Raw genomic sequence first — 72,089 nt, 5'->3', positions numbered from 1 at the left:
TCACCAAAACCAAACAAGAGCTTTCAATCTTCCCCTTTTTGGTAATTGATGACAACCCTTTCATAAAGATATGAATTGAAATTCAATTGAATCCATGTTGCTTGTCCAAGCATTTTTACCATTCGTAAAAGGATATGGACAAGTTTCATGAACTCCGTATGGTAGCAATTGCTCCCCCTACATATGTGCTAAGAGCTTGGATTGAAGCTTGCACATATGCTTAGATAGGAAATATAGGAGACAATGTCTACCAAGTGATGCTAAGGTATAAAAGATGGACCTTTGAAGCGTGATACCAATCGGAGTGCACCATTATACCATCCTTAGCACCATGGTTAGCTTGATACCACTTGGAAACATATGGAAATGAAATCACTAGATAACCTATGCATGCTAGATTTTCATTTCATCATTCAAAACTACAACTAGCATACCCCACACAAGTATGAATATTGAAATTTAAAACTTGTGCCATGCAAGCAAACATGTGAAATGCACATTCAAATGCAACACACAAGTTCATGAGCTTGCTCCCCCTACTTGTGTGCTCAAAATTTTTAATTGATCCCTTTCCTTTATCATATCTCTCCCTATGTCAAGTTCTCCCCCTTTGTTGTCTTTTCACCATATTAGTACACTAATATCTTTTGTTTTTCTCCCCATGTACTAATATCACTAATATCTTTGTTTTTCTCCCCCTTTGTCATCAATGACCACAAAGGTTCAAAATATAGATAGGTTGAGATTATCAATGTCAATCAATGGGGTGAGGATCATTTTCCCAAATTTGATTCAATCTAGATCATTTGTCAAAGATATTTAACTCGGTTTGATCCAAGGACAAGCTTATTCACACCTTTAAATAAGGGTTATCTTGTACCATCTTGAGTTAAACACTTAGAGCTCATTTTCTAGATCAAACACTAGGTTTACAAGCCCACAAACATGTCATATGCTATCACTAGATCAAAATAAGCATAGAAGCAATAGTGGTACCATACAATCATCAAATTCATTTGATTTTCATGAAAGATGTCTAGATGCACTAAACAAGTCCTTAGCAAGGATGTATGCCATGCCAATCAACTTTTACCTTGGGTTGCTCGAAGGAGAAGCATGTCATATGAGTGGGGGGTGCATCAGCACATATTTGAGAAATCCAATATGTTCAAGTCATTCCTTAGCTTGCAAAACCTTTTTCTCATCCAATGGCTTGGTGAATATATCGGTAAGTTGATCTTCGGTGCCTACACTCTCAATGCAAATGTCCCCTTTTTGTTGGTGATCTCTTATGAAATGGTGGCGGACATCAATGTACTTTGTTCTTGTATGTTGAACCGGATTGTTGGTCAACTTGATTGTACTCTCATTGTCACATAGCAATGGCACTTTCTTGAAGATGATTCCAAAGTCACTCAAAGTGGCCTTCATCCAAAGTACTTGTGCACAAAAACTACCGGCGGATATGTATTCGGCTTTGGCGGTTGATAATGCAACACTATTTTGCTTCTTTGATGACCATGAAACAAGTGATCTTCCCAACAATTGACATGTGCCCGAGGTGCTCTTCCTTTCAACCTTGCATCCCGCATAATTTGAGTTGGAGTAACCAACTAGCTCAAACTTTGCTCCTTTGGGATACCACAAACCAACATTTGGTGTATGCTTCAAGTACCTCAATATTCTCTTTGTAGCCTTCAAATGTCTTTCTCTTAGTCAGGCTTAAAATCATGCACACATGCATACACTAAACATGACATCCAGCCTTGATGCGGTCACATAGAGTAGGTTTCCAATCATAGACCGATACAATTTTTGATCCACCATATTTCCACTTGCATCACTATCCAAGTTGCCATTTGTTCCCATTGGTGTGCTAATGGCTTTACTATCACTCATGCCAAACTTCTTGATCATGTCCTTGATATATTTGCCTTGACTCACAAATATACCATTCTTCAATTGCTTGATTTGGAGACCAAGGAAGTAACTTAACTCTCCAATCATGGACATCTCAAACTCATTAGCCATCATCTTTCCAAACTCATCACACAAGTCTTGATTGGTTGATCCAAATATGATGTCATCAACATAGATTTGCAATACAAATAAATCTTTTCCAATCTTCTTGATGAAAGTGGTGTCAACCTTGCCCATCTTGAACCCTTTAGAGAGTAGGAAGTCCCTCAATCTCTCATACCATGCTCTAGGTGCTTGCTTCGAGCCATACAATGCCTTCTTCAACTTGTACACATGGTCGGGCTTCTTGTCATCATCAAAACTGGAAGGTTGCTCAACATATACTTCTTCATTGATGTAGCCATTGAGAAATGCACTCTTAACATCCATTTGATAGAGCTTGATATTGTGGGAACAAGCATAGGCTAGCAAGATTCTAATTGCTTCCAATCTAGCAACTGTGGCATATGTTTCTCCAAAGTCAAGACCTTCAACTTGTGTATAGCCTTGTGCTACCAATCTTGATTTGTTCCTTACTACTATCCCATCTTGATCTTGCTTATTTCTAAAGACCCATTTGGTTTCAATCACATTGTGTCCCTTTGGTCTTTCTACTAATTCCCATACTTGATTTCTTGTGAAATTATTCAATTCTTCATGCATTGCATTCACCCAATCAACATCCTTTAATGCTTCATCTATCTTCTTTGGTTCAATGGATGACACAAATGAGAAATGCTCACAAAATAAAGCCAATCTTGATCTTGTTTGTACACCTCTAGAAATATCACCAATTATAGTGTCCAATGGATGATCCCTTGCAATATTTGTTGGTTGGAGGATTGGAACTTGATTGCTTGTATTTACTTGATCATTGGGTTGAGATGATGTACTAGCCACTTGATCTTGTTCATTATCATGAGAGCCACTTGTTGTATCATCTTGCACATTTGAGTTAGAGAGCACTTGTACTTGATCATCTTCATCATCATTCACTTGCCTAGGCCTCAATTCACCAACATCCATGTTCTTCATGGCATTTGAAAGTTGAATGACTCTAACATCTTCCAAGTTATCATTCTCTTCTTATGAACCCTTGGTTTCATCAAATTCAACATCATGAACTTCCTCAAGAGTACCACTATCCAAATTCCAAACTCTATATGCTTTGCTTGTAGTGGAATAACCAAGTAGGAATCATTCATTACATTTCTTGTCAAACTTGCTCAATCTAGTGCCTTTCTTCAAAATATAGCATTTGCAATCAAAGACCCAAAAATATGTAATGTTGGGCTTTCTACCATTCAAGAGCTCATATGGTGTCTTCTCTTTCAATGGGTGACAATAGAGACAGTTGCTACAATAGCAAGCCATGTTGATAGCTTCGGCCCAAAAAGATTGACTCACATTGTATTCACTAAGCATAGACCTTGCCATATCAATGAGTGTTCTATTTTTCTCTCAACAAGGCCATTTGAGTGTGGAGTGTACTTGGCCGAGAATTGATGTCTAATTCCAAAGTCATCACACAACTCATCAATTCTAGTGTTCTTGAACTCACTACCATTGTCACTTCTAACTCTCTTGATGGTTGTTTCAAACTCATTGTGAATACCCTTGACAAATGAACAAATGATTTGAATGTTGGAAACACATCACTTTTGTCCACTAGAAAGAATACCTAAGTGTATCTAGTATAATCATCCACTATCACAAAGCCATATTTGTTACCACCAATGCTAGTGTATTGAGTTTGCCCAAACAAATCCATGTGCAATAACTCAAATGCTTTACTAGTGCCCATCTTGCTTTTCTTAGGATAGGTGTTTCCAACTTGTTTGCCGGCATGACAAGAGCTACAAAGCTTATCTTTTTCAAACATAACATCTTTCAAGTCTCTAACGAAGTCATGCTAACAAATCTATGCAATTGCTTCATTCCAACATGACCAAGCGTTCTATGCCATAACCATCCCATGCTAGACTTAGTGAACAAGCATGTAGATAATTTAGCTTCACTAGCATTGAAATCAACCAAGTATAGATTCTCATATCTAAAGCCTTTGAAGATCAAATTAGAGCCATCTACACATATGATCTCTACATCATCTACCCCAAATATGCATTTGAATCCAAGATCATAGAATTGAGCCACGGATAGTAAGTTGAAGTTCAAGCTCTCTACTAGCAACACATTGGAAATGCTCATGTCATTGGATATTGCAATCTTACCTAGCCCTTTGACCTTGCCTTTGCCATTATCACCAAATGTAATACTATCACAACCATCATTGCCATTGGTGTTGATTGAGTTGAACATTCTTGCATCACCGGTCATGTGTTGAGTACATCTACTATCAAGAACCCAATGCCTTCTTCCGGCTTTATAATTGACCTACAAAAGAAGATCAATTCCTTTTAGGTACCCAAACTTGCTTGGGTCCTTAAAGGTTAGTTACTAAGCTCTTTGGTACCCAAATGTCTTTCTTCTTTGAGCCCATCCATGGTTTACCAATGAACTTAGCCTTTACACCATTTGTACCCTTGGTAAGCATATAGAAAGAATCAAGCTTAATGGAGGATACATTAGCATTTTTGCTCTTGTTTTGCATTCATGCTCTTTGTGACCAACTTGCTTGCAACTAGTGCAAAACCGACCATTGTTCTTCACAAAACTAGTCTTGTGAGGAGCAAAGGCCGCCTTGCCTTTCTTGGGGGTATAGCCCAATCCCTCTTTGTAGAGATAAGCTCTTTGGCTACCCAAGCACATAAGCAAGCGGTCCTCACCACCATAGGCCTTAGCCAAGGTGTGAGTGAGCTTATTGACCTCCTTCTTGAGGTTCTCATTCTCAACCATTAGTGAGGCATCACAAGTGCAAACCATCACTACTAGATGAGGTGGAAGTAGAAGTACTACAAGAAGGGATAATGATTCATCAATTATATCACAAGTTAAGACTACATCACAAGTCTCAACATGCTTCTTTTTATTTTGCTCATTAAGCAAAGAGGAATGAGCTTTTTCAAGCTTCTTGTGATCCTTGCCAAGCTTCTCATGGGCTTCCTCTAGCCTCTCATGAGTTTCTTTGAGCTCATCAAGGGCCTGCTTAAGGGCTTTTACCTCCTTATTCAAGCTCTTGCATTCCCTTGTCTTAATGTCAAAGTGTTCTTTAGTATCTTCTAGCATGTCAAATAATTCATCTTTACTAGGTTCCTCATCATCACTATCACTATCAATTTCATTATCATGTTCATCATTACTTCCATCATCACAAATTTGTACCTTAGTGGCCTTATCCATTAAGCATGATGGAGTGTCGAAGAGAGAAGGCTTCTCATTGATAGCAATGCTTGCAAGTGCCTTCTTCTTTGTGGTCTTGTCATCATCACTGTCATCATTATCACTTGAGGAAGCATCACTATCCCAAGTGACCACATATGAACCACCCTTCTTCTTGAATGTCATCTTGTCCTTCTTCTCTTTCTTTTCCTTTTTATCCTTCTTGTTCTTCTTGTTGTCATCATCATTGTCGCTACTTGTATAGACATTGAGCAACAAGATGATCTTTGCTTCCACATTTGAAGCGCCTTCTTGACTCTTTCTTGTTCTTGGATGAAGATTTCTTTCTTCTAGCATGGTACCCTTTCTTCATCATGAATTTGCAAATTTCTTAACAAAGAGAGCCATCTTCTCATCATCATCATCGTCCCATGAGCCATCATCTTCACTTGATGTATCTTGCTTTGCCTTGCCCTTGGATGATGCGGCTTTGAATGCCATGCTCTTCTTCTTCTCATCCTTCTTCTCATCTTTCTCCTTCTTTTCTTCCTTCTCATCATCATCTCTATATGTATCATCGGTCATTATATCTCCCAACACTTGGTTTTGAGTCATGGTGTCCAAACCGCTCCTTGCCTAGAATAGTGACCAATGTGACAAATCTTGAAGGCAAACATCTCAAGAACTTGTGGGAGAAGTCCTTGATCTTCACCTCTTCTCCAAGGGCTTTGAGATCATTGACAAGCACTTCGAAGCCTATGGAACATCTCCGCCACACTCTCATCTCCTTCATCTTGAAGCTTGCAAACTTCTCTTTGAGAATGTATGCCTTTGCACCCTTCACGGCTTGAGTACCCTTAAATGATTCTTCCAACTTCTTCCAAGCCTGATGAGCCATCTCAATATTCTTGATTTGCTCAAATGTTCTCTCATCAATTGCATCATGAATGGCACTAGAGCAATCTCATTGTTTTGGAGAAACACTTCCTTGGTCGTAGTGGGATTCTCCAGATCACCAATCTCAATTTTGGTTTCTACCACCTTCCACACTTTTCAATTGATTGACTTGATATGTGTGGTCATCTTTGATTTCCAATATGGATAATTTATGCCATCAAATTGGGGTGGCTTCTTGGTGTTGTTGATTTGAGCCATTTTTACACTGAAGGTTGTTAAGCCTCAAATCACGGTGACCTCGGCTCTAATACCACTTGAAAGGTCCTAATGGCTATAGAGGGGTGAATAGCCTAATAAAAATTTCTACAACAACACTTAGCAAACCGGTTAGACAATTATGAGGCGAAGCAAGTGTTGCGCTAGCCTACTAAAATTATAAGCCACCTACCACAATTCTAGTTGATATAGTTTCTATCCACACAATAGCTATGTCACTACACTAAGTTAGTGTGCTCTCAAAGGCTAACTAAAGAGCCACACTAACCAAACTAACAAGCTCTCACAACTAGCTACACTAAAGTGCTTGACAACTAGTTTGCGGTAATGTAAAGAGAGTGAGCAAGATGGTTATACTGCCGTGTCGAGGAAGGAGCCAATCAATCACAAGAATGAATAACAATGAAGACCAATCACCTCAGAATCAAATGATGAACACAATGATTTTTTACCGAGGTTCACTTGCTTACCAGCAAGCTACTCCTCGTTGTGGCAATTCACTCACTTGGAGGTTCACGCGCTAATTGGCATCACACACGAAACCCTTAATAGGGTGTCGCACAACCAACACAAGATGGGGATCACACAAGCCACGAGCAATCCACTAGAGTACCTTTTGGCTCTCCGTTGGGGAAAGGTCAGGAACCCCTCACAATCACCACGATTAGAGCTAGAGACAATCACCAACCTCTGCTCGATGATCCTAGCTGCTCCAAGCCATCTAGGTGGCAGCAACCACCAAGAGTAACAAGCGAATCCCACAGCGAAACACGAATACCAAGTGCCTCTAGATGTAAACACTCAAGCAATGCACTTGGATTCACTCCCAAGCTCACAAAGATGATGAATCAATGATGGAGATGAGTGGGATGGCTTTGGCTAAGCTCACAAGGTTGCTATGTCAATGCAAATAGCCAAGAGAGTGAGCTTGAGCTGGCCATGGGGCTTAAATAGAAGCCCCCACAAAATAGAGCTGTTGTACCCCTTCATTAGGCACAATGTGGGGTGACCGGAAGCTCCAGTCATATTGACCGGACGTTGGACCTCAGCGTCCAGATCACGCGATGCGTGCCATGTGTCCCCTCTTCAAATGTTGATCGCCCAATCTCAATGGTCAAGTGACGACTAGACGTAGCAGCTCAAAGTGATCGGACGCTGAACCCCAGCGTTCCGTTATTTCCTGTAAGCATCTAGAGATGACTTTTCATGACCGGACGCATCTGTCATGCTTGACTGGACACACCCAGCGTCTGATCACTCGACGACTCCTCTGTCCACTACCACGTCAGCAGGACCAGATGCACCCTGTCAGCGTCCGGTCACTGAGTGACCCAGCGTCCGGTCAGAGACCGACACTGCGTGCCCTTTGCTGCCACTGACCGGACACGCTGGTCCAATTGAGACCAGCGTCCAGTCACTTACAGTGACCTCTATCTTTTCTGTCTAGGTCGCTGGTGGCACCATCAGACTGTTCACACTCTACGGGCGGACACTCCACCGATGAAGTTCCTAACCCTTTCTCAAATGTGCCAACCACCAAGTGTATCACCTTGTGCACATGTGTTAGCATATTTTCACAAACATTTTCAAGGGTGTTAGCACTCCACTAGATCCTAAATGCATATGCAATGAGTTAGAGCATCTAGTGGCACTTTAATAACCGCATTCCAATACGAGTTTCACCCCTCTTAATAGTACGGCTATCGATCTTAAATGTGATTACACTCTATAAGTGTCTCGATCACCAAAACAAAGTGGCTCTTACAATTTATACCTTTGCCTTGAGCCTTTTGTTTTTCTCTTTCTTCTTTTCAAGTCAAGCACTTGATCATCACCATGGCATCACCATCATCATGTCATGATCTTCGTTTGCTTCTCCATTTGAAATGTGCTACCTATCTCATGATCAATTGATAAACTAGGTTAGCACTTAGAGTTTCATCAATTCACCAAAACCAAACTAGAGCTTTTAGCTATGCACGATCAAGATTGATGTAAAATAGCTGATAAAACATAACTCATCATTTAAAGTGCAGATTAGATTAGTTTAGATTAACAAATGATGGGTTAACAAAGATATAAGGCCGATCTAGATTAATCCCAATTGGGCAAAGTGATATTGTTGTAATTAAGTAAATAATGGAAGCAACAAGCAATATCGGTAACTTAATGAATCTATTCGAAGGAACACCACCCTTATATAGAGCTGATAACTTGACCTTAATCTAGTTAGAGCAGTGGAGGTCGACCGGATCAATACAGCCGTACTTGAACTAGACAAGAGTCGATAACTAACTTATACTAGAGTCATAGTGGAGGTCGACCGGATCGATGTAGCCCTACGAACAGAGGTATAAGCCATGATAGTACTTACAGACAAGCAGTGGAGGTCGACCGGATCGATGTAGCCATACTTGCTGAAGAACTCACTGAGATCTACTCTACTCCTACTCCTAAGGGATGGCCGGAGCTAAAAAAAGTAAATAACTTGTATTAGATTGATTGTGTGTCCTTTACAATAGCCAGGGTTTCATATTTATACCCAGGACTTGCGCATGACTCCTATCTAAGCACGACTCATCACAATTTTTGACCCTAGAGAAAATATTCCTAATTTAAGATAACTTGGACTCTAATATTTCCTTTTTTGTAGAGTCCAACATGTCTTGTCCTAGCGCCGATCATAGCTCTTGTCATTATCCGCTGGCACAATCTAAAGAAAGTCGATTCTAGTTTTGCATTCGAATCAGATGGTTCCGATCTGCATGTAATTGATTCCTTGATGACATGACTATATGTTGTTGAGGTTAGCCACTAAGGCTTAGAGCTTTCTAGCCCTTCCTCATTCTCAAGTCAAAAGACTTAACTCTTGAGATGAGGGATAAGTTTACTAGCTTCAAGAGATGGTTATAAACCTCTCGGGGCTGCCACACAAGTTGGCAAGCTCCACAGGCGACGCTCTAGCCGATTAGGAGCCAAGCTTCAAGAGTAACAAACACAACTATGGGCCAAAATGTGAACAAAGTGCTCTTTGGAGTTGGGAAATCAATGTAGCTGCTCTCTAATTGAGTTTGGGACCCTTTTTCCTCAAGGATTGATCTAGAAATCAATGGATTTCCTTGAGGGCTTGAGGTCAACAATGGAGGGAGGGAGAGAGAGCTCCTGCTCTACTTTGGACGTGCTCAAGTGAGGAAGAAGAGGCAGATTTTTCCTTGGGAAGGAAAGGGAAAGGTATATATATACCCCCATCCCCCAATGGTCACTTAAATCATAGATACCCATTAGGGAGGAAAGCGAAAGGTATATGTACCCCTAGCCCTCAACAGACACCGCACCCAAGGGGTCAGGCAAGACGAAGCCCGTGGCCTCGAGGTTGGGCGAGACAGAGCCTGTGGCCTAGAGGTCGAGCGAGATGAAGCCCGTGACCTTGGAGTCCGGCGAGACACAGCCTGTGACCTTGGGGTTGGGCGAGAGGGATTCCATGACCTTGGGGTCGGGTGAGACAAAGCCCGTGACCTTGGGGTCGGGCGAGATAGATCTCGCGACCTTAGGGTTGAGTGAGACAGAGCCCGCACCAAGGGGTCGGGCAAGATGGATCCCGTGACCTTGGGGTCGAGCGAGACAGATCCCGCACCCAAGGGGTCGGGCGAGACCGTTTAATATGTCTCGAGCTAGCCAAGAAAGTCAGTGTGGGTGCTAACTTCCTTGCGCCGCGACTCAAGTGCGCTAGTGCCTCTCTTCAAGTGCGACAGTGCTGCACCACGCAAGACATCACGAGTAATAGTGAAGTGTAAACTATCTTGGCTGTGAATCTAAGGATGCTTGTGATTGTTTGAGCACTTGATAGCACATATTAGCTTAAGTATTGTGTCTCCCTTAATAGTATGACTTTTCCTATACTCAAATTTAAGATATAAAAGAATCTTAAACCTCTTTTGAGTTTAAAGCCATCTATATTTGTAATTGGGGGCTCCTCCATTTCGTGTAGCATCATCAAATATAAATTCCCTACTTGTTATCTTGATAAATCTTATTAGTTCTATAATTGCATGGTCATTATCACCAAAACCCACAATTATGGCTTGATTGCACTTTCAGGCCTACATAGGCCTCACATCATCTTTGGCCTGGTAGATAGGCATAGATTGGGTAAACGAGCGGTGAAGGTACCTCGGGCCCATATATCTGCAGTAGCCCCCATAGGACTTAACAATAAGCTAGTCGAATAACTTCGTCCTTTGGGTATCATGATCTTTGGGTACCATAGGTCCTAGTTAACATTCCTCGGGTGCTGAGGCCCTTGAATGGTCGATGTTGATCACCCATGAGTATCGAGGCAATTCGAGTGCTCTACTTTGACGTAGAGGTCTCTTCATCATGGGTACTAAGAGTTATTCGGGTGATAGAATCTTCCACGTAGGGGTCTCGTTTCCCTAGACACTCGAGTGCATGAGTAGGCATTGGTCCATCGGTCACTACATGTCATTAAGGCCTATTGAAGATAAGGATGAAGGTGCTAGGTAATCTAAACCGCTTTCCGTGCATTTGCTACTATGCCCGTGAACCTCCTGGGTGACCTTGCGAGTAATGAATGCCAACCGTTAACCTCCCAATCATGTCTTCAGGACGTCTATTTAATTAAGTCGAGGTTGAGAGAGCTGTTTGGACTAGCTCCCTTCCTCAATCACCCTTAGCACTAGACTGAGTAGAAGAAGTTCCTATGGTTGTAGTCTCTAGTTGCCATGGCGTTCGACGTATCCCGACGGCTCTAACGTCGCTGGGTGAAGGCTTTCAAGATCGAGATCTCCGACCTCCCAAGCATGGCTGCAGCTGTTCACCTTGGTTGTTAGAGAAAGTTTCGTGAAGATGGGGAGGAACGCTGCCATGGGTGGCCCAGGTTACCGATCGCATTCCGTGGTGGCTTTCGGGGTGATGCCGTGACAGGCATAGCTGAGACCACTTCATCATAGCATATGTGTGGACCTCTGTGAGTGGGGTGATATGTGGCATTCTGTGATGGGTAAACTGTCATGACGCTGTAGATCTTGCTCTACGAAGCCATGTGTAATGATTCGTCGACTTACATCGACGACCTATGTCGGATGCTCCTCTCTTTCGCTGAAGGAGGCTATGCAAGTAAGTCTCCTGGATGTGCTCATCAAAATTGAAATTGGCAGCCCCTCTTGAAGAACAATTATTCTACTTCATGGCACATAAAAAAGGAGAGACTAATTATGAAAAAATAAAAATTGGAGACTTAATCATGAACAACAATTGTAGCTCGAAACAATGGATTGGTATGTGTCACATGAATTTGCTCATAAAAATAGAAGCCGGTAGTAGCCCTATTGAAAAAAAACTCTACTCTACTCCATACATGAACTAATTAAAACCTCACATACTAACAATCATCAAAACCACCATTTCATTTGCTAGGAATTAAAATGGGCTCATAGACACCAACCTTTTTGGAGAAATATGAATGCCTTCCTCAACATCCAATTGAAAAGTGCTCTCTAAAATGGAGAAATAACTAAAATGAGAATCAAGCAATCTAGCTATCAAAATAATTGTAAAGCTACAAATTTAAAGGAGTGAATGCTTGTTACTAACCTTAAAGCAAGAAGATCATGCCCATGCATGAAAATCCATGACCTTCATTGATCATTTTGGTGAAGAATGGACGCAACAATGGAGGGAGAGGTTGGGGAAAGGCGGCTCCTTGGATGAGTGTGCTCGGGGTGGGAGGAAGGAGGGAGGAGGACATTGGCTTTGTACTATGCACAACACCACTGTCGGTTCAAGCTAAAGGACGGTAGTGATAGCACAAAACCACTATCGGTTGAAGCTACGAATTGGCAGTGATATATCACTATCGGTTCTAGACACCTGGCAGTGATATGGGCCTTCACTACCAGTTTTTGGGGACCCCTAATCATTTCCTGATTTTCAAGGTAAGAATTAGTAGTGATGGGCCGATAGTGAAGGTCGAATCTGTAGTAGTGCCTTGCGTACTAAATGGACCTCATCGATTGCTTTGGCCATGGAGGCGTCCATATGTGAATCTTATATAGCCAGCAACAACATGGGTGGTAGGTGGGATCAACGGCGGAGTCCCACCTACCACGGTTAGAAAAGAATATTGTCAGGTTAGAAAAAACCGGTAGTGATAAGCTCTACATCACAACCGGCTCAAGCCATGAAAATGCAGTGGCATATCACTACCAGTTCAAGCCATCAACCTACAGTGATTGTCTCAGTATCACTATCGCTTCCTAGCTTGAGCTAGCAGTGGTATGTGCATTCACTACTAATTCTCTAGGACCCCCAATCATTTTCATAATTTTAAGTTATGAACAAGGTGTGAAGGGTTATCACCGTCGGTTTAAGAGCAACCGACAGTGATGGGCCAACAATGAAGGTCAATTTTGCAGTAGTGTTTCAGCGCTCCCCACCTCCCTACATGCTCTAGTATCCTTCCATGTGATGGTGAGCACAGCGTGCACCATCATCGATGACCGGCAACGGCTAGCCAATCAATGAACTCTTTTTTTCAAGTTTTAATCACTATGCCAGAAAATCATACTAGCGACGCGTCTAGACGATTATTAGTGACGTAGAAAAAACACGTCACTTATATTGCATCTCTGATGTGAACATATCAGTGACACGTCATACACATCACTAATGACCTTAAGCGATGCGTTCATCCAAGACAAGACGCGTCACAAATGACCTTCAGCGGCGACACGTTCAGCCAAGACACGTCACTGATGACCCTTCAGTAGCGACGCAACTAGGCCAAACACGTTACTAATGTGGATCTCAGCAGCGACATGCCTTAGCTAAATGCGTCACTAATGACAATTTACAAAAACAAAATAAAGAAAAATCCCTACCATGTTGCTTTATGCATTACACGTATTTCATCCATTTCAGCAATCAAATTCTTTCCAAACTTTAGATACAACTTACCTACAAAGCATCTGCTTGAGGAGCTACAGCCTCGAAGATTTCTAATAATACATGAGCAGCAACATAGAAGATGTCTAACAATACATAAGTTGTAACTATATTGAGTATAAGGGCAATTCTTAAGATCCTGCAAAACCATTATAAACCAAAGTATAAATTTAGAAGTGCCAATAGCAGAGAATACCATAATAAGTAATAAGGTTTGCAGCTGGTAATGTTCAGAAAGAAGGGCAGATGGCGGACTAAAGGGGGTGAATAGTCCTTTCTAAAATAAATGTGTCGGCTAACCGAAACAAAGTATAATTAAAATAAACGGTCTAGCCCAAGCTACACCCCTCTATATAAATTCTCAAGCGCCTTTCAAAGATCCTAATATGAGCAACTAAGATGCCAGACTAGGTAGAGCTCTCCTAAACAATTCTAATTAGCAAGGTCACATAAAACTATGCAACCAGTACTCAAACAACGACCGGGGATCTCGTACATATGCTAATATGCAAAGCACACAAAGTCTAAGCTCACTAGCACTACTCAATATCAAGGCTACATAAGCTAAACTAGAGAGCTCAATAATTACTTAGCTACATAAACTAAGCAATGTAACTAGCAAGGCTACACAAGTCAAATAGTCACACAAGAGAGCAACTACTTTGCTACTAAAGAAAACTAGCTACACAAGAACAACAACATAAGCACAATATATGAACAAGTAAATACAAGCTTGTGTATGAAGATTGTAAACTAATGGAAAGATGATGACACGATGATTTTTATCCCGAGGTTCGATGGTTTGCCAACCACCTAATCCCCGTTGAGACCAGCTAAAGGTTGCTGCCGGTCCTCTTGCTAGTGGTGACCCTCAAGTCACACTCTCCCATGTGGAGTGCTCACTATAAGCTCTAGCACTTGACATGGTTGGACAACTCGACGCTCTTCACGTTTTGATCTACTAGAGTTGCTCTTCGCGTCTCCCGCGGGACGAGCACAACACCGCTCCCAAGCCTTCTCTGGAGCCACGCACAATCTTCTTGTGGGCTTCACAACGGAGAACACGCCACCAAGTCGTCTAGTAGGTGGCAACATCCAAAAGTAACAAGCACCACCGACTTGCAACTCGATCACGTAATACCACTCAATACAATCTCTTAATACAACACACTAGGAATCACTTCACTCACTATTGAAGACGAACTCGAATTATCACAAGTGAGTTAGAGGCCTTAGAGTAAGCACAACACAAGAGCAACACATCCCCTAGGTGCTCAACCTGCCCACAAATGTCCAGCCATCACTTGCTTTTATAGCCCTTAAGCCCAAACTAGCTAGTATCCACTTGGCCTGGTTTCCGCAAAGGCACCGAACAGCAGCGGTGGCACCAAACACCCTGTCCCGTGACCATCCAACGACTAGCCCAACCATAAAAAAACTCGACCATTGGCGGTTTGTCAGACTTGTCAGGGCACGAGACGCACCGTCCCGAGCACCGGATAGCTGGTCCGGTGAGGCACACGCGCGAAGACCTTGTTTTCACTGCTCTATGCAATTATGGGACGGTGGCCTGGTTCGGCGCACCGGACACACTGTCCGGCGTGCCAGGGACGTGTGGTATCAGTTTGCAAGCCCTCTTGAATAAAGCCACGGTGGCCTGGTCTGGAGCCCCGGACGGCCAGTCCAGTGCACACCAGACGACAAGGTGACAGGTAGATATGTGCGTGCGCTGTAGCAGCTCAAGGACCCTATCCGAACCACTGTCCGGTGCCACCCAGGTGATAGCACCAAGAGCCCAAACTTGCCTCCTTTTTCAACATCTTTACAAATGTGTTAACACCATCAAGTGTTCGTCTCTTTGTGCATATGTGTTAGCTTTTCACAAATATTTTCTTAAAGGATTTTCAGTTGCTCTTTCCACACCACTCAATTCTAACACGTATGCAAAGTTAAATTGCTCAAGTAGCACTATATGACCGATATGCAAATAAGTTTGTCCCTTTTGATAGTATGCCCATCTATCCTAGATCCAGTCATATACTTCTCTACGCACCTATGACCAGTGAAATAAAATGCCCTACAAGTTAAACATTTGTCTTGCACATTTCATTTCATCTCCTCCAATGTTGATGCCACACAACCATCAACCAACATCACCAAATGATATAATCCACTTCATATCGTCATGTGACCTTTGGTTCATCGATCGCAACCTTGCTAGCTCTTCACCATTGCCCTTATCCATTGACGCCAAGTCCTTTGCTCAAGCTTCTCCAGCATATGCGGTGTGTCGCTCCAAAGCCTTCGACTTGCCCTTCACACTTGCAAGCGATCCATCGACGCTAAGCCTTGTCTTGATCTTCTCCATCTAGCCACATGACTCCATGTCATGTTTTATATGTAATAAGCTCCTTTATCACATGTATGAGCATTGCAACATATCCAAGCCATTTCCACCTCCATGGCATAGGTTGCTCACATGTGCTTGTGGATTAATTCACCTGTCTATCTCATAACCACGTATTAGTCCACCTAGATTGTTATTCCATTAACAAAACCAAACGAGGATCTTTCAGCACCATGCAACAACTCTCTTGCAGCTAGTGTCTTGTAGTCTGTATCAGCGCCTACAACTTTAACATGGTAGCAACTTTCCAAATTAAAATCTTATAGCTAGTGTCTTGAGGTCTGTACCAGCTCTCTACAGGTACCAGCAAGATGCCAAAAAGAGAAGTTCACATTCATCAGCACTTAGCAAATAGCAATGAACCGAAGTGACTTTTAACATGAAACAAACTACTTGAAGCATGCTAGGACGACATCATAACAATTCCTGACTTTCGATATACACACTTCAAATAAACACATGTATTGTAATAATGATTTAGATGTTAGAGTTTTATATTTTGGTTACCCTTTGAAGTGGCTTATGCCTTGCTGCACAGGCATGGCATTCTGCTACTAATTGAAAAAAAAACTTTTAGGTCCGACATTCTGCTACTGAAATGCAAGGACTTCAAAGATCAACTCATGCTGTGTAAAGATCAACTGTTCATCACTCTGGACACTTAATTGGATCAACAATGCTTAACTACAGACTTCAGACTTCAGTGCTTAACAAAAGCACATTCAGTGGTACCACTTTTCTATATATACACAAAAACGATGGATCATAGAACACAAACAGTATTGGCAAAAGTGCATAAGAAATGCTCTACGGTTTTTCTAGTTTAATTAATATTTCAACTAGTAAGTATTTGGATCCTAAGACAATCTTTCTGAAAAGACCCTGAGAGCAGTGTGTCAAAAACCTATGAGCAGCTTCAACAAAAGTTACTAGAGTACTCGAAATCTTAGATTGAATGGTACAAAGTTAAGCACTGACCACCATATCCTTACCCTTCTTGTACTGAATTGCCTTTTGCGAGTGTGCTTCCTGCACTCCTTGTTCTTGTAGTAGGTCTTCTTGTTCCTGCATTCCTTGTTTTTGCAGAGTGTGCTTCTTGTATAAGGGGGGTAAATGAGAGCAGCCAGTAAGAGTCGATCGTCGTTGAGCAGGTGAGTAAATGTAAATAATAAAAGTCATTTTGGCATGCATCAGACCAGTAGATAGATTTTATCGTAGCTGCTTACAGCATATGTTTCACAAATTTTTAATAAAGGGTACATGCATCTTTCCAGGTAAGCTTATCTCTGTTAGGCATGTAACACTACGCCAGATTCTTACACCAGGAACGGGGACATTTTTACTGTAGGGGCGGCTGGGGTTGGGGGCGCCCCTACAGTGGGCGTTCTCGGGCCCCAGCAGCTCAGCCGTCCCTACAGATGGCACTGTAGGGGCGGCTAGTAACCTGAGCCGCCCCTACAGTTGGGGCTGATCTGTAGGGGCGGCTCAATCACTAGCTGCCCCTACAGTGCCCATTTGTAGGGGCGGCTGCCACCAGCCGCCCATGCTGTTCGACTGTAGGGGCGGCTGAATCACCAGTCGCCTCTACTGATGGCTCATGAATAAATAGCAGCCACCCCTTCTTCCACCTCAGGACACACTCTTCTACATAAAAAAGGTTGGGAGGCCTTAGGCTCCTCCTAAAAATTGCTCTACTAAGGGGGAGGTTTTGATCTCAAATCCTTTGGTGGAGAGGCTCTAAAAGATAAGGAAATGCTTCTCCAACTCTTTATTTGAAGTTTAATTCGTTGGTTAGTGAGTAATTTGATTTTTGGTTTTCTCTCTCTTCCATGGAGCTTGAGCTAGTTATGAGTAAAATTAGACCCTACTTTTTACTATACTAGGGTAAATTAGGTAGGGAAGTAAGATTGCACCCTTTGTTAGTACATCTTTGTTGATTTTAATGTAGTATTAGTGAAGTTTGGTGCATGTGTCATGAAACCCTATATCTAGATCTAGATCTAGGATTTTGTTTTTTTTTCTTTTTCAATTTTTCTTTATGTGACTAGGGTTTGCATGTAGGTGAATGTGTAAGATTTTAATTGTTGCTAATGTGTAAAATATTTTCTACCATGGCTACTAATTATCATTTAATATTTATTTTGATTCCTTTCTATAATGTGTGTTTTTAATTAGTTATGGATAAATAGGCCATCAATTAATTATCCTCTACCATGAAATTGGAATGGAGTTGGCATGAAAGGTAGTGGATGAAATATTAAATGTTGCTAATTGTTTTCTTTGAAATTGTTTATTTGAACCAATTAATTTATATTTTAATATATTTATGCATTAATAGTCAATTAATTAACTATCCTCTACTACCATGGGGCGTGTCTCTGGTATATACAATTATTCTCAAGTAATATTCTTTCTTTGGTTGTTTTGTTTCTATAAGATGGACTTTAGGAACTCTTGGATGTATGGTTCGCTAAGACACGACGCTCTTTTCTAGGTGGACAAATTCATCAAAGCCGCAGCGAAGCATGCAATGATGTTGAAAGAGAATAGTGACATGATTATTTGTCCCTGTAAAGATTGGAAGAACCTTATTGCATTTCGAGATGTGAGTACCATCAAAGAACATCTGATTAGGAGAGGATTTATTCTGGACTACATAGTGTGGATTCATCAAGGTGAAACAGTGATTGTTGATGACAGCGACAATGATCTAGCTGATGAAGCTAAAACCCTAGCATACTTGTCCCGATTCACAGACGATCTTGAGCAACAAATGGATCATGACTATGGCAATCAACAAGGTGGTGGCTTTGGCAATGAACAAGGTGGTGGCTTTAGCAATGAACAAGGTGGTGATGATGCTGATGGCAAAGCACGTGAGGGAGATGCAGATAATAGTGACAACTTGGACGAAATGCTTGGGGCCTTTGGACCAGAAATATTAGAAAAGAGCAAGAGAGGTCTAGAAAATCTTAAGAGGGTGACAAAAGCATTGAAGAAGACTGTGTATGATGCTGAGAAGGGCTGTCCGACATACTTCACACTGCTACGTTTTGTGCTTGAACTACTCATCCTGAAGGCTAAGTACGGTTGGTCGAACTGCAGTTTCGATGATCTGTTGTGCCTCATGTCACGGTTGCTCCCATGGCCGGACACAGTTCCCGCCAACACATACCAAGCGAAGAAGGTTATAAGTCCACTCACATTGGGGGTTGAAAAAAATTCATGCATGCCCTAACCACTGTATCCTTTTTCGGCATGACACATCGTTCGAGACTTTAGATACATGTCCTAGGTGTGGGGCTAGTCGGTACAAGAACAATGACCTTCAAAGTGGGGTGGAAGCCTCCATAGGAAAGAGGAAGAAGGGTGGGAAGAAGGTCGTGCAAGAATCTCAGCAACCAGAGGAAACTCCATTAGGCAATGATGCAAATAAGAGAAGAATTCTTGCCCTGGTTATGTGGTACATGCCAGTGACCGACCGCTTGAGGCATATGTTCCTAAACCCTAAGGAAGACACACTGATGACATGGTGGGATGATGAGTGCAAGGTGGATGATGATACGATCGCACACCCGGCCGATTGTAGCTAGTGGCAAGCGTTCGATGCCAAGTACAAAGCAGAATTCAGTGATGACCCATGGAATGTATGGTTCGGCTTGAGCACCGATAGAATGAATCCCTTCAATGAGAGGATGACCGACCACAGCACATGGCCAGTCATCTTGACCATGTGCAACCACCCAACGTATTTGTGTCAGAAGAGGAAGTACCTTCACCTCACCATTCTTATCTCCAGCCCCAAACAACCAGGAATTGATATAGACGTGTTCTTGGAGCCTCTGATGCAAGAAATGGAGAGGCTATGGAGGTATGGGGAGCTAATGTACAATGCATTCCAGCGGGAGGACTTCATATGCAAAGCTAGTTTATGTAAGTGTGTCGGGTACCATAAAAAGGGGCCCCCTAAGCAAAAACCAAAAAAATTACTTAGACCCTATAAAAATCGAAGCCAAGAGACAACCACCGACAAACCCCCCACCTTATCCAAGGCTTAGCTGGGCCGCCCGGCCCACCTCGAACAAAATCTGGGCCCCACCCGAAGCGGGCTTGGCCCAAAATGAAACCATGAGGCCTCGGACGGGGTACCGATTCTCCATCTCGCTTGAGGCCCCGCACGTAAGACCTCAGATGGGGTACCGATTCTCTATCTCGCTCGAGGCCCCGCATGTAAGGCCTCGAACAAGGTACCGATTCTCCATGTCGCTCGAGGCCCCGCACGTAAGGCCTCGGACGGGGTACCGATTCTCCGTCTCATTCGAGGCCTCGCACGTGAGGCCTCGGACGGGGTACCAATTCTCCATCTCGCTCGAGGCCCCGCACGTGAGGCCTCAGACGGGGTACCGATTCTCCGTCTTGCTCGAGGCCCCGCACATAAGGCCTCGGACGGGGTACTGATTCTCTGTCTCGCTCGAGGCCCCACACATAGGCCTCGAACGGGGTACCGATTCTCCGTCTGGCTCAAGGCCCCGCACGTAAGGCCTCGGACAGGGTACCGATTCTCCGTCTCGCTCGAGGCCCCGCACGTAAGGCCTCAGATGGGGTACCGATTCTCCGTCTTGCTCGAGGCCCCACCTGTAAGGCCTCGGATGAAGTGTCGATTCTCTGCCTCGCTCGAGGCCGGCTCGGCGACAACCCCATCGCCTCCGCCTCGACTGATTTCCCTGATAGAACGTCACGTCCAACTAACGCGAACAACCACTCCCATGACGTCAGCCGAACGACAGCTCGACACAGCGGAGTGACCGACGAGATGGGAGTCGCATCAACACCATGCCGTCCAGGATAGGATAGGGCAGGGGTTACCGGCCGCTGTGATCGGTACTGTGCCCATGACTAACACCCGTACTGCACTGTGCTACCTAATCCCTGCTCTGAGGATAGTGCAGCATGGAGAGTCATGTCTGGGTCCTTTTAGCCTTGGAATCAGCGTATAGGACCAACTGCTCCCTCCGAGCCTTGGCTACCCGCTTTGGGGTCTCGGTAGCCTCAGGATCCGTGCCCATCGAGCCCCCCACGATGGTTCAGCCTCTGCACCAACTGGGCCACAGCTCTCTATGCTGTCGAGATACAATGACCGGCATGTCGTTCACAGTATGCGCCATGCCCTGTGTCAAGCCATCATAGAAGCTCCCACGTTGCACAGGATCTGGCATGACCGGCGCGTCACTCCAGTACACTGAGGACAAGGCCGCTCCACCGACCATGCCGCCATAGTGATAAGCTACAGGGCTCGGACATGTCACCTTTGTTCACGCAATGCCACATAGCAACCCCATGTAACGCCCCTACGCCTTCCTTCGACTATAAAAGGGGGTGACCAGGGCTGCTTAAGGGAGAGGCACTGACGAAGCACATAGAGGCACGCACACACGTAGACGTCGCTCAGATAGACACACACGCGCAAGCAACGTGCAACACCCTGTAATACGCACACTCCTCCGCACTGCCTAAGATCAACATCTCAAGTGACCCACACCGCTCCACGTAGAGACCTGGGACTAGCTCCCTCTCTCGCCCAGCTTATAAACCCCTACTACAAGCACCTTGGTGCAAGGAATACAAGATCGCTCTCTCAAACTAGACATAGGGCACCTATTGCCTGAACCAGTATAAACCTTGTGTCTCTTTGCATCACCATCCAGTATTAGGGGCATGCAGTACACTTTCACTAGCCGGTTGAGGGCCTACCGATCCAAAACATCGATAGTTGGCGCGCTAGGTAGGGGCTCATACTACGTGTCAGCTTTGTCATCCCAACAAGTTTTGGATGGCAGACCCCGTGTGACCACTACGTCTTGGCACGGTGATTTGGTTTGGGAGCCTAGAGTTCATATCTCTAGGACATGAGTACGATATGGTACTCCTCACACCCAGAGCCCCACCAATCGACGACAACATCACGCCGCAGCAGCCTGACATCGCATAAGCTCAAGGCGACGCACCGCACTTTGCCGGCATCCTATGCCCGGCTACTGGTATAGAGTCCCTGGTTGCGGACCTATCTAGCTTAAGCCTGGGCAAGGGAAAAACGCCGGTGGCGCGCAGCGATGCCCCGTCATCAAGCTCTGCCCCGCCACCTCCTGAGGAGTCGACTCCGGTGGAGCGAAGCCCGGCGATGGCACCATCCCCATACCCCTTCGTGTTTGGCAATACCGCCGCCGCCTATGCTTCCGCTTACGCTTCCGCTCACGTGGAGCCCTCAGGACGCCACCAACATTTTGCCCTCGACCTCGACGCCACTACCTCAACCCACACCCATGTTGACTCCTCAGAGGAGGATGAGGCGTGGGGCGGAGCGGACTTGTCCGGGCTTCGCGACCCTAAAACTATGCACCGCTTTCTGGCCGTGAGCGACTACTGCTTCGGCTACTCTGACTCTGATGATGAAGGCACTTACGACCCCACTCGTGAGTGCTTCCACGTCGAGCTCGGGATGCCAAGCATGGGCAATGAGGACAAAGGGGTAGGTTCTCACTCCCTGCCCCCCGAGGGGGCAGGCGGCGCTGCACTTCTACGCGTTGAGCCCCAGGTAGTGCAGAACAAGGACCTTGCCCCCGAGGAACTTTGACGTTTGGACCTAGAGCAGCTCCATGAGCTTCAGGCCAAGGTCAAACAAGACCGACTCCTTCTGCAGCAGCTCCAAGACACTCTCGAGCAAGAGCAGCAGGGTCACGGTGATGGCAGAGCAGCCCGGCGGAGGGCTTGCGACGTCAACCGCCGCATCAACAATGATGAAGGGGACGATCAACCCCCTATCTTCCATCGTGCTAGCCAGAATGTCACGGCAGCGGTGATGCTGCTCTGAACGATGCCTGAGCCCTCTACCTCGAAGGGGCGATAGGCCCACGGTGAGCTCTAGGACCTCCTCGAGACCACCGCGGTATAGCAGGCCAAAAGTTCCACCTCTCAACGGCTCAGAGGCGCCTCGGAACTACCCACGGCACTGCCTCGGTAGGATAGAGAGGCCTCGGTTTGTCCTGAGCCCGCTCGGGCTCCGACGGTCAGCAGGGCCCCCTTGGTGCATGACCGCCTCGATGACCGACGCGAGGCGCAAGGCGACCACGATGTGGTCAGCAGGTGACGACACCACGACAATGATGGACTCGCCCAAGGCTACCACCCACATTGAGGTGGTCGCTACGACAGTGAAGAGGACTGCAGTCCTTCTCCTAGGCCACCTGGCCCTTGAGTCTTTAGCAAGGCCATCCACGATGCTCACTTCCTGGCCCAGTTTCAACAACCGGCCAACCTCACAAAGTACAGCGGCGAGACCAACCTCGAGCTGTGGCTGGCCGATTACCACCTGGCTTGTCAGCTAGGCAGTGCGAATGATGACCTGCTCATCATCCGCAACCTCCTATTGTTCCTGTCAGACTCGGCGTGAGCCTGGCTCAAACACCTCCCTCCCTCATAGATCCACAACTGGCGTGACTTGGTAAAGGTCTTCATCGGGAATTTCTAGGGCACATATGTGTGCCCCGGGAACTCCTAGGTCCTTAAGAGTTGTCGCTAGAAGCCGAGCGAGTCTCTCCGAGACTTCATTCGACACTTTTCCAAGCAATGCACCGAGTTGCACCACGTCGGCGACTTGGAAATTGTCCAGGCATTCCTCTCTAGCACCTCTACCGAGACCTGGTCCGAGAGTTAGGCCAGAACATGCCGACCTCGGTGGCCTCGCTCCTCAACATTACCACCAACTTTGCCTTGGGCGAAGAGGCTGTTGGGGCCATCTTCCCCGACAACAACGCCAAGGGGAAGCGGAGGGACGAGGCCCCTAGGGCCTCGGCTCCCCACCTCCCCAAGAAAAAGAAAAAGGATCGCCAAGGGAAGTAAGAGGTCCTTGAGGCCGGTCTAGTCACGGCTGCAGATCACAAGAATCCCTAAGGCCCCAGAGGTCCTGGGCTCTTCGACGATATGCTTAAGAAGCCCTGCCCTTACCATCAGGGCTCGGTGAAGCACACCCTCGAAGAGTGCACCATGCTCTAGCGTTACTACACTAAGCTCGGGCTCCCCAACGATGATGCTAAGAAGAGGGATGCCGGCGACAGGGACGACGACAAGGACGATGGGTTCCCCGAGGTGCATAACGCCTTCATAATCTTCGGTGGGCCTTCGGCGTGCCTCACGGCGCGCTAGCGAAAGAAGGACGTCGGGAGGTCTTCTCAGTTAGGGTGGCTAGTCCTTGGTACCTCGACTGGTCTCGGGAGGCAATCACCTTTGATCAGGATGACCACCCCGATTATGTCCCAAACCTCGGGCAGTACCCACTCATCATTGACCCAATCATCGGCAACACCCAGCTCACCAAGGTGTTGATGGACGGAGGCAGCGGCCTCAACATCCTCTATGCCAACACCCTGGAGCTTCTGGAGCTCGACCAGTCATAGCTCTGGGGTGATGCTGCACCTTTCCATGGCGTCGTGCTGGGGAAACGCACGTGACCCCTCGGGCGCATCGACTTGCCCATTTGCTTTGGCACTCCCTCCAACTACCGCAAGGAGGTTCTCACCTTCGAGGTGATTGGGTTCAAGGGAACCTACCATGCCATCCTGGGGTGCCTATGCTATGCCAAGTTCATGGCGGTCCCCAACTACACCTACCTCAAGCTCAAGATGCTGGGTCCCAATGGCGTCATCACAGTCGAGTCCACATACGAGCATGCATAAGACTGCGACATCGAATGCATTGAGTACATCGAGGCTCTCATGGAGGCCAAGACCCTCATCGTCAACCTCGACCGGCTTGGTAGCGAGGCACCTAACTCCAAGCGTCGCGCCGAGACTTTTGAGCCCACGGAGGCCGTCAAGCTCGTCCTGGTCGACCCCACCTGCTCCAGCGACCGGGTGTTGAGGATCAGCGCCACCCTCGATAGCAAATAGGAAGCCATGCTCGTTGACTTTCTTCGTGCGAATGCCGATGTATTCGCGTGGAGTCCTTCAGACATGCCAGGCATACCGAGGGAAGTCGCCGAGCATGCCTTGGACATCCGAGCTGGCTCTAGATCGGTGAAGCAGCGCTTGCGCCGATTCGACGAGGAAAAGCACAGGGCCATCGGTGAGGAGGTGCAGAAGCTTTTGGTGGCCGGATTCATCAAGGAAGTGTCCCATCCAGAGCAGTTAGCTAATCCTGTATTAGTTAAGAAGAAAAATGGGAAGTGGAGAATGTGTGTAGACTACACCAATTTGAATAAAGCATGTCCAAAAGTCCCTTTCCCATTACCCTGAATCAACCAAATCATTGATTCCACTACGGGATGTGAAACCCTATCTTTCCTTGATGCGTATTCCGGTTACCATCAAATCAAGATGAAAGAGTCCGACCAGCTCGCGACTTCTTTCATCACCCCATTTGGCATGTACTGCTATGTGACTATGATATTTGGCCTTAGAAATGCAGGGGCCACATACCAGCAATGCATGACCTAGGTCTTTGGTGAGCACATTGAGTGAACCATCGAGGCCTACGTGGATGACATCGTGGTCAAGTCTAGGAAGGCCAGTGATCTCATCAACGACTTGGAAATAGCCTTCAGATGCCTTAGAGAGAAGGGCATAAAGCTCAACCCCGAGAAGTGTGTCTTCGGGGTCCCCCAAGGCATGCTCTTGGGATTCATAGTTTCAGAACGCGTCATCGAGGCCAACCCAGAGAAGGTCTCGGTCGTGACCAACATGGGACCAATCCGAGACCTCAAGGGAGTGTAGAGGGTCATGGGATGCCTCGTGACCCTGAGCCGCTTCATCTTGTGCCTTGGCGAAAAAGGCTTGCCTCTGTACCACCTCTTAAGAAAATCCAAATGCTTTTCTTGGACCCCCGAGGCCGAAGAAGCCCTCGCCAAACTCAAGGCACTGCTCACCAATCCTCCCATCCTAGTACCGCTGGCCAAGGGCGAGACCCTCTTACTCTATGTCACCACAACAACCCAAATGGTCAGCACGACCATAGTAGCTGAGAGGCAGGAAGGAGGGCATGCTCTACCCATCCAATGACCTGTTTACTTCATCAGTGAAGTGCTCTCCGAGACTAAGATGCGCTACCCCCACATCCAGAAACTGATCTACGTCATAGTTTTGGCTCGACGCAAGCTGCGTCACTACTTCGAGTCCCACCCAGTGACCGTGGTGTCGTATTTCCTCCTAGGAGAGATAGTCCATAACCGGGAGGCCTTGGGTAGGATAGCCAAGTGGGCCATCGAACTCATGGGGGAAGCCCTGTCTTTTGTGCCTCGAAAAGCAATTAAATCTTAGGTCTTGGCCAATTTTGTGGCTGAGTGGACCGACACCCAACTGCCACCTGCTCAAGTCCAGGCGGAATGCTGGACCATGTACTTCGATGGGTCCCTGATGAAGATCAGGGCAGGCGCGGGTCTGCTCTTCATCTCACCCCTCGTAGTGCACATGCGCTACATGATTCGGCTCCACTTTGCTGCCTCCAACAATGCAGTCGAGTATGAAGCCCTCGTCAATGGCTTGCATATCACCATTGAACTTGGAGTATGGTGTCTCGACGTGCGGGGCGATTCGTAGCTTGTTGTCGAACAATTGATGAAGGAGTCGAACTGCCATGACCCCAAAATGGAGGTGTACTGCAAGTTGGTACATCTCCTAGAAGACAAGTTTGACAGTCTCAAACTCAACCACATCACGCAAAAATTCAACGAGGCCACGGACGAACTAGCAAAGGTGGCGTCAGCACGGGCCCCGATCCCCCTAAACGTCTTCACCAGAGACCTCCACAAGCCTTCCATCGACTATGCCTCGGCGGCGGAAGAGGGCCCACTAGTCAAGCCCACCATAGGGCCTGAGGCCCCCTCTATCACCGAGACCCCTTCGGCCGAGCCCAAGGTCATGGAAGTCAACACGGAGGCTCCCGAGGCCAACCAGGGCACGAACTGGCGTGTCTCGTTCCTTGATTGCCTCGTTCGAGGAGAGCTTCCTACAGACAGGACCAAAGCCCGATGGCTTGCACGATGAGCCAAAACTTACGTCCTTAGCAATGGCGAGTTGTATAGGCGAAGCCCATCTGGCGTCCTCCAACGATGCATCACCACCGAGGTAGGCCAAGCCCTACTTTGGGTCTTGCACGTGGGAGCCTACGGGCACCATGCAGCACCTCGGACACTCATCAGAAACGCCTTCTGCCAAGGGTTCTATTGGCCGACGGCGGTCGCTGATGCCACCAAGTTGGTATGCTCCTGCGAGGGATGCTAGTACTATACGCGACAGACGCACCTCCCAGCCCAAGCCCTCCAAACCATCCCCATTACATGGCCATTCACCATGTGGGGGCTCAACATGGTTGGGCCTCTATAGAAGGCCCCTGGGGGCTATACCCATTTGCTGGTAGCGATCGATAAGTTGTCCAAGTGGCCGCTCCTGAGCCATGGCCGCCTCGGCCGTCATATCAGCAGAGCGAAGGCAGAGGTTCTCCACCTCCGTGCTCCACGCCGACAGAAGCTCGTTGGCATGGGCGAGCAAGTCCTTCTGCCGCTAGAGCTGGTCCTAGACATCCCTCTCCCATTGGAGGAACATCGACTTCCCGTGGGACCAGGCCTCGAGCTCCTAGATAGGTAGAACAGGGGTCAAGCACTGTTAGCGAACTCGAGAAAAAGATGACACCATACGAGAAAAGAAGGCGCGTACCTAGGCAACGCCGGGCAGATCATCAACCACGATGGACAGTGCTGTCCACAGCGACCGCTCCGCTAGCTGGCAAAATTGCTCGAAGGAGCCCTAGTGCCCCCCCCCCCTCGGCCGCGTCCTCAATGGCGAACAAAGGCTCCCCCTCAGGGTCATCCTGGCTCTGCCATAAGACGCATGGGTGATCCTACCCACAAGGCTTGGGTTGTACCCAGATGAGGGCTGAGTTTCCCTCGCTAGAGGTCAGAGCTAGCTACTCTGTGGTGCTAGCCGCCTCAGCATCCACCACCTCCTTCCCCTGGGAAGTATCGTCGGAGGAGATCGAATGGACCTCCACTTCCCGGGCGCTCTCCTACGATGGCGGTGGGCCTTGGACCAAGGGCGGTACTGAGGCTTGCCCCACCTCTGTCTCCGCTTCCTGGGCCGTCGGCTCCACCGCACCCACGCCGCCCTCCGTCGCCTTGGCCTCGATGGTCCTAGGGGCTCTGGCCTCCGCCACCTCGGCCTCAGTGGTCCTGGACGCCCTAGCCTCTGTCGCCTCGGCCTCGGAGGTCTTAGGGGCCTTGGCCTCACCCTTGGTGGCCTCAGCGACTGAGGGCACCTCGTCCCCATCTGACTCGTGGGCCTCGGCCTCGAGGGACTTAGGCGCCTCATCCCTCGCTCGCTGTGAGGCCACCTTGGTAGCCTCTCCTTGGGCGTCCGGCTCCTTCGGGTCGGCCCTGGCCAAGGCTGTGCCACGCTGTATGGTGGGTTGCGCCTCCATCACCCATTTGGTGGTGGAGCTGGTGCTCACCTTGAGCGCCTTACGTGGCTCCAGGGCGGGCGCTTCTGCCTGATGCTTCCGACTGAAGGAAAAGCACTCACAAGGTCAGCATACGACCAAGCGACGAGCAGGAGATGCTGCAAACTCCACTGACAAGACACTTACCTTGAATGGGGACACAACCACTTCTGCACTATGTCTCTCATCCTCCGCAATGGCGGAGGCAGCAGCGGTGGAACAACCTCCATGTCTGCCGGTGCCGGCCGGCCCTCGCCGGACTCTGGGGCCCCCTCGACCCCCTGTGGAGGTGGTTGCGTCGCCCCCGCTGCCGCCTGCTCCACCTCCACCGTCGAGCCCACTAGGCTGATGGTGCGCTTCCCTAACGCCCATGCCTCAGGCGCATCAGCCTTGGCCCCAAGGCGGACGATCGCCAGCCCCAAGGCATCCTCTCCTCCTTCTCCTAGAGATGCCAGGCCACTCGCCGATGCCCTGGGCATAGTCCCCCCGATGTTAGGGAGGTGGTCCAGGGGACCCCGCCTCGCCTCGCTCTCATCATCATCGCCCTAAGAATCCGTCGACGGTGATGGCAACGGAGATGCCTCCACTGGGAGACCATCGTGCCTCTACTGCCAATGGCGTTTCTCCAGCTCCTCGCGCTCAAGGTTCTTCCTCTTGCGCCTTGCCTCCTCAGTGTCCTTCCGCTTCTTCTATGCCTCGGCATGCATGTTCACCACCCGTCGCTCTGTGTCCTCGAGAATAGGCGGTGGGGAGGCTCGCACATCCCTCATCCCCTACAGGAACGACGAACGCAAATAAGGGAATAGGAAAAATGCAAGGAGCAAGAAGGCCTCGGGGGCCACAATGGCGCGTGACTCACCAGAGAGATGTACCCCCATGTTGGGCGCATCAGGAATGGGGACAGACCACTGCTCCTTAGCCACCCCTCCACCGTCTCTCTCACCCGACGTAGAATCTCCTCGTCAGAGAGGGCGACGGCGGACAACCGGACGCCATCGATCGGCTCATCTGATGTCATCTCGAATAGGTGCTACCGCCGAGCCATCAGCGGCAGCACCCTCTGGCGGTGGAAGGCCGCCACAACCACAACCGCTGTAAGGCCATGGCCGCAGCTTGGGCTAGTCAACCACCGAAACGCCATACCTCCACCTCTTCGGCTAGCTCTCCATGACCCGTCTGGAATAGTGGGGAAGTCCACCGTCATCATTGCAGAGGTAGAACCAGCTATTGTACCAGCGACGGTTGGACGACGTGAGCTAGGCTGAGATGTAGAGGAGCTACTGATCTTGGCACACTTGGAGAGTGCAGCCGCTAGCCCTCATCACCTTTCGCATGCCTGTCGCGCCTGTCAGCTTGGTGGTGAGCCCCGCCCGAAAGAGGTGGAGCCATAGCTCCCAGTGGGGGCAATGCCTAGGTACCCCTCGCAGACAGCGACGAAGATGACCGCCTGTGCAATGGAGTTGGGGTTGAAGTTGTGGAGCTCCACGCCATAGTAGTGCGGGAGCGCCCGCAAGAACCGGTCCACCGGCAGGCCGAGACCGCGTTCGTGGAAGGCCACGAAGCTCATGATGTAGCCATCACGTGGCCTCAGCTCTGGCTCGCCCCCTAGAGCGATCCACTCTAGTCTGTTGGGGTCGGTAACCGGGTGGAGGAGGCCGTCATCGACAAGCGACTACAGCATCGCCGGAGACACGTCGAACGGACCCCAAGGATCTACCTGAATGACAACAGCACCACCGGCCATTGATGCGGTGGAGAATGTGGCTACCGTGGTAAGGTGAGCTCTTGCTATCCCTCTCTCTCTCTCTCCCTCTCTCTCTCTCTCTCTCTCTCTCTCTCTCTTTCCCCTTCTCCCTTCTTCTCCCCGGCGCTCTCTGTTCTTAGCAACCGCTCGAGGGCAGAGAAGTCAAACATATGTAGGCAAGGTAAGGAGGGGAGGGGTGAGGCTCATCACGTATTTATGAGGGAAGGGGGCAAAACGGATGGGTGATGAAACCAGGGAAATTTCCCTCAGATCTGGCACAGTTAATCTAGATCCGATTAAATCGCCCACGCATCCGCCTTTTCCTTATTAACCACGCACACAGTAACGTCCCATCCGCAGACATCATGTCACATCCAACTGCAGCGACAGTAGGCGTCGTTTCGTCTCCCCGAGAAACCACCTCAAAAGGTGCACCTGCCGTTGTCAGCCGATGGGAGAGGAATATCCCCCACCCGAATCCTTTTAGACTAAGGAACTAGGCACCGAGCCCGTTATGGTCCAAGGGTTCAAAGGCTGGGCCCCCGAGGGTCTCGACAGCCGCCCTAGGACAATAGAGTTAGGGATGACTATGGGCGAGCCCGTACATGGCCGAGGCCTAAGCAAGCGACCGCTTGGGATGCCCTAAGTCGTGTCCGAGACCAGCAGGGAGGTCTCTAAATGGGATCCCACTGTAGGGAGGCACCAAGCCCCCAGGGCTAATCGAACAGCCCTGGGACCCACTAGAGAAGCCCTCTGGTACTTTTGGAGTGCGTCTTTGGACCACCAGCCGACCCCTATCGAATGGGGCATGGGCCTTCACTTGGACTTACCCGATAACAGCTCACCAGAGGTGTCACTGCTCGCGCCCACCTAGGGTAGCCTGGCATACTCCACCCCTCCTTCTGAACAAAAAGGATGCGTGAAGGCCGCACAAAAAAGACAGGGAAACTCCTGATCGCCCTCTTGCTCCGCGCAGAGGATCGAGGCCTCTTCCTACATACACGCCGAGGCCCAGTCACCCAAATTTGCACTCGGGGGCTCAGCAAACGCGGTAAAAGGCACCGAGACTATTATGGTCTAGGGGTTCGAAGGCTGGGCCCCTGAGGGTCTCGACAGCCGCCCCAGGACAACAGAGTCAGGGATGACTATGGGCGAGCCTGTACATGGCCGAGGCCCGAGCAAGCGATCGCTTAGGATGCCCTAAGTCATGTCCGAGACTAGCAGGGAGGTATCTGAATGGGATCCCACCGTAGGGAGGCACCGAGCCCCCGGGGCCAATCAAATGGCCACGGGACCCACTAGAGAAGCCCTCTGGTACTTTTGGAGTGCGTCTCTAGACCATTAGCCAACCCTTATTGAATGGGGCACGGGCCTCCACTTGGACTTACCTAATAATAGCTCACCGGTGGTGTCACTGCTCGCGCCCACCGAGGGTAGCCTGTCATACTCCACCCCTCCTTCTAAATGAAAAGGATGCGTGAGGGCTGCACAAAAAGACAAGGAAACTCCTGATCGCCCTTCCTACAACCAAACTGAGACCCAGTGACCCAAACTCGCACTCGTGGGCTTGGCAAACACGATAAAACCCCTCGCTCAAACATGTGAAAAGCCCCTAGAGGAATAAATCCACTCCTCTAGGGCCTTGGGGGCTACACCCAGCGGGTGCACTCGCACGCACCCACCGAGGCCTCGAGTATGAAACACCATCCTGCCAGGACCTGCCGCAAGCCAAGTCTCATCAAAACCTCGGGAAGAGCGCTCATGCTCTCCCCAAGACTCGGGGCTACTGTCGGGTACCATAAAAAGGGCCCCCCTAAGCAAAAACCAAAAAACTCGCTTAGACCCTGTAAAAATCAAAGCCAAGAGACAACCACTGGCAAACCCCCACCTTATCCAAGGCTCAGCTGGGCCACCCGGCCCACCTTGAAACAAATTCAGGCCCACCCGAAGCTCGAGGCCCGCACGTAAGGCCTCGGACGGGGTACCGATTCTCCGTCTCACTCGAGGCCCCACACATAAGGCCTCAGATGGGGTACCGATTCTCCGTCTCGCTTGAGGCCCTGCACGTAAGGCCTCGGACGGGGTATCGATTCTCCATCTCGCTTGAGGCCCTAAACGTGAGGCCTTAGACGAGGTACTGATTCTCCGTCTCGCTTGAGGCCCCGTACGTCAGGCCTCAGACAGGGTATCGATTCTCCATCTCACTCGAGGCCCCGCACGTAAGGCCTCAGATGGGGTACCGATTCTCCATCTTGCTCGAGGCCCTGCACGTAAGGCCTCAAACGGGGTACCAATTCTCCATCTTGCTCGAGGCCCCACACGTAAGGCCTCGGATGGTGTACTGATTCTCTGTCTCGCTCGAGGCCCCGCCCGTAAGGCCTCGGATGAAGTGCCGATTCTCCACCACGCTCGAGGCCAGCTCATCGACAACCCCGTCACCTCCGCCTCGACCGATTTCCCTGATAGAACGTCACGTCCAACTAATGTGACCAACCACTCCCGCGATGTTAGCCGAATGATGGCTCGACACAGCGGAGTGACCAACGAGATGGGAGTCGCATCAACACCATGCCGTCCAGGATAGGATGGGGCAGGGGTTGTCGGCCACTATGCTCGGTACTATGCCCACGACTGACACCTGTACTGCACTATGCTACCTAATCCCTGCTCCGAGGACAGCGTGGCATGGAGAGTCATGTCCGGGTCCCTGTAGCCTCGGAATCAGCGTATAGGACCAACTGCTCCCTCCGAGCCTCGGCTACCTGCTTTGGGGTCTCAGTAGCCTCGGGATCCGCACCCGCTGAGCCCCCCACGATGGTTTGGCCTCTGCACCGATGGGCCTCGGCTCTCTATGCTGTCGACATATAACGACCGGCATGTCGTTCACAGTATGCGCCATGCCCTGCGTCAAGCCATCACAGAAGCTCCCACGTCACACAGGATCAGGCGTGACCGGCGCGTCACTCCAGTACACCAAGGACAAGGCCGCTTCACCAACCATGCCGCCATAGTGACAAGCTACAGGGCTCGGACATGCCACCTTTGTTCACGCAACGCCACGTAGCAACCCCATGTAACGCCCCTACGCCTCTCTTCGACTATAAAAGGGGGTGATCGGGGCCGCTTAAGGGAGAGGCACTGACGAAGCACAGAGAGGCATGCACACACACAGACATCGCTCAGATAGACACACACGCGCAAGCAACATGCAACACCCTGTAATACGCACACTCCTCCGTACTGCCTGAGATCAACATCTCAAGCAACCCACACCGCTCCACACAGAGACCTAAGACTAGCTCCCTCTCTTGCCCAGCTTGTAAACCCCTACTACAAGCACCTTTGTGCAAGGAATACAAGATCGCTCTCTCAGACTGGACGTATGGCACCTATTGCCTGAACCAGTATAAACCTTGTGTCTCTTTGCATCACCATCCGAGATTAGGGACACACAGTACACTTTCACTAGCCGGTTGAGGGCCCGCTAGTCCAAAACACCGACAAAGTGTGTCAGCGTTCGTAAGACTACATTCATGTATGTGTGTGTGAGACTACATTTATGTATGTGTGTGAGAGTACATTCATGTATGTGTGTGTGAGACTACATTCATGTATGTGAGACTACATTTATGTATGTGTGTTTAAAACTACATTTATGTGTGTGTGTGAGACTATATTCACGTATGTTTGTGTGAACAATGTGTACTAAGAATTTATCAAATTATGAAATTACCAAAATAAAAGTTGTAGATCTCCATGAGTTATTTAACTTTGGTATTCATTACTTTTTCAGTTGAAATGATTTGGGGGTCCAAATTATGGTTTCAACTTGTCTTTTTTCAAATTTCAAAATTTGAAAGGTTCAAATTTAGTCAAATGATAAGATAACCAAAATAAAAGTTGTAGATCTTGATGAGTTGAACAACTTTTGTATTCATCACTTTTACATCTGAAATCATTTAGGGTTTTAAATTTTGGTTTGAACTTGTCAAATTTCAAATTTTAAAATGTGTAAAACATTGTCACATCCAATTTTGATCAAACTTAAATGCTGAAGCATGATTTTAGAAATTTTTAGGAACAAAAACTATCACATTTGGAGTTAGTATGAGGGAGAACAACTAGTTACAAAGTTTACCCATAGATTAAAAAGAGAAATCACACTGTTCTAGATGATTCTTACATGATTATAGTGAACAATGTGATTTTTTTTTAATCTGTGGGTCAACTTTGTAATTAGTTTTTCTTCCTCATACTAACTCTAAATCTGATGATTTTTCCCCTAAAATTTTCTAAAATGATTCTCTATTAATTTATTTTGTTGATTTTGTCAATATATACATATGAAAAGTTTGAGCAATTTAAATTTTGAATTTCAAAAAAATGCAACTTCAGATAAGATTTTGGTACCCCAAATGATTTCAACTGAAAAAATAATAAATACCAAAGTTGAATAACTCATCAAGATTTACAACTTTTGTATTGGTCATTTCTTCATATGACAAAGTGGTAATGACATCGTTCACAAATATGACACATCTCTCATAAGGTTTTATAAACTATATGAGACATGTGTAAGATTAGTGAACAATGTGTGCTAAGAATTTGTCAAATGAAGAAATGACAAAAATAAAAGTTGTAGATATTCATGAGTTAAACAACTTTGGTATTCATCACTTTTTATGTTGAAATCAATTTGGGTCTCAAATTTTGGTTCGAACTTGTCGTTTTCAAAATTTCAAATTTGAAAGGTTCAAATTTTGTCAAATGACAAGATGACTAAAATAAAAGTTGTAGATATTAATGAGTTGAACAACTTTGGTATTCATCACTTTTTATGTTGAAATCATTTTGGGTCTCAAATTTTGGTTCGAACTTGTCATTTTTTAAAATTTCAAATTTGAAAGGTTCAAATTTTGTCAAATGACAAGATGACCAAAATAAAAGTTGTAGATCTTCATGACCTCTACAACTTTGATTTTTATCAAATTTTCATTTGAGATCATTTGTTGTCTCAAAATTATTTTAGTAGTTTTGATTTTAATTTTTTAAAATTTAAAATTTTTCCCCATTTTCAAAGGTTCAATTTTGCAATTTTTAACCGTTGTAGTTGTTTTAGTTATTATATATGTAAATGTATATATATATATATAAATAATTATAAAATTTTCTACTGTATTATTTATTATTTACATTTGAATAATTCATTTTGATTTAGAATTTTGAAAAAAAAAATCAACTATAGGGGCGGCTTATAACCTCAGCCGCCCCTACAGTGGCTCTGAGGTATATCAGTGATCGTCGCTGTGGCCGCCCGCTAAGTGTTGGGCGCAATCTGCCTGTGGACGCCATCAGGCTGCCCAATTTCGACGGCGGCTAGGGTTTGGGAGCGCTCGCCCACGGCACGAAGGAACCGTGGAAGGAAGGAACCCCGCCGCACCGAGGAGGCGAGGACCACAGGCACAGGCAGGCTCCCGACGCGTCTCCGGCGGCCGGCCCCCTCCTTCTCCCTCTCCACTTGCCCAGATCCGGAGCGTCGTCAACACCGTCTCCTGCATCCGCGCGGGACTGAGGGCGCCGGCGATCTCCCCGCCCTGCTCCTACCGAACGCACGACGGCGGGGACGCTACCCGCACTGGCACGGCTACGGGTTTAGCCTCAGCGTCGACCTCGGTGACATCCGCACCTCGCCCGTGGCACGAAGGAACTGAGGAAGGAAGGAACCCCGCCGCACCGAGGAGGCGAGGACTGCAGGCACAGGCAGGCTCCCAATGCGTCTTCGGCGGCCGGCCCCCTCCCTCGCACACGTCCGGTGGTGGCAGGGGGCAGATCCTTGTCGCGCGCCAAGAGTTCGAGTCTTCGTCGGATCTTCATCGTGCCGCTGCCGCCCAGAGGAGGACCTTCTGGCCCACCGCCGACGCCTTCTCCACGTGAGTATCCTGGCCCCCATCCCCATTTTCCTACCTCTTCATTTTCCCTGGAAGTGGATGCTGTACTTGTTGCCAATAAATATTTGACACGCTTGAGCTCTCACCTCCATTTGATGTCGACTCTTGAGCACCGTCATGTTGTTCTCTTCCGCAGAACCGCATTTCTTTTAGGACATATGAGTCATCATGCAGCTCAAATGGGGTGTTGCAGTTTTAGAATACAAATTAGAAAAGAATACAGCAAAGTCAATCTAAGAAGCATATGCACAAATTCTATTTAGACATATTTCATTCACAGAGATATCACTGAAACGATGTTCAAAGTTTATCTTTTCTAATTCAGAATCCTGGTGGGTGCTTTGTCCAGTTTAAGCTAGTGTTGCGCACTTGCACCCGCACACCATTCTCATACAAAACAGACACAAAATCGCAAGTAGCAACAACTCTACACTGAGAACCAAATGGTATTTGTATTGATACAAGTTGCATCATTGCCAAACCTAAAAATTAGTTTAGCAAAATCCTCTGGTTAAAATTAGAGCCTATTCTGCATGTCACAAAAATTATTCTAAGACATAGCCAACAGTTAAAGCAAATAATTCACATTAACAATAATGAACATGATGGTTCTCCCATTGCACAATTTGCAAACCCTTGACAGCAAGCATACAAATGAGATATGAACATGTGACGTTGCCACCAGCAAACTTTCAAGCTAAAGATCAATCAAAGTAATAGCCACATTTGACAAAAAAAAGAGTATCATTCCCAGTCTCACCTATTGAAGTCAAAATGCACCAACTGCATATCTTCTGATATTTCAACTTCCACAATTGCATGAGGTCGGGTCTGCAAGCAAAAGAATAAATATCCGGCATTTAACTCTAAACCATGCGCAGAAGAAAAGTTCACTTCCATTCGGTCCATTATATACAAAAGGAAACAGAACATAGAACTGAAAACATATTCACCTGGACTAGGATAAATGGCAAAGCCACTCCACCAGAAGGTGTGTTTCCTGAACCATATAATTGCTCATTTCGTTGAATCAGGTTTTGCAGGCCTACATACTTGATATGCCAAAAAAAACAGCCCATAGATATGAAAATCACAAATTGGGTAGGCGATAAGAAAATAAGAAATACTAGTTGTAAGAAATAGCAAGCATAAAATATAAAGAAATAATTATTGCAATTGTTTTCTGTGAACCAATACTGTGACAACTGACAAACAAGGTTAGGAATGATGATGGCACACCAGGTTTTCAGCAAAATTAGAGTATGGAATTTCACCGTTTTTCTAGGCAGATTACAAGGGCAATTGGTTTCGCAAAAACTAGCTGGTCCAGGAGCCAACCTGCTACAGCTTACTGAATGTGACAATTGTATATGACAATTAACTTATGTGTTCTACAAATCTAAACCAGCACAGAAGCCAGAGTGGTGGACCTTGATATGATGATGTGGAGAACATATGCTAATAAAGACACTGAGTTACACTAAATATGCAGCATAAGAGGCAACTATGCTTCTGTGTAAACAATAAAGAAAATATTTGTGCAATCAGTTTACAGATGAAAATAAAGGATGGCACACAAGAGTATGTATTTGTTCTCCACTGAGACTTTAGTTGTGGTAAAGCCACAATGAAACAAAGTATACAATACCATCAGCTCTTTTGCTCTCAGGGTTGTGACATATATATAATATATACAAGTTACAACTGTATGAAGCAGAGGTGGGAAGAGGAAACTGATGTCATATCCTTACTTGGTCTTGTAGCTCCTGTAAGTAAGCACTTTTCTTCTCAACCCTAACTTTCAGTCCCACAAGCTCCTTCTGTAAAAAAGGATAAAGCAGTGGATAAAAATAGCATAAGAAAATACAATGTCAAAATGCATTGTTAAGAGTGACAAGAACCTTCAATTCATCAATATCACATATACTAGTCCGCGGCAAGCCCTTCCACTGGATCTCCTTTTTATCTTTAGATATAATGTCCATAGCCATCAGAACATTTAAAGTGTCATAAACTCTTCGTCGTATATTTTTCTCATCATATTGTTGCTGCATGTTAACATACAGTGAGGACCAAGCACATATCAGATTAAATAAATAAAATCATGCCTAGGAGAAGCCACATTTCTTACCGCATTAGGGTTATCAGGATCTAGGCCTCAAAATTATTATTGGGGTCTGTAAACTCAGCAACAAGTTCATCTGCCACCTGTCAAAGGAAGAGGATAAATATGAATTCCAAAATTTAGTATCATAGGGGCGATAGGGGCCAGCATGGATATGAAGCAGTCTGGTCAATGATCATTGGCTACTTTTGTCCTCTGTATATAATGCCATCAAGTTTTAGTGTGTCTTTGCGTAATGTTAAGGGGACCCTCTATTGAAACAATTGACGTAAAACCAGAAAACAAGTCTAACAGTTTGTATGCATGAACATATATGAACAAGCTAGTTTAATGATCAAATGGTCAGATCTTCCTGGTACAGATAATGACGTTAGGTTTTACTTTTACAGTGTATCCAACCTTCCTTCCTCTTTCAAATAGTGGATCAAATCTTCGAAGTAGAGCATAGACGTAATACATGCAAAGGAATAAAAGAAACAATGCAAATTTGCAGGGTTTTTTTATCAGAAGAAAAGCAAGCCAATCTGATCTAGAATACACTGAATAAATGAGATAATATAATGAAAAGGCACTGACCTCATTATATGTTGTTCTCCCTTTACTTTCAACTTTCTCACAAACTGCAAAGGAACAAATGAAACACGCATTAAGTCACCTATGATATTTTGCATTCACTGCTTTACTGTACCATTCACTATACACGTAGCCTTCAAATGTATCAAGAAATGGATGCACCGATGTGATGGAAACATAGATGGCATACTTTAACAGCCCAAATGTTTACATTTGCACTATGCTCCTATCTTAACTTTCCAAAGATAACTGTCATATAGAGGTATAACATGGAAGAGGAAAAAATAGCCTCACCTTTCATACTAAACTGGCGCAGTCCTCGGTTACCTTTATCAGGACCCACTGCCCGTGTGCCTCTCCTTTTCTTCTTGCTGCAGTTTTACAATGCCTCCAAAAGCTTAGATAAGTAACTAAAAGAAAGGATACAAAAGAGAGTCTTAAGAAGTAGAAACTCCTGCTATGAATTTTCAACCTATTTACTATAATAATTAACTGTGTCTGCACAAGAGTCTGTGTAGCCTGTCTAGAAACAGCTACATCGTAAGACAAGACAGACCACATGAATGCTAGCAAAAATATAATGTACATTGTTAACTGTTAGGTTCAATTTATGCAGTATAGGATTGTAGAACAATACAAGTCATATGGCTGATATAACAGCTTAACATGGGTGCATCCTTCAAATAGACAATACATTGCATTCAGTCCACCATTTAAAAAGTTCATCTTATCTAGCAAGCACTGGCGGAGCTATGGCTCAGCCAACCTGGGCGAAATGTCCATTTAAACTTTTTAAATGGAGCTATGAACCATTTAAAAAGTTCATCTTATCTAGTAGTACTACTGCTAGTACTACTACAAGTACTACTACTACTAGTACTAGTACTAGTACTACTACTTGTACTACTAGTACTACTACTTCTACCACTAGTACTACTACTTACTACTATACTACTTTTTTTCTTGCATCTCTTAGAATAAGGCACGAAATGTCGTGAACATCAAAGAGTGCATCCCGATGCCCCATGAATGATGAGCAGTCATCCCATGGAGAGCAAGAACTAGATGACCAGCTTACTCAGGAGCAGTTCGATAACGAGTTAGAAAAGGGTCTAGAAGTGATGCTTACTCAGGAGGACCTTGTCGATGATGAGGATCCAGTGGGGGAGCCTCGGGAAGAGAAGGCGGAGAGGATGCCCAAGGCGAAGAAGGGGATGATGATGATGATGAGGATAAGGATGACGACACCTCATCAGGGGGATATGTAAGTCCCAAGGATCCTTTCCCACTAGAACCCAGACGGAGGCCAACGGAGGATGAGTTGGACAAGGATTTTGATCTGAACGACAAGGTACAGATAAAGCCTTACAAGCTTGTAAATTTGGCTAATGCTATACATAGGTCCATTAAATTTGGCTAATGCTATACATTCCATTACTTTTGACCTGCCGTATACACAGGTCGTCCCTACTCAACCTCTGAAAAGACGACGTCGGCCTCCGGCTCGTCTTGTTGGACAATACGTAGTGGGGCAAAGGAGATCAGAGGAAGGAGCCACAGATACTCACAATGAGGCCTCACAACCTCAGGACACAACCACGACTGAGACTGCCCAACCAAAGAGGAAATGAGGGGGATTAGAAAGCCAAACCAATATCACGACAAGGCATGCTATGTGATAACGGAGGTCGGGCCAGACGGGCAGATCCTTGAGCCATATACATACAGGGCGAAATTCTGTAATCACATCGGGTTTGTAGTTAGAGATAAGTTGAACCCAGCTATCCGTGGCTGGAATCTTGTACCTATGAGCCAAAAGGTAGACCTATGGGAGAAGCTGAAGCTGAACTTTAGGTTTTCGGAGGGAACGCACGAGTTGGTACAAGAAAATGCTTTTAAGATAATGGGGCAAAGCTTCCGACGTTGGCGGTTGGATCTGAACAAGAACTTTATCCAACAGAAGTTAACTCCTTCCATGAGTATGGCAACATAAGTCCTAGTCAATGGGAGGAGCCCGTGGCTGAGAAGACTTCAGAGGCATCATTGGCCCTCAGTGCCCATAACAGCGAGCAGGAGAAGAAGAACCAACACTACCCTCGTCTAGGCCCCGGTGGCTACGCTGGCAAGCAAGAGGTCTTTAGGAAGATGGACGCAGAGGCCGAAGCTGCCGGGAATACGGAAGTGCCAAAGTTGAAGCCACGCCTCAAACAGTGGATATACGCGAGGAGTGTGGATTCATCCGGTAGTAGCCTCAAGTTTGCTAAGCCGAAGACCGGAAGAGGTAGTATCAAAGATACTAAAACTTACTGAAGACAAGGAGAAGGGCGCATTCAACTCTTCCAGAGAGAGGGACGAGCTTACCGTTGCCTTGGGAAACCCCGAACACACAGGACGCACCAGGGGGCTAGGGAAGAGGATGTCCTGGAAGCACAGATTCGTAGAGGAGAGGCACATGTACAAGAAATATGGTAGAGACCGAGAGTCTAATCTTGAGCGCCAAGTGAAGGCTCTATTTGAAAAGATGTTGGTGGAGAAAGGGTTGTCTACGATGGAGCCACAGACACTAATGGGGCCGCCCGAAGAACTGGCGGTAGTTGGCAGCCCTCCGGATGTTCCCAACAGTCAAGGTTCCAATGCAACCGGAACCCCTATCGATCGCATACGAGAGCCAACCAGTTGCAAATTGGTGGTTCCGATGGGCAAGCAAAACATGATCATTGAGGTGGCAATGGGTGTGGCACATCCTCCGGGCAGCACGTGGCACAATAGGGACATCCCGCAGGACTACACTCGGGTCGAGGTGCATACCGTGAAGCCCAAGTTCATGATTTGGAAGATAGAACACCCTACTCCCGAGGGGCTCGTGTTACTCGGAGACGTTATGAACCAGTTCATCCTATGGCACAGATGGGACATTGTATTGACCGAGTCTTCGCCAACTCCGACTGAAGTTCATCCTCTAGAGCGAACCATCGAGGACGGGGAGGTATACTCACCGGCCCATGACCATGACCACCACATGCTAGATACTTCACCTCGTACCGAGCAAGGGCATGATGACATGCCACATCCTTCTCCACCTCATACCGAGCATGGGCATGATGACATGCCACGTCCTTCTCCAGCTCGTACCGAGCAAAGGCATGATGAGATGCAACATCCTTCTCAACAAGCGCAGCCAATACATGAACAACAAGTGTCTCATGAACAACAATTGCCTTGTGAACAGCCGATATGTGAAGAACAAGTGGCCCCTAGAGTAGGTGATGCACAAGTTGACAAGGACGTGCCCAAATGGGAAGCTCGAAACAAAATCCCAATCAAGATAAGGCCATCATATGCAGGCATTAATGACGTCTTGTCGGTGCACAAGTAGATGGCCCATGACCAGTTCAAGCCTAAGAACCAAGTAAAAGAATTCAGAGCACCAGCTTCTGAGGAAGGCACCACTAGCAAACTACACAAAGGGTTTAACAAGTAGCCAGCTGTTGATAACCTCAAATGGTCAAATGATTGCCCAGATAAATATGAAAAAGGCAAGAACTTCCTACCAAACTGAGTCATACAGTGCTTGCCACATGGAATGAGAAAGTTCCACGATTGGTACTTGCGTGCTTAGATAACAGAACTAGAAATCTTACAAGCATGGATCCCTACCGGCACATTTGGAGCCCTAGGTGGGCAAATTGCCATTGAGTTTAAGGATATCCAGGCATGCTTTCACCTCGGACGAATGGAAATGAATCTAATTCACATGTGGTGCCTGTAAGTCCTTGCCCTCTCGATATGATATGAATGTAATATTTTGATTTTGTTGTAACTAACACGTGCCATGATTTGTAGAATGCAAGTGGACTTTGTGAGAAAGAGGCCAGCTCTAAAACACGGGTATATAGACCCTTCACCTATAGCATCAATAAATTCTAATTACCCTAAAGAGTGGAAACTAGATTGCAAAGAAGTAGGAGGTGGAAAGACACTTAAGGAGAAAGAGGACATTAGGAACAAGAAAATATTGGAAGAGTCCCTCAAGGTTGCGGCATACATTGCCCTATGTTTTAAAAATCTCCAACAATACGATACTATATGGATACCATACCACTTCAAGTAAGTTCGACTGTATACTTTGCTTTGTTCAATATACTTTGTTTGATGCAAAAGAGCTTGTGTGTTCCTTCTATGACTAAATTCATGCAGCAATCACTGGATTTGCATAGGCGTCTGGCTCTCACATAGCATGGCATGGGTCTTTGATTCAGCGGATTTCCCAGTCGAGACATACAAAGACTTCATAGCGATTGTCAAGACGTATACATATCGACAATCCTCATTTTAGCTACTATGTTTGTATACATACTTGTAAGGTTCAATGTGGGATACTAACAAGTTGCATTTGCTAAAACCATTGGAACAGGGCAGTCAGGCACTATGTCCAAGAACATAAGGGGAGGCATCATCCAAATAGGAAGGAAAAGTTATATGTCAAAACTCTATGTGCGGTAAGTGTCATTTACTTTGGTACTCCATATATTACGTGTCTGTCAATAGCATTACTTAACGTCTCCGTATGCAAAACACACAGTGCCCCAAGCAGAAGCCCAGGAGTCTACATTGTGGATACTACACATGTATTATGATGAGTACCATCGGTGGCTACAACAGAAACCCCAATCTGGTAAGTTTGAACCTCTTCGCTCGTAGTATGAAAAGTTCGCATATGTTGTGATATAGTAAACATAAACTTGTTCTCTTGTAGTTGGAGAAAGATAAAGACACAAGAAGGAACCCATACAAGGATGACGAGCTCTTAGAGATGGTCGGCGACCTTTGCAACTTCATAATGGACCAGATTGTGTACCATAAAGGCACTTACCATCATCTTCTTTCCAACTTAGGTAGTAATCCTCTATACCAACACCTTCGTGAGACTGATAGGCTAGCCCTAGGCCATTGATGATAATGTGGACTTGTGGTATGGTTTGGATCAGACTTTGGAACGGTTTGGACTTTGTTTTGCATGTGGACTTGTGGATTTCTTAATGGACTATGTTATAACGATGGACTTCATAATGGACTATGTTGTAATTATGGACTTTTGTGAATTATGACTTATGATGATGTTCTAAATAATGGTCTTGTGTTTGTGGATGTATATATGTATATTTGTGGTGGTCAGATTCGAATTTGAATTATATATATATGTGGTCAGATTTGAATTTGAATTATTTTTTTGCTAGAAAATCCACTGTAGGGGCGGTTCTTGATTGAACCGTCCTTATAAATACACACAGTAGGGGCGGCTGGTGATACAGCTGCCCTTACAGAAGTCCACTACAGGGGCGGCTGATATTACCAGCCACCCCTACAGAGGGCACTGTAGGGGCGGCTGAAAACACCAGCCGCCCCTATAGAGGCACTCTCTGTAGGAACACCCTGGGAAGGGTGGCTGGCGTAGCCGCCCCTACAGAGGCTCTAGAGCCGCCCCTACAGTTAACTCCTGTAGTAGTGTAATTATATCCTTTTTAGTGAAAAGAAACAGCACATACAGTGTAGCCATTTGTAGGAAACCAATGATATATGAAAAGTTGAATCAATTGTTTAGAATGCATATACATATAAGACCTGAAAACATTAGAAAACATTAATACCTACCTACTACTACAGAGTTACTCGACAAGTCAGACGATCCCAAATTTGAGACTGAGTGCTGCAAGAGAGCCCAGCTCTACCAAATGAACCAAACACAACCCAAATGCAACCACAACCATTACTGAAACTAAAAGTGGCATCATTGATATATAACATAATAAAGTATACTGCAAGCCTTGTTGAACATTATTAGTCACTCAAGATACTGAACATGGAAGTAGACACTCAAGATACCTGAGCATGGATGACAATCTCCCCTCGGACAGCATACTCACATTTTAATAATATAGTTCATTTGGCACAGCTTTGATTTTGGAGGAATATAGAACGATGAAGATATTCACCTGAACAGTGATTTGGTTTCCTCTATTTCCACCATACATGGATGATCACAAAGAGCAAGAACCTGCAAGCTACCATGTAAATATCAAAGAAACAAAGGTTACAGCTAATAAATTCATATATCTAATCAAACATTGAGGAAAATACAGTTTGCAAAAAACTTACTAGTAAGGAATTAAGATTACAGCAGCTAGGGAGAGCAAAAACTTACTAGAAAGAAATTAAAGAGGATTTTCTTTGTTGCGTTGAATTTGTGGTCACACAAGGATGAATCGAGTTCGGAACGATGATATACTTGACCGTAAGGGGTAGCACCAATTGAAGAAAAGTTTGTCCAACATCGGTTGAGGTGGTTTAGCCAAGTCTAAAGGAGACCTTCAGAAGTACTAGTGTGTTGTGGAGTTCTAAGTCGAGATATCAATGTGAGAAGAGGTAGAGGAAGACCGAAGCTGACATGGGAGGAGGCATTTAAAAGAGATTTAAAGGGATTGGGATATACCTAGAGATCTTTGTTTGGATATGAGTGCTTGGAAAACAGCCATTGACGTGCCTGAACCATAACTAGGGGCTCATGTTGGGTTTCAACTCTAGCCTACCTCAACTTGCTTGGGACTAAAAGGCTTTGTTGTTGTTGTATTACATATAAGTATAAGCTTGTGGTGCGTGCATATGTATGGAAACAAATTAGAGAGGATTTTTACATAGCTAGCTAGCTACCTGCTGAGACTGGTGCACTCACTACTACCGCTACCACTCAAATAAAACAGGCTGGCATTGGTCCAAGGATGTACAGAGAGCTCTAGAATCATAAACATGCTAAAAATGTCAGTACAAAGACTATGCCAACACGTGATGAGTTGTGAACGGTTCAACAATTTGCAAAAAGCAAAGAAAGCTAAAGTATAAACAATTAATTAAAGCAAAGAACTGCAAATCAATTGAGTAAAGCATAGGCAGAAAATGGTTACTGGTAGTTCTGAAGATGCAGCAAATTCCAGCACAAATTGAATCCTACTGTGAAAATCAGTTACCTGTGTTTACTTAGACATCTAGCGTCCTGCTTGCTCCAACAAATCAGCTGCAGAAGAATCACATTGCAAGGAAGGTATACTTTTCAGGCAACATTCCTGTCAAAACCATGTAGTGCTTGTTCCATGAGTATGTTCACAGTAACTAGTTTCAGCAGAGACGCACAAGCAAATCTAACACCATCCTGTTTTTAGGACAAAATGGGTTCTCATTAGTAGAACCAAGGTCAGAGCATCTATGAGAAGGCATGTGAGAGAATTGAGCTACTTTTCTGCTCTATAACAATGTCCAGATCATTGTCCTAACAAAAGCAACTACTAAAAAGTGAACTAGCCTAGGCCAAAAATACCCTGAATCAAACTCAATCAAGCAAGACCCAGTTTCAGGCAACCTTCACTAGTGTTTAAGGCAAGCAATAGATGTTGGAACTAGGTAACTAATATTATCACACTTTTATAAAGCTGAAATAAAAATTTGTGGTTTAACAGTCACACATGCTAGTGCTAATTTGCAGACTGAACCTCTACGTGGTCCAAAGAGTAATTAATTATGTAGTGTTTCTGTCATGTAGCAGCGCTAAGTTCAGATTGTAGGCTTTGACAGATTGATGATCGGATCAGAAAATACTAGTATGTTAATGGTCATCATCTCAGACTATGTCACTACTTGGTGCATAGAGCATATTTTTCTCCATCACGCAAAAGGTTTGCGCTGTCTTTGTATTAAGGTAGAGAAAAGTTTAATACAACACGCCTTAGCGGCGCCCTAGGGGGTCAGAAGAGTTGTACATGAACGCTCAGGTCCACCCTAGTGTACTGAAATCTACATTGTTACATTAGATATTAATCAACCCCAATTGCGACGCTGGCTACGAGCCCTATGCTCATGACGCCGAGCGGCGGCACCGCCGCCGCTTGCAGGCACCCACGTCGATGTTCAACGGGAACAACTCACGAAGCGCCTGCATATTTCCGGGGTCGCCGCCATAGATTTCTTCGTACACCTTCAAGCCGACGTAGACGGAGACGGTATCCCACTGGTTAATCCTAGGCGCTTCAAGACAAGGTGCTCACTTCGCTTGGACGCTGGGATATGTGACAGGCTCTGCGCCGCTATGCGCTTGCTCCTCTTGGGGAGCGCGAACTGGTGCACTTCCGTTGTTGGTCGTGTCATCTCTGGCAGCTCTAGGAGTGGTTGCTGCCTCACCTTTGTGATGCGCTCCATGAAGCTCTTGAGGCGTCTATCAGCGGAGGTCATTTGAGGGGATGGAGTGTGGTTGTCGGTGTCCGTGGCAGCCATGACCGTCGCATCTCCCGAGGGGGCAACCTCGACCCATGGTGAGTCAAGATGCGCCTCAGCTTCCACGACACCGGGATGTCCCTCCCGTGGTGGCGTGACCTATGGTGACCCCTGCACATGCAACGACGGAGGCGAGCCCGTCATCCACTGTGCAGTCTTTATCGGAGAACGAGTGTCCACCAGCGATGTGTCCATATCCTAAGAGGAGGTCGCCGGAGCAGTCGAACCCCCAGGCACTGGTGCTCATGCTAGGAGACTCACAACAAGCGAGGCAGCGAGCTCCTCCAGCATTGGGTTGACCCACGCGGGAGGCCCCGAGCAAGCGCACAACTACAACACCAGTGGGTCTGGCTCAGTAGCAGGAAAGTAGCATGTAGCAGTAGTGTCAGTGGTTGCGGTGTTGTCATCATAGTCGGCCAGTGTGCCCAGGCTGACGTCCCTCACCGGCTTACTCTGACGTCGCCACCGTCGTCGATGGGTTCCGCTGGCGCCCCCTGCGCCACTCTACACAGCCCCATCCGAGCTCGGTGGACCACTGCAGGGCGCCTGCTGGGAGGTCGTCAGGTTGCCACCACAAGCGGGGTGCCACGGTCGATCGCCACCCTTTGCCGCCGATGCCGCAGCATGCCTGGATGCTTACGGTCTCTTGCGAAGTGGTGGAAGCCACAACAGCGCAGACAACGCCGTGGCAACCGACAAGTCGCTACCTAGTGTGAGTAGGAAAGGTAGTTAAAGCATCTATCGTGAAGCTCCATGGGTACCCTCTGGGTCCGTAGAGGTTGCTTTGTTTCACAGCGAGTCTCGGCCGAGGCAGCCGTAGGTCGCGCCTCCTGCCAAGGGAGGATCTCCTGCCACCCATCGGCACTAGGGGGCCTTCCGCGATGGCTGAGATGCTGGCGGATAGGTATGCGGCCTTCCACTGGCTGAGTAGGCAGGCCGTGCACCAGCATGGGGCACGGTCGGCTACGCTTCATCCGCCTTTGCCCTGTACCCTACCCTCCAACATTCGCCCCGCCACGCTGGCTATTGCGCTTGCTTCGACCCTGATGAGGACATCCTCCACTATTAACCGCTGGCAAAGACGCAACAAAGGGGCCAAGTGGCCTAGTTGTAGTCGGGCGGCGACCGTGTGAGCCTCTGAATAATCCCACCTTGCTTAGCTTGGGAGGAGGAAGCCACCTTAAAAGGGAGAGCCACCCTTCCCCTATTGGACTAGTCTTTTAGGGACATTGGGCCTTTCCCCGAGTGGGTGTGCCTGAGAACTGTTGGGGTCCGGGCAGCCTTAATTTATTGGGCCTCGGCCAACCCCACTTGGGCCGAATGCATCATTTGGTATCAGAGCTGGGCCCTTGTTTAAGGGGGTGGGAATGATGAGGACATCCTCCACTATTAACCGCTGGCAAAGACGCAACAAAGGGGCCAAGTGGCCTAGTTGTAGTCGAGCGGCGACCATGTGAGCCTCTGAATAATCCCACCTTGCTTAGCTTGGGAGGAGGAAGCCACCTTAAAAGGGAGAGCCACCCTTCCCCTATTGGACTAGTCTTTTAGGGACATTGGGCCTTTCCCCGAGTGGGTGTGCCTGAGAACCGTTGGGGTCCGGGCAGCCTTAATTTATTGGGCCTCGGCCAACCCCACTTGGGCCGGATGCATCAGACCCCCTGCGTGCAACTCAACGGTGGCAACGCCTCGCGTGCCTCTAGCGACGATGGCCTTCGACAACAGCAACGTCCGCTGCGGCCGATGTCGAACTATGTTGAGGTAGAGAGTTGTGGAGATGGCCGGTGACACCTCCGCATCAGAGGCGTCAAGATCCTCCTCCACCCACTGACAAGCCTTGGAATGGCCCATCATGCTCCCGCCTGGTTCGAAGGGCGAGGCGAGGAGGAGAGTGAGGACAAAGTCGAGGTAGATGAGTTGGGGGTGAAAGGATGGACGAGGAAGATATCGATCCCCAACAATAGAGGGTGCGGCCGCAACAAGCTGGGCATTGAGTTTGCCGTCTCAGGCCCAGCCGCGGTTTACGGCAGCGAGGAGGCCTCCATGGGCACCTCCTGAGTCACCGATGATGGGGGACAGGGGCTTCTCGCGCTGGATCTGGCTGTCCCCACCATGGATGGCGCCTGCTGCGCATCTGGTGAGAAGCTGGCCGTGGCGGCGCTAGCATTCGGCCTAGGTGGAGTAGGGGGCAGGGCCATGGAGGGCTCATTGGCTAGGCAGCCGATGTCCGAGTAGGGGCCCACGAGGCCCACCTCAGTGGAGTTAGCGGCGGGATCCGGTGCTGTTGAGGTAGCCACCAGTGGCGGCCACGCGGATGGCGGTGGCGGTGACACATCAGCGCCTGTGCGAGCTCGGGGAGGTGGGGAAAGGGAGGGACTAGAGGTGGATCTTGGGAGGGGAGAGAGGGAAGGCGAGGAGGGGGTGGACTCTGGCGTCAGCGGCATAGCTCCACTCACGCGCGCCCGGGGATAGGGGGAAAGGGAGGAGCTGGTGGTCGATCTGTGGAGGGGAGGTGAGGTGGAGGCGTCCATGAAGAATTTTTTTTATTTTTAACACATTTTAAACTAGTTTTAAAACTGACACTATTTAATTTTTTTCAAAACTAACACTTTTGGACGCGCTTGTTTGCATGGCGTGGCTAATTCACACTGTTGCGCCATGCATGGAGACGCGGTAGGGGGCAGTCAATGGCTGCGGCGACCACTGACGTGGCAGGTCTGATGCACCACCCATCATAGCATGGCAGGCCTACCATGCCACGCATCATGACACGGGGCTACTGCGCCACACATCATAGCATGGTAGCCCCTTGTACCCGGTCTTGCTTCCCTTTCTCTCTCTCTATCTCACTCGGCCACCACCACGCTGCACCCTGCCCAGCGCACCTCGCCCAGTGAGCCCACGGCCAACGCGCCACACCATGCCCACCCTTGCCCGACGAGCTCACGACCGGCGCGCCTGACGCGCTCTGCCCAGCACGCCCGCACCCGACGACCATGCCATGTCGCCACCACACCGCGCCCCGCCATGCCTGCCCGGTGAGCCCATGGCCGTGACACCCACTGCGAATGACGTGCCCCGCAACACCGCCACCACGCACACCCCACTGCTCCCGCCACGTGGTCACGCCCGCCCAATGAGCCCGCAAGCCGCCATGCTCGCCGTGCCCCGCCCGGTGCTCCCGCTCGCCATGACCCCAGGCGCCACGTGCGTCGCCTGTGTGCTAGTCCTCACAACTCCATCTCCATCTCCCCCTATCTCGTTGCCTCCCTTACTGCCCTTGCCGCCCCTCCATCTCCCCACTGCCACGCCCCACCCATCCCCATCGTCGTCCTCTAGAAGGGGGGATTGCCGCCACCCTCTAGAAGTAGGCCGTTGTTGGCTAGCCATTGCTGCCGGCGGCCATCTCCTTTCCATTAGTGGATTGTGGTGACCCATAATCTTTATCGAGGTAATGCTCTTCTACATCTCTATCAATTTTTTTGTTAGGGTTAGGATTCAAATTTAGTTTGACTAGATAGAGATTTATACAATTAGTTAGCAAAGATATGTATAGTTTTGCAGTTAGCTAGATATGTATAGTTAGTAAAGTTACTTAGTATAGTAAGTATAGGTATTAATATTAGTGTGTTTAGTGTAGTTAGTTAGAATTGTTGGTATAGGTATTAATATTAGATTGGATAGTATAGTTAGTTAGTATAGGTGTAGTCAATTAGTTAGTACGCATGATGATTTCAATGACCTGATGAAGTTTCTAAAATGCTTTTGTAGATGAATTGTTGTGTTAGAGTTTTCTACAGAGGAAGTGTTAGGAGAGAAGATGGTATGTTTGAGGATATGGAAGAAGAATTGGAATGGTTTGATGAACCTCCTAGCTTTAACGACCTTTGTGTCTGTTTGAATGCAAAGTTTGGTGGTGATTTCACACTTAAGGGGAGGTTTAATATTGGGAAGACTAGGGCACACTATGTCCTGATGCCCTTGTGCGACCTTGCTCACTGGTCCCACTACAATAGGGTGCTCCAAGGTTCCAATGTGCCTATAGCTGAGGTAGTGGTGGAGAATGGAATACAGGATCCAGGGTGTCTTGGATGGGCGGTCCATTGATGGTGTTGGAGGCAATGAGCAAGAATTGGGGGTTGAAGGGAAAGCAACTCAAGGTAACATGGATTTGGACGGTCAGTTGATGCAGGAGCAGTCTCATTCAAGTCAAGTAGGTTGTATAAGCAATGACTTCGATGTGAACGAGTTTGAACATGAAGAGGAGGAACAGGAGGAGGAGGACAGGATCGGTGATGTAGTTAGCAGTGATTCAAACAATTCAGATGATGACCAGGGAGGTAGACATACTATGCCAGTACCTGTTCATGGTATGCCATTACCAGTACCAACTGAGGTTTTGCATGCTATCCAGGCTTAGGGTAGACTAGTCACAAATTTGCCAGCAGATGATACCCCCTATGATTCATGGGGCAGAATTAGCGAAGCGCAGTAGTATGTTCTACCACCACCTTACACAGTGACTGAGCTTGAGCAACTAAGGTTGATCAGTCTCTAGATGTGTAGGAAATCATTGTATGACTATGAGAAAGAAATCCTTAGGAAAGGGGATGATATTCAATACAATATCAGAGATGAAGCTCTTCCTTCAGGACTATGCTGTGTATCAGCATAGGCCGTACAACGTCACTCATTCGGACTAGGAGTTGAGGTACCACGTGATATGCAAAAATGGTTGTATGTGGAGGTTAAATGCACGAAAGAGACAGAGTGATGGCAAGTGGAGGATAAGTAAAGTGGTTGTACCCCACACTTGCCTAACAAATAGGGGGAAGGAAAATCATCAGCAGCTCACTGCACATTACCTTGCCCATCGTATATTAGGGCTCGTTGATGACAATAATGACATTTTGGTGTCTTCTTTATAATAGTCCATATCTAGATTTGTTAAGTATGATGTGAATTACGGAAAGGCTTGGCGTGCCAAACAAATTGCCCTGGCGATTCGTTGGGGTAGTTTGGAGGAAGTGTACAACAGGGTGCCCCGCATCTTATGTGCAATGCATTACTACAACCCTGACTTGAAATGGTTTGTGGACACCGGAGGGATGTATTTTTGGGACCTGTTGAGGCATGTCCTCTATCGTGTGTTCTGGTCGTTCACGCAAACAGGAACATGCATTCCAGTTTTGTCGGCCAATCATACTTGTTGATGGCACTTTCCTGATAGGAAAGTACAGGGGCGCCTTGATGATGGTTGTTGCTATTGATCCTGAGGACTAGATAGTACCAATGGCTTTTGCTTTGGTAGAGTGAGAGAACAATGAATCAGTGGTCATGGTTCATGCGGCTTCTATGTGTACAAGTACTTGGCCCATCTCGCACTATATGTTTGATCTTGGACCATCACCCAGGGCTTCTTAATGCTGTAGCTGAGCATATAGATGGGTTCCCGCCTCTAGTGCACAGATGGTGCATGAGACACTTTGCCGCTAATTTCTGGCGGCGTTAGAGGAAAAAAGGAGGTATGTGACAAGGTAAAGGCTCTATGTTGTGTACGTACAGAGCACTAGTTCAAGGAGACAAAGAAAGAACTAGACAAGATGCTAAATGAAGAGGGAAAGGCCTGGTTAGAGGCGTAGATGGAACAGAAGGCTCAGTGGGCGTTAGCATATGATGAGGGGGGTTTCAGGTATGGCATCATGACCACTAACTCCTTGGAGTCTTTCAACCGTGTATTCACCGGAGTTTGATCGTTGACTGTGTTTGGAATTATTGAGTTCTCCTTTCATAAGTGCAACAAATATTTTGTCAAGAGGTGGGAACTTGCACATAGGAATATAGCTGAGCAGGGGCATTTTGGAAAGGCCAGAGCAGAATATTTGAAGGAGGGTGAGGAATTGGCCAAGTAGCATACCATCGAGCCATATGGACCCCGCCGCCATATCTTTACTGTACGAGGCAAGGGTGGCACAAGCTTGGGCGACGAACATTATGGTGGACAAAACTACCGAGTTGATCTTGAAAAACTAGAGTGCAGTTGCAACGTCCCTCAGATCATGCATGTCCCTTGCTCTCATATGATCATGACCAGCAGGGTGCGCGGGTATAACTATGAGGATCTACCATATATGTCACCCTTGTATCTCCATTCGAACATCCGTTAGTATTTGGGAGAGGAGCTTCGAGCCATACCTTGACCCGACACAGTGGCCACCGTATCATGGTTACGACTACATGCCGCATCTAGATCTAATGAAGGTAGGCAAGGGTAGGAGGAAGAAGAAGTGACTCTAGGGGACATGGACGCTATGAGAGGGTACGGCGAAGACATGTACAGAGGGGAAGACTTCAACGAGACCCATGGCAGGAATCTTTGCTCCATTTGCAAAGAACCTAGTCACAAGGCTAGCAGGCGTAGAAGACAAGGGCAGCAGGTGCATATAGCTTACATTTTATTATATTAATGTTAATTGTTTGCTATGCTATTTAAAACTAGTATATTAGTACATTGGAACCTTGGAGCTATGTTTATTATGATATATGTTTATTCTCTAATTTTGCATAATAGTTTATTCCTTTTACATTTACTTTGTTTTTATGCACTAATGTTCCATCATATTATAGTACTCTTAATGTTTGTTCTAATATATCCATTTGAAATTTGAACCAGGATGGGGGATCATCATCCGTAGTACCCCTATTCTTGAGGTGCACTATGACAAGGACCACTGAGCCAAGCGCCTGTCAGGAGCTTCAGGAGGACTTGGTACCTCTTAGACTACGCACGCACCAGCCGCACCATTGGGACGAGTGATACCGGCTATACATACAGCGTGCCGGCTTCCTTGAGATCGTCCGGGTCTTCAACACTGGGCTACCGATCCTCGACCCTGCACTTCTCACTATTGTTGTCGATAGGTATGATTTGATACACATTTGCGATAGTACAAAGCATTAATTTGTCTCATTGTTTGAATTAAAAACCTTCTTGTATTGAATTAAAAACCAACAGGTGGAGGCCAGAGACCCACACCTTCCACCTTCCGTGCAGCGAGATGACTATCACAATGTAGGACATGAAGATGATTCTGTGTCTGCGGTTGGGGGGTCTTCCAGTGACTGGGATCCTTGATAACGATCATTGGATGGACTTGGTGGAGCAGTTCTATGGCACGAAGACCACCCAAGGACGAGGATGCAAAGAGAGCAAAGTAAGAATTTCTATGTTCCAAACATTTACCATTTTGACACCAACACATATTCTGCAAATTATTTTGCTATTTACATGGAGGGTGTAGTACATAACTTTTATGATGCGTATTGTCTTTGTCTAGTTTAATGTTTGTTTTTGCTCCCTCAGCTCTCATGTAACATCCGGTGTCAGCTCTAATTTAATGTTTGCAAAATATTTTAGGAAAACATCCGGTGTTAGTTTGAGCTAGATAATAGAAAACTTTGGGGTGCCACTGCACCCAAATGCTCCAGAGCAAAAGATCAAGAGGTATGCTAGGGTGTGGCTATGGCACTTCTTAGGCCCATTCCTGTTCCCCGACGCGTCGGGTAACACCATCAGCTGGGCCTTCCTCAACATACTGAGCCAGCCATGGGAGAATATAGGAGCATACAGCTAGGGCAGTGTGGTCTAGCATGGATCTATCGTCAGCTCTGCGTTGCCTGCCGACATCAGTACAGGAGGTGCCAACCTAGGAGGTTCTTCCCACCTACTATAGGTTTGGTGTTGGGAGCGATGGCCAGTCGGGAGGCCCGTTATTCACGGTTTACCTATAAGTGCATTGATTTTTTATTTTCCTCAAACTTGATGCCTCACTTGTGACTGACTATCCTATTCAATGCAGGGAATGAATCACGTGGACTGTAGGACCGACTACTCTGTACGTCTAGCAAGAAGTGGAGGTAGTTAGAGGGAACCCGAAGTGGCGGTACAGAGCAGTACTTAGACATGCTAGACGTCCTAACACAGCACCAGGTAACGACCACTTTGATACTACTAGTCGGTGTTGTTGCTTTTTTATTATTCCAAAAACCTAACTGTAGTTACCTAACTTTCAGGTGAATTGGTGTCCTTGGTCTAGATTCAAGCTAGAGGGGTACCTGAGTCCTCGCACTGAGGAAGAGTCGGACTGAGTGGCTTTTTAATGGGCCACTAATTTTCTTCCACGTGGTCAAGATGCACTACCCTATAAGGGTGTATAGGCAGTTCAGAAGATTGTAGCCATGCCCACCGCCGCTGTACACAACCAACAGAAAGTTGCACGGGTGCGACAACTAAAACATAATAATTTAGCAGTCATGTGCATACATACAACCACTAACTTATGTTAAACTTGTAGGTACGATTGAAGGAACAGGTACAAGGAGAAGAATTGGGCCGTGACGCACGCCCCATTCATCCATGAATGGGACAGTCGGCAAAGGGTCCTGATCGCCGAGATACCACCACACGACCAACGCAACTTTGATCGCTACCTCCAATGGTTGCATAGGAGTACTCGCACACATATGCAGGCCCCCTACACTAACAAGCCAATTGATGAGGATGAAGATGAGGATGACATCACTGATACGTATAATGAGGTGACAAGGATGGAGACACAGCTTTAGAGAGCCCCGCTATAGAGATACGTGGTAAGAAATTTGAATTTCAATACAACTTCATATCAGTGTCCCTACAAATTGTAGTGATACGAACTTAGCTCGCTTGTGTATGCAGGCATCACAGTTGACAAGTCTATCCAACGAAGCAGTCGTGTGACTTCACAAGACCAGAGGGGAGCCACATGGCATTCTACATGTCTTTGTTGATGTACGTTCTATTCTCAAAGCCATGACAGTGGTTAAATGGTTCACATGACTCATTCATTCATGTTTTATTTTTTTTTGCAGAAAGTGAGGAGGAGCTGCAAGAAGCTGGCACAGAAGCTTAGCTATGTGGATACTCCATGGGAGATGCCCTATGACCTAGATCTGTCTAATTTCTTATGCTCGAGCACTATGCCGACACGAGCAGGTTCTTTCGACACGATGGCTGGTGGGACCTCTTATGTTCAAAATCCCTGGCAATCTAGGCAAGGGTTGCGGAGCATGACATTGAGGAGGACGAGGACGAGGAGGAGGACTATGATGAGATTGGGATGTCTCAGCTTGCTGATGCACCATTTCCTACACAGTTCGATGAACAGGTACTTGAAACAACCCTTCGCCATATACATCACAATTAGGGATGAAAACGGTACGGATATTTTCCGACCGTATTCGAAACCAAATCCATTTAGAGGGGTTGAGATCTGTCCATATCCGAGTCTAGATATCCAACATCCAATACCGTATCCATATCTGAATACTCAAATCACATATTTATGATGTCGATATCCAATCGTATCCTATCCGACATAGTTGACACTATTCGTATTCGAATCCGAATCCGGACAAAAATATGAAAACAAATATAATATCGGTGATATCCATCCGTATCCGATCCATTTTCATCCCTATTCACAATTACTTAAATATTGTAAGTAACGATGCCTATATTGTAATTGCAGGGTCCTAGTTACACTCAGCAGTATCGCTGTGTGTACCGCCAGTGAGACCGTACCGATGTTGGGTTCACCCCTAATGTCCTGCCTTCACATCCGAAGAGGCAGCGATGTCCGCGGTACCCATATACTCCTAGGTCGTAGGAGTTCTTTAGGATGACATGATGCACTTGTACTCGGACACCCATATACTGATGGAACATGTAGTATGCCGAGTAATGTCGAACTTATGTATTGATGAACTTGTGTCATAGTTATGACTTGTTGAACTTATGTCGAACAGTTGTATTGTTGAACTTGCGATGAACTTAGGACATGTACAAGTTAGTACTACTGAACTTGTGTATTGATTGTCTTGTGCACTTAACCTTTCCTGCTGACCTATTCGTTAAACCAACACGACGACATAACAGAAGTGCCTTATTCCTTTTGCTATCGCTTTGACCGCTGCAGCCATGGCTAGGGGCGCATGTCAGCCTTGCCGCTGCCATGGACGGTGGCGCGGCAAACCCATGATGGGCGCTGGCCAGACTCCCTTCTGAAGCGCATCAGCAGCAGCAAGATTTTGATGCATATAATTTAGGGGGTTTCAAAAGATCGCAATGGTGAGAATAACTTTTTATTTATCTTTTTATAAAAAACAACAGAGCATAGACATGACACAAGGTCATTAGTGATTGGTACAGTCTTCTAGATAATGTTTGGACAAGATGGGCACCAAACTAAAACCAAAATTAATACCCAAATGTGTGACACTGACAAAAGCAAAAGCATTATTTACCGAGAACGTAACAAATACATGCAAATTGCAGCATTGTAATACCATTTTTTGTGGTGAAAGTTTTATGAGATAACACAATGTCCGTTACAAAAATGAAACAATATTTGTTACATGGGTACAATACATAAATAGTTCAAATAAAACACAATGCAGCACCGAGAAAGTTCTACTACAATACAAATACCAAATCTAAAACATTGAACTAGCACACCTATACTAATCCTCAGTCTGAAACATACTGAGTAAGCAACTCGTCATCTGAGTACCAGTCCTCTACCACAACCTCGTTGCTATGGCTAGGCTCACCTGCATTGTCCCTGATCTGCCTGTCGCCTTTAGTAAGCTGCCTCCGCTTCACCTATGGCCTCTGCGGCCTGAGTCAAGAACTGCGTCCTCCTCCAGTCTGGCTCATGTGGCTAGGCTCACCTGCATTGCCTTGATCTGTCTGTCGCCTATAGTAAGCGGCCTCCGCTTCATCTGCGGTCTCTGCGGCCTGAGTGAAGAACACGTCGTCATCCTCCTCTGCCTATAAGCCCTGCCTCTGCTAGAGCGATGAGCTCGCTCAGTCTGCCAGTGTCAGTCCTCAGCCTCCTTCACTTGCAAGTCTGCCTCAACAAGAGCGATGAGATCGCTCAACCTAGCAGTGTCGTCCTCATCCTCATCCCCCTCATCAGACAACACAATCGGAGATTGAACGGTGCGACCAGCTCGACGTTCTATGCTCATGTAACTTCTTTTCCTCAAATCTTGCATGGGCCACCTCTGCGGCATGGTCCTCGCTACATCCAATCCCTTTATATATGAAATGCAATAAGTTAGCAACGCGATTATATTAAATTTAAAAGCAGGCAATGAAAATAACAAGGCTTCCAATGACTCACTAGCACACAATGCAACAACATGGTCGTTTAAAGACCTGCATCTGTACTCTTTCCTCCTCTCTTGCCTCCTTCCTTGACACTCTCCTCCTCTAACACCCTCTATCTCTCCAATCCCCATTTGTCAAGCCCAACATCTATCGGGTTACGAATACCGCGCTGTCTAGCAAACTCACGCATCTTGTTTTTGTGATGTTTAACGAATAGGTTGATGTAGTCAGGTCCATATCCCCTCTTCTGTGCAATTACTTGCCTCCCCTTCAGTTCATCCAAGAACTTAGCTTGACCATCATAACATTCCCACCTGCATTTCCTAGTGCTCTGTTCAAACAAAAAATTATATCATATATGTCTTAGCAAAAGAAACAAAATACGATTTCATGTTTACCACAAAAATAACCAACCTCATCATAGTCAACCATATGGCCGCAATAATGGCCTATTCCAAGCTTCGAAGGGACTAGACCAGTAGTTGGATTTAACACCACATTCGCACTTGACTGGAGGTGCTTTGTAAATTAACCTTTCTTTCTTCTTTTCCTTTGCCTTTGGTGGCTCCGGCCATTGATTCTTAGGACCGTAGAGCCACTCATTGAAATGACACTTTGCAAATCCATAACGCTACAAGAGAATACATTAGTACACGTACACATATAGAGATAAACATTTAAACAGATACACTTTCCACTTACTTCGTGTTTGTTCGGACACACAAACTCCAATGTATTCTTAGGGTTTATCATAGCTCGATCTCGCATTCGCACAGAGGAGGTTCCTCGAGTCGTCTAACTATGGCTAGGTGCTTCTCCTTAGCCTATCAATTGGCAGGGGGTTAGGGGGGTGGAACCCACCGCTAGAAGTGCTCACTGTGGATGTCTCCCTCTACACCAATCGATCGAAAAAGGAGGTACCTAGGGTCAAACTTGTCTGCACCGTCGATCTACTGAAAGAAAAAGCACCTCTCATGGGCCTACACAACAAGATTCCAACAAAATATTAGTATCCTACTTACACAAATGAAGAAAAAAAGATAGTGGAAACAATTAGTTACATTAAAACGACTGCATGTGTAGAAGCAACGTGCTGCTGTGTCTGGATGTCTCGATTGAAACACGTCGGCCGGGAAACCATAGTCACAGTTAGGGATAGGGAGGTCAAGAGGGACGCGGGGCATGTTTGCTAGATGCGTCGGGGTATAATTCTCGAGGACGACCCCATTTTTGCCAAAACTCCTCCCAATACATTTCTTGCATCTAACAAAATGGTTGTAATTTAACAAATAAAAATCAAAACATCACAAATTAATGTCAATGAGAACCATTTGCATTACAACAAATAAAATATAACCTACACTTTGGTGCAAACTCTATCTTAGATACAAACATGAAAACTATATAAAAACTATACTTTGGTCAGTAAAAAATAAAATTTGGTACATCAACAATGTGTCCATATATTCATTCACATATAAAAGTTGAGATGCAAACTTAAACAAGCAAAATTCATATAAAAATTAACCTTCGAATACATGGTAATCATAATTTTAACTAACCAATTAACCTTAACATTAGCAATCATAATCCTAATCCTTCAATCCAATGTTCTAACGAACTCATATTTTCCTCCATACCCTAACTACTCATTCAAATCCTTCGATCCACCGTGGAGGCCGAGGAGGAGCTTCATTACCTTGACAAGGCCAAGGAGGAGCTTCGGGTAAGGTAGGGAGGGGGCCAGCAAGGGAGGGAAATTCGATGGCCGACCATGGGGGAGCCGAGAGGCAATGGCCCGGCGGTGCGGGCTAGGAGGCGCGGCGGTAGGGGCTAGGCGGCATGGAGGCGGCTGTTGTGCGACACGTAGTGAAACAGAGAGGGAGGAAAGGGACTAGGCCGCGGGCCTCTATTTGGCTCTATCGTGCCCTGATAGGTGGCGCGTCACAGCCGCTCCTTGATTGGTGGAGCGGCAAGGCCTGCCACGTCAGTGACTAGCGGGGCGGGACGTTGCCACGTACGCACCCTTGCCGCGCCGCCATGCATGGTGCGGCAGAGTTGTTTCACCGTGCCATGCAAACAGGCATGTCTAAAAGTGTTAGTTTTGAAAAAAAAATAGCGTCAGTTTTAAAAATAGTTTTAAAAAATGTGTAAAATATAAAAAAAATCTCTAGGAAATAGGGTTAGGGACGGGGTCGGCGTCACGGGTGACTCACTCTATTTCCACCATGCATGGAGCATATAGCTCCTTAGTTATTTATAAGTAGACATTTCTTTCCTTCTTGGAGGCTGTCAACACCTCTGGTTATATGATCTTACAGCCAAGGATAGTAATTTGAATTTGATGCAAGTAAATGTCCCAACTCCCAACCATTTTGTCCTCAATAGTTTAGTTTAGAAAATCTCATCACCAGTTAAATGTTTCTTCTGTTCTCTCGCCACTTCTATCATCTCTCTACTGCCTAACTCCTACAAAAACAACTGTACAAAAAGCAGACAAGGGCCAGATGTGAAGGGCATTACATATTCTTGTATGATGATGCATCTAATCACAACATCATCCAATAGAAGCTAGCACATAGCAGTCAATTGCAAAACAACAGTCAACTTACATTGACATTTCATCGAACACCTAAACTACACGCAGCAGCAGAGCAAAAGATTTCCAGCGGACAATGTTTCGATTTGTGAACAATAACTGAGCGAAAAAAAAAATTGCGAGCAGGATTTTTCACCCATATTTCATTAAGAGGGAAGCAGTTTAGACAACATAAAGTAGTCGGTTAAAGCAGCGAGAAGCTACCCTAAACCGAGCCACCGAGCCCTATGCTACTAGATACACTAAGGGCCTATTTGGTTGGTGACCAAAACTTGCCACGTCTAACCTTTGGCATACTGTGGCAGCCACATAAAGTGTGGCGAGCAAAATCGAAGCCAAACTTGTGGCAAGTTTTGGCACCAAAATGAGTCTATGACATATGGGCAGGGTGTTAGAAAAGTTCAGCGTGCCATAGCTATGGCAGTGAACCAAAGAGCTACCAAAGAAATAGTGGCATGACCAACCTTTGGCATGGCAAGCTTTGGTCTCCAACCAAACAATCCTTAAGTGCTATTACATTTCTCCTTGATGTTGCGACCAAAGCTCGGTCAAGGCCACGAATGGCCCAAAACCACCAAGAGCCCACTCCTTCCCTTCACGAAGCACGGCGCGAATGAAGGCGAGCGCATTCAAAGTCGGTCTATCAAAAACCATGGTGTTCCTCTTCTTCCGTAGGGACCAAGCAACAAGCAACAACAAGGAATCAAACATCGGCCTGTCCTTTGAGTCGACCCTAGAGCGCTGGCATAGGCACCATGAAGCAATGTTAGTGTTGTGCTCCAGCATTAGTGTGTCGAGCTACAGCGGCTGAAGAAGCGCAAACCACACCTGCTTGGCGAATGCACAACCCAGTAGTAGGTGTTCCACCGTCTTAGGCTCCTGACCACATAATGCACACACATCGTCATCCTGGAGGCCATGGCGCATTTGTCTGGCAGAAGTCCATAGCTTGTGAAGCGCAAGCCAGAAGAACAATTTCACATGAGGCAGTGCCTTGACCGACCAAAGCTCTTTGGCACCAAGTAGTGAAACCAATCTGTGGAAGAAAGCTCTATAGGTAGATGATAACAAGTACCTTCCATCTAGCGACCATTTCCATATGAACTAGTCCGGCTGCAACGGCTGCAAGTTTACCGATCGGAGCAACTCCCAGACATAGAAGTAGTCATAGAGGACTTGAGTGGTTCACGCCCTAGTGATGTCTCTAGCCCAGCGGTTGTTAGGGGGTGCATCATGTAGGACACGCCTCCGGCCAGCCATGGAGGTTGCAGCGAACAGCGCTGGGGCGAAAAGATGCAAGGGGCCGATGGCCGACCAGTTGTCCATCCAAAGTTAGTGGACGCCCCATCATCGACGACGACAGAGAGGCTGGCAATGCACATGTCTCAGACTGGCTTCTCCGTTCTCGACGGGAGGCTCACCCAGCAGTGTTGGGGCTCAGCTCTGGACAACCACTCCCAACATAGGCCAAAGGCAAACCCAAAGAAGCAGAGATCGAGTACCCCCAGCCCGGCCAGGCCAGTCGGCCTACACACTAAGGGCCAAGCAACCCTGCACTTACCTCCTGAGACCATTTCATACCCAGCCCAGAGGAAAGCTCTCCAGCGCTTGTCGACCTAGGTGATAGCCCACTGAGAAAGGTAGCAAATTATGCTAATGTGTACTAGGATGGCTGATAGGGTGACTTTAGTGAGGAGCACCCTATCGGTGTTAGTGAGCAAGCCCGCTTTCCAAGTGGGAATTCTGGCTGCGATCGTGTCGACAAGTGGTTGCTCCATGGATTGGTTCAATCTTTTCAGCGACAACGGGATGTCGAGGTACTTGTAGGGGAAAGGCTACACCATGAAAGCATCTAGGAACCTAGTTGGGTTTTGGTGATTAGTGATGACACGAGTTTACTATGACTAACGTGTGTTTTGCAGAGGCAAGTTAAGTTATGTCATGGTAATGGAAATTGATTGGGCAATCATGGTTGTCATGCCCCTGTCAATGGAAATCATTTTGGTTTTCAAAGGATGGATGACAAGGTTATGGACGGACTAGTTCTAAGTGTTATTTGGTGTTGGAGAGACACTTAGAGTAGTTTAGGACTTTGTTTTTCCTTTGGCCATACTATTGAGGGGGTATGGACTAGTAGCTTGACCTAGATGAGTCTAATGGATTAGGTGTGGTGCACACTTGTCGAACTTAGCACTAGGTAGCTTAGGAACAGCCCTAAGATCAATTTGAGTCAACTTCATTCATGTAGGATTTCTAGTTGGAAGTGAATGGAGGGTCAAATGACTGATTAGACGCTGGTCTGGTTGTGACCGCATGCTGGAGGGTGAGTCTGATCAGTTCATTTGATCAACTGTAGTTGTCTGGTACTGACCGGACGCTAAGAGGAGGAGCACTAGATGCTAGGGTGCCTGTGTCCGGTCAACTCTAGAGAGGTTCTAGAGAGGCTTTTTCTTGACCGAACACGTCCGATTGATGCTGACCGGACGCTGGGGTGCCTATGTCCAGTCGACTCCAGTAAGGTTCTAGAACATCTTTTTCTTGACCAGATGCTGGTCAGAGTTCGGTCAGAGCTTAATGGCTCTCTCTGACATAGTGGCAGGTATAACTGATCGGTGCGTCCAGTCACCCTGACCGGAGCGTCTGGTCAGCCCACAGAGTGGTGACTCAGCTTCTAACCATTATGTTTTGAATGAGGGGGTATAAATACTTACTCCACTCATCCATAGGAGCTCTCTTGCCCATTTGTTCAGCTGAGAAACACCTTTGGAGTGCAAGGGAGAGCAAGAGCCTAGTGAGGTGATTGAGATTTGAGAATCCATGATTAAGGACCTCATTAGTGAATAGAGAGTAGCAAATATGCATCCACCTTTCTCGTTAGGCTTGTCTTGGTCAAGTGAGAGTTTGTGCTTGTTACTCTTGGTGATCACCATCACCTAGATGGCTTGGTGGTGATTGGGAGCTTGGTGATCATCTGGCAAAGCTTGTGGATGACCCAAGTCATGTTGTGAGCGATTGTGGGTGATTCACCGCGACGAAGTGTCAAAGAATCAACCCGTAGAGAGCACTTGGTCCTTGTGTGCATCAAGTGGGAGCTACACCCTTGTACAGGTGCTCCAACGAGGACTAGTGGAGAGTGGTGACTCTTCGATACCTTAGGAAAACATCATCGTGTTCCTTTCCCTCTCTTTACTTTGAGCATTTATATTTGAGCAATTCATTTCATTGTCTTTACATCCCTAGAATTGCCATGCTAGAGTAGAATTAGAACCTAGGGTGCAAAACGTTTGTGTAGTAGAACAGTAGAAACACATTCTAGGCATAAGGGGTGAAGTGGGCTAAGTGTAGGACTTAATTATTGCATAAAATTTAGAATTAGCCTAATTCACCCCCCTCTTGGGTATCTTGATCCTTTCAATTGGTATCAGAGCCTCGTGCTCCCTAAATTAGCCTTAGCCGCCTAGAGCAAGATGTCCCATGGGGATGGACCCCCTCCTATCTTTGAGGGAGATGATTTCCCTTATTGGGAAATTCACATGGAAGCATACCTAGAGGCTTTAGATGTTGGAGTTCTTAGAGCCGCCTCACAAGGCTTTCCAAAACCTAAGGATCCCACCAACCTTCAAGGTGATGAGGTTAATTATGAGAAGTGGAATGCAAAGGCTAGAAACACCCTCTTTAGAGGTCTTTGCAAGGATGTCTTTAACCGTGTGTGAAACCACAAAGACAACCATGCACTATGGTCGGACATTTGTGCGCTCTATGAGGGAACCAAGAGTGAGCGTGAGGAACGCTACCACCTTGTTATGAAAAAGCTTAATTCATTTGAGATGTGATGAGAACATCACTACTTCATTGCATATAAGCCAAGGAGACGAGGAGGTCCAGCATGGGCGTCTAATTCATCTTTTTCAGGGTGGAGGCCCAGTCCAACTGAAGTTGGAGCCCAACTCGGGTTCCAGGACCAGTCTGCCTTAAACTGGTCACCCAGGACGCATCCGGACTCTGTTTTCACTGATCCACATATGGATGGAAAGCTAATTGGATAAGGAAGCCAACCCAATTAGTTTCACATCAAAAGTCCTTTGAAATCAACAGAAATCATCGAAACAAGTCAGCATCCAGAATCTGTCAGGGTGCTACGATACCGTCTTTTGGTCCATTGGACCGTGTATCGTGTTTGGGCCCATTAGGGGGCGCGTCTAGGGGGGTGACGCCCAAGACTCTATAAATAGCAGCCATCGCTCTCCTTAGGGTTTGAGTTTTGTTTAGTTCTTGATTTCCTAGTGAAACAGACATCGTTTTGCTGCAACTATCGCCGCCAAGGCCGCTTGCTGTGAACCAGGGCCCCACTTCTTGATCTTGTTCGTCTATGGTGATTAGTCCTTTTGAATAATGACTTGAACTCTTTCTCATTATCATAAGCCTCATATTTATTTGCAATTTTAGATTGCGTTTATCTCGTTCTTGCTTGTGTTCTTGATTTGCTTGCAGGAAAGCCTTCTCGTTGAGGTCAATCGCGTTCGTGTGGTTGATAACCAATGGAGCAGTGGTGTAATGGTTGCGGGGGTCCAAATCAGTCTTGGTTTGAAGCCTAGATTGTGAATGTCAAGTCTCCACCAATCGACGCTATCATACCTTTCGGAAGATCGGGCCTTGTCTACATCAAGTGGTATCAGAGACATTGTTGCCTGTTAGGTATAACTTTGCTTTTCCCTTTAGATTATTGCTGTTTTTGCATTACCTATAGTCCACAAAAAGCCAAAAAATATACATCATCACATATTCCCTGTCCTATAGCCTCATTGTGCCGTGCAATTTTGTTTCTGTTTCGTGTTGTTGAGTTTGTGCCCTAGGTCAAGTTCTTGTTGCTGGTTTTAGATCGTTTTTTAGTCCAGTTTGTATTTTCCCCTTTGTTTTTCATCATAATCCGTGAACATCTCTAAGTCTTGTTGAGTTTCCTTTGTATCCATGAAACCCTAGTCCACGCCATCTAATTTCTTACACTTGTCTTCACTGTTTCCATCAAATCATTGCTGTCGTGACCAATTTTGTGCGCATTGTTCCCATTTTATCCTCTAATTCGGAGTGCGTTCGTAAAACTGGTCTAGTTTTCGTATATGAACTCAGATTTTGATGTTCCATATATTAAAATCGATCAAAAAAATTCAGATCTGTCCATCCCTACTTTATCGGGGTCAGAGATTTTTATTTTGGTCAAAAAGTGGTCACAAGATCCTCTTTTCGTGGTCACAAGGTCTTTTTCGATTTTGAGCATGTCTTATGAAAATTCCACAGGCCATGTCTTTCACTTGTTTAAGCTCATATTTTCTATGGTTACTTCTTTTTTGCTCCTAAGTGAACAAAAAATATCAAAAAAAGAAAAAGAAAAAGTCAAAGAATCCCAAAAAACAACGACAGCCCAAAAATAGAGAAAAAAGAGGGGCAAAAATGGAACAATATCTAGAGGAGCACATAGAGAGCTCCATTTGAGCTGTGTTTGCGTGTGCTGATTTCTGCCTTATTCCTAATCATATTCTTACTATTCACATCACTTGATACATCTGGTACTAAGAACGTGAGTAGGCCAACAACTAAGACAAGTACTTAGGATACATATTTAGCTTTGCTATTCAGTTGCGAATTTTGCTATTCCTTGCTACTATATTGTGCCTGTCCAAGCTCCACTTTCTTCTAACCAAGTACAGGTTTGCCTTGCAACTGTTACACTCAAGCTACAATAGTATCATAGTCATCGACCGATTGCACCGCCTGTTGCTTTGGTAAGAACACTTGTAAGACCGTGGTAATACGCTTGAGAGTTGAGTGCCTTATTTTTCCTTGTCCACAACCTAAGTAGTTGGTAGGGATAATACTATTTGTATTGTCTTTTCCTTTCTACTAACCATGTCAGTAAAAGCCGGAGGCAGCGGCCAAGGAAATGAGGATGCACCTACAGATTTCAATGACTGTATTTCTAAGAATGAGCTTCGTGCCATTCTTGATGACAAGTTCAATGAGATCCTTCAACAAATCACCAATTTGGCCAAGAGGATTGAAGATGTTGAACAACGACATCCCTGAACCACGTCCTAAAGAAGATGATGATGATCTGTCTGAGGAGGACGATGGTGACGTGGAGGCTAAAGCCGAAGCTCAATGACGTGTTGAGGATGCACGTAACCGTAATTGGTTGAACTTTAACCGACGTGGTATGGGAGGTAACAACCAAGGTAATAATGATCCTTTCTCTAAAACCAAGTTTAAGATACCTTCTTTTTCTGGTTCTGCTGATCCTGAAGGATATTTAGATTAGGAGATGGCTATAGATAAAAAATTTAGCTCCCATCAAGTACCTGAAGAATATAGAGTTAGACTTGCTACTAGTGAGTTTACTAGTTTTACTCTTTTCTGGTGGAATGATATTTGCAATAATGCTAATGCTAATGCTCAAATACCTCAAACCTGGACTGTACTTAAATGACGAATGAAATCGAGATTTGTTCCTCCATACTATCAGTGTGATCTACGATTAAAACTGCAACATTTAAATCAAGGTAGTAAAACTGTTGAGGAATATTATTAGGAGCTTTTAATTGGTCTAGCATATAGTAACGTACAAGAGGATGATATGGATAAGTGTTCTAGATTTTTTGGAGGTTTGCGTCGTGAAATATAGGATGTTCTTGACTATAAAGAATAGACTAGATTTTCCCAATTATGTCATTATGCTATTAAAGCTGAAAGGGAAGTATAGGGACGACAACCTAGGCGATCCATGACTCCATCCGTGACTCCATCCATTCCTTCACGTCCAACCGAGGTGAGTAAATTTTCTAATGTGCAGACACCACCAGCGCTTGTAAAGAAGAGTTCTCCTATCACACCTCCTTCCAGTGGATCTGCTACACCTTCCTCTAGCAGCTCTTCTGAAGTTGTGTGCCACCGCTGCAAGGGCATGGGACATATTGCTAAAGAATGCCCCAGCAAACGCGCATATATTGCTACTGATGATGGTGGGTATGCTAGTGCTAGTGATGAAGAGAATGAATTTGCACTTGCAACTGATCTTTATGCAGATAAATTTGCGAATAGTGCTGACGATCCTGATGAGGTAATTGATAGTGTGGCATGCACTACAGACTACAAATCAATCCTTGTTCAGCGTGTTTTAAGTACACAAGTTGAGCTAGTAGACAAGCTACAATGCCATAATTTGTTTCAAATGTTCCTCATTGTTAATAATTTCCATGTTCATGCTATAATTGATGGAGGGAGCAGCAATAACTTGGTAAGTTCTGAGCTTGTCAAGGCTCTTGGTTTATCTACACGTGCTCTTCCACATTCATACCATGTTCAGTGGTTCAACAATAGTGGTAAGGCAAAGGTAACACAATCTGCTCGTGTGCATTTTTCTATCGGGTCATACCATGATTATGCTGATTTTGATGTCATGCCTATGCAAGCTTGTTCACTTTTGTTAGGCCGCCCTTGGCAATATGATAATAATGTTGTACATCATGGTAGGCAAAATAGATATACTTTTATGTTTAAAGGAAAGACCATTGCTTTACTTCCTTTAACACCTGCTGAAATTGTGCAATATGAAAAGGAACTTGGTGAAAAGAAAAAGAAAGGCCTTGATAAAGACTCTAGCAAACCATTAAATGACCCTTCAAGTAACATGAAAGAAGTTTTATTTGCTCTTAAATCTATTCTTGCTGTTCATGATGAACCATGTTATGCTCTAACTTGTACATCCCTATATGTCCACTTGGTCCTACTCCTAGTGTTATGCCTCTTGTTGGTACTAATCTTTTACAGGAGAAGGAGGATGAATCCCCAGCAAGGAAGCCACCATGGCAGCCACCTTTGCGAAGGATGGGGCACCAAGATGAACGTCTTCTTCCAGAGCCATCGTTGCTGTCATCCAATGGAGGAGACGATCTACTTCAGTCGAGGATGACTTCAATTCAAGAAAGGGAGGATGATGAGGACATCACTACTTCATCGCATATAAGCCAAGGAGATGAGGAGGTCTAGCATGGGCGTCCAATTCATCTTTTTCATGGTGGAGGCCTAGTCCAACTGAAGTTGAAGCCCAACTCAGGTTCTAGGACCAGTCTACCTTAAACTGGTCATCCAAGACGCATCTGGACTCCGTTTTCGATGATCCACATATGGATAGAAAGCTAATTGGACAAGGAAGCCAACCCAATTGGTTTCACGTCAAAAGTCCTTCGTAATCAATGATAATCGTCGAAACAAGTTAGTATCCAGAATCTGTCAGGGTGCTGCGACACTGTCTTTTGGTCCGTTGGACCGTGTATTGTGTTTGGGCCCATTAGGGGGCGCGTCCAGGGGGGTGATGCCCAAGACTCTATATAGCAGCCGTCACTCTCCTTAGGGTTTGGGTTTTGTTTAGTTCTTGATTTCCTAGTGAAACAGACATCGTTTTGCTGCAACTGTCGCTGCCAAGGCCGCTTGCTGTGAACCAGGGCCCTAGTTCTTGATCTTGTTCACCTATGGTGATTAGTCCTTTCGAATAATGACTTGAACTCTTTCTCATTATCATAAGACTCATATTTATTTGCAATTTTAGATTGTGTTTATCTCGTTCTTGCTTGTGTTCTTGATTCGCTTGCAGGAAAGCCTTCTCGTCGAGGTCAATCGCGTTCGCGTGGTTGATAACCAATGGAGCAGTGGTGTAACGGTTGCGGGGGTCCAAATTAGTCTTGGTTCAAAGCCTAGATCATGAATGTCAAGTCTCCACCAATTGATGCTATCATACCTTTTGGAAGATCGGGCCTTGTCTACATCAAGTGGTATCAGAGACCTTGTTGCCCGTTAGGTATAACTTTGTTTTCCCCTTTAGATTATTACTGTTTTTGCATTACCTATAGTCCACAAAAAGCCAAAAAAAATATACATCATCACATATTCCTTGTCCTATAGCCTCATTGTACCGTGCAATTTCGTCTCTGTTTCGTGTTGTTGAGTTTGTGCCCTAGGTCAAGTTCTTGTTGTTGGTTTTAGATCGTTTTTAGTCCAGTTTGTGTTTTCCCCTTTGTTTTTCATCATAATCCATGAACATCACTAAGTCTTGTTGAGTTTCCTTTATATCCATCAAACCCTAGTCCACGCCATCTAATTTCTTACACTTGTCTTCACTGTTTCCATCAAATCATTGTTGTCATGACCAATTTTGCACGCATTGTTCCCGTTTTATCCTCTAATTCGGAGTGCATTCGTAAAACTGGTCTAGTTTTCGTATACGAACTCAGATTTCAACATTCCATATATCAAAATCAATCAAAAAAATCAGATCTATCCATCCCTGCTTTATTGGGGTCAGAGATTTTTATTTTGGTCAAAAAGTGGTCATAAGATCCTCTTTTCGTGGTCACAAGGTCTTTTTCGATTTTGAGCACGTCTTCTGAAAATTCCACAGGCCACGTCTTTCACTTGTTTAAGCTCATATTTTCTGTGGTTACTTCTTTTTTGCTCCTAAGTGAACAAAAAATATCAAAAAAAGAAAAAGAAAAAGTCAAAGAATCCCAAAAAAACAACGATAGCCCAAAAATAGAGAAAAAAGAGGGGCAAAAGTGGAACAATATCTAGAGGAGCACATAGAGAGCGCCATTTGAGCTGTGTTTGCGTGTGTTGATTTCTGCCTTGTTCCTAATCATATTCTTGCTGTTCACATCACTTGATACATCTGGTACTTAGAACGTGAGTAAGCCAACAACTAAGATAAGTACTTGGGATACTTATTTAGCTTTGCTATTCAGTTGCGAATTTTGCTATTCCTTGCTACTATATTGTGCCTGTCCAAGGTCCACTTTCTTCTAACCAAGTACAGGTTTGCCTTGCAACTCTTATACTCAAGCTACAATAGTATCACAGTCACCGACCGATTGCACCGCCTGTTGCTTTGGTAAGAACACTTGTAAGACCGTGGTAAGACGCTTGAGAGTTGAGTGCCTTATTTTTCCTTGTCCACAACCTAAGTAGTTGGTAGGGATAATACTCTTTGTATTGTCTTTTCCTGTCTACTAACCATGTCAGTAAAAGCCAGAGGTAGCGGCCAAGGAAACGAGGATGCACCTACAGATTTCAATGACTGCGTTTCTAAGAATGAGCTTCGTGCCATTCTTGATGACAAGTTCAATGAGATCCTTCAACAAATCACCAATTTGGCCAAGAAGATTGAAGATGTTGATCAACGACATCCCTGAACCACGTCCTAAAGATGATGATGATGATCTCTCTGAGGAGGACGATGGTGATGCGGAGGCTAAAGCCGAAGCTCAACGACATGCTGAGGATGCACGTAACCATAATTGGTTGAACTTTAACCGACGCGGTATGGGAGATAACAACCAAGGTAATAATGATCCTTTCTCTAAAACCAAGTTTAAGATACCTTCTTTTTCTGGTTCTGCTGATCCTGAAGCATGTTTAGATTGGGAGATGGCTGTAGATAAAAAATTTAGCTCCCATCAAGTACCTAAAGAATATAGAGTTAGACTTGCTACTAGTGAGTTTACTAGTTTTGCTCTTTTCTGATGGAATGATATTTGCAATAATGCTAATGCTAATGCTCAAATACCTCAAACCTGGACTGTACTTAAATGACGAATGAAATCGAGATTTGTTCCACCATACTATCAGTGTGATCTGCGATTAAAACTGCAACGTTTAAATCAAGGTAGTAAAACTATTGAGGAATATTATCAGGAGCTTTTAATTGGTCTAGCACATAGTAACATACAAGAGGATGATATGGATAAGTGTTCTAGATTTTTTGGAGGTTTGTGTCATGAAATACAGGATGTTCTTGACTATAAAGAATGGACTAGATTTTCCCAATTATATCATTATGCTATTAAAGCAGAAAGGGAAGTACAGGGACGACAACCTAGGCGATCCACGACTCCATCCACGACTCCATCCATTCCTTCACGTCCAACCGAGGTGAGTAAATTTTCTAATGTGCAGACACCACCAGCGCCTGTAAAGAAGAGTTCTCCTATCACACCTCCTTCTAGTGGATCTGCTACACCTTCCTCTAGCAGCTCTTCTAAAGTTGTGTGCCACCACTGCAAGGGCATGGGACATATTGCTAAAGAATGCTCCAGCAAACGCACATATATTGCTACTGATGATGGTGGGTATGCTAGTGCTAGTGATGAAGAGAATGAATTTGCACTTGCAACTGATCTTTATGCAGATAAATTTGTGGATAGTGCTGACGATCCTGATGAGGTAATTGATAGTGTGGCATGCACTGCAGACTACAAATCAATCCTTGTTC

At 46.2% G+C, this 72,089-nt stretch overlaps 1 protein-coding gene and 1 pseudogene across 1 annotated transcript; both read right to left on the bottom strand.

The window, feature by feature from the left end:
* Positions 1 to 27,832: 27,832 nt before the first annotated feature.
* On the bottom strand, positions 27,833 to 28,740 carry LOC136491587 (KNR4/SMI1 homolog). Its single transcript, XM_066487886.1, has 2 exons — positions 28,409 to 28,740; positions 27,833 to 28,325 (listed from the first exon to the last, which is right to left on the bottom strand). Exons 1-2 carry the CDS (start codon positions 28,738 to 28,740, stop codon positions 27,833 to 27,835), a joined length of 825 nt encoding a protein of 274 aa, XP_066343983.1.
* Positions 28,741 to 35,965: 7,225 nt separating this feature from the next.
* Positions 35,966 to 39,434, bottom strand: LOC136491586 (transcription factor-like protein DPB; annotated as a pseudogene).
* Between the last annotated feature and the right edge of the window lie 32,655 nt (positions 39,435 to 72,089).

The sequence above is a fragment of the Miscanthus floridulus genome, chromosome 11 (genome assembly GCF_019320115.1).
Source record: "Miscanthus floridulus cultivar M001 chromosome 11, ASM1932011v1, whole genome shotgun sequence".
Lineage (NCBI taxonomy): Eukaryota > Viridiplantae > Streptophyta > Magnoliopsida > Poales > Poaceae > Miscanthus > Miscanthus floridulus.
Note: the sequence above shows the minus strand (reverse complement) of the source record. Positions and strands in the feature narration are given on the sequence as shown.

Coding starts and splice junctions, on each gene's coding strand:
- LOC136491587 (XM_066487886.1), bottom strand. CDS start 28,740: ATGCCCAGGGCATCGGCGAGTGGCCTGGCATCTCTAGGAGAAGGAGGA. Junction 28,326..28,408: donor TGGTTGTGTCCCCATTCAAG/GTAAGTGTCTTG, acceptor CTTTTCCTTCAG/TCGGAAGCATCAGGCAGAAG.